Raw genomic sequence first — 72,089 nt, forward strand, 5'->3', positions numbered from 1 at the left:
CTGCTGCCACTCAGTGTCGACAATCCTGGGCTCTGTGGACCAGTGGTCTGACTCACTATAAGGCAGCTTCCTGTATTCCCGAAGGTATAACAATTGGCCTTTTAAATTAAGTCTGTACAGTTAGGTAATTTTTAGGGCTGTGAGCTGGAATGTTGTTGCCATCTTTGGGAGTTAAGAACATAAGAAGTGCCCTGATGCTGGATCAGACCAAGGGTCCATCTAGTCCAGCACTCTGTTCACACAGTGGCAAACCAGCCATCAGCCAGGGATGAACAAGCAGGACACGGTGCAACAGCACCCTCCCAACCATGTTCCCCAGCAAATGGTGCACACAGGCTTACTGCCTTGAATACTGGAGATAGCACACAACTGTCAGGGCTAGTAGCCATCGATAGCCTTCACCTCCAGGAATTTATCCAACCCCCTTTTAAAGCCATCCAAATTGTTGGCCATCACTACATCTTGTGGTAGTGAGTTCCATAATTTAACTATGTGCTGTGTGAAGTGCTACTTCCTTTTATTTGTCCTGGATCTCCCACCAATCAGCTGCATGGGATGACCCCGGGTTCTAGTATTTTGAGGGAGGGAGAGAAATGTCTCCCTAGCCACATTCTCCATACCATGCATAATTTTGTACACCTCTATCATGTCTCCCCTTAGCCTCCTTTTTTCCAAGCTAAACAATCCCAGATGTTGTAACTTTCCCTCATAGGGGAGATGCTCCATCCCCTTAATCATTTTAATTGCCCTTTTCTGCACTTTTTCCAGCTCTATAATATACTTTTTTTAGGTGTGGTGACCAGAACTGTACACAGCATTCTAAATGTGGTCGCACCATAGATTTGTATAAAGGCAGTATGATACTGGCTGCTTTATTCTCAATTCCTTTTCTTATAATGCCTAACATGGAGTTTGTCTTCTTTACAGCATCCCAGAATTTGGTGCCCAAGAAATGGCCTTGCTCCCACCTGCAGTGTAGCAGCCCTCCCTTAGGGGGATGGAGAGGACAAACGCCTCCCCTTTGGGGGCTGTAAGGATGAACCATGCCGGAGGTCATGCCTGTGGGTGACAGTGGGCATAGCTTCACTCAGATAAGACCAGGAAAATGTGTCCAGCTCAGATACTTGCATAACTTTGCTTGAAGGCTTTGCTAATCTACTCTGTGTGAAGCTGGTTCTGTACTGTGTGCAAGAAGAACAATAACCACTATTTAGAATAGATTATTTGAACCTGACATTGATAAATTGGGAAGTTATCTCTATACATTTTTCTACCTGTTTTGGTGATATACCAGAGAATTACATCATTAGTTTTGCTCCTTCAGCTGCTGTAGGACTACATTGTAATGTGACTTTGGTTCAAAACTGAATGAAATACAGGATATCTTTTTTTGGGGGGGGGGAATTTTATATATTAGCATTGATGCAACAGAAATTTTTGGTACCTTATGCTACTGCAAAGGTGAGCAGACTTGAGGCTTGTGGTATCTCCCCCCCCCCCCTCTGTTTTATTAGAATCCCTGGATCAACAAGCTAGATCCAGATGCAAAGTAGTGGCAGAGGGGCGGAAGACATTTCATATTAAGGAACAAGATGCCTCTGAGCACATACTCATCTCTGGAATTTGTTTTCGGTATCAAAACTGAGTTCACAGTCCAGTCACAGAAACATCCAGTTTTCCTAAAACTGTTAGTTTCAGCAGCCGTTGTGAGCTAGAAATCTTTGTCCTTCTGCTGCAGATTATGTTTGTCCATCTAGTGCTCCTGTCTTGCATTGTTTGTAGATTTTGGATGTCACTTTAAACCCACTTTGTTAACAACATGGCCCATTTATGTTAATTTTATGTGCCAGGGCAATTTCAGTTTGTTGTGAAGGACTCAGGATTTGAAAGGCCAGTTGACTACTCCTTTGAGACAGCTGACGACATGGATAAGTTTGCTGTATAAGCCTACATTCTGACAGATTCTGAGACAGGCATAAAGCGTGTGCATGCATGCAGGCCTTTAAAATGTACCACAGTACTCCATGCACATATGTGATGTTAGCTTTTACCTTAGCTGTCTTTAAAAAGGGATTGAACAAATTCATGGAGGTCAGGTCAACAGCCATTCACCATGATAATTAAATCAAATCTTTGTGCTGAGGCAAAATAATTCCGTATACCAGTTCCTGGAGAGCTATATTAGCTACCTGGGCCTTCAGTCTGATCCATCAAGGCCCTTCTGATAGTCTCTTATGGCAAGCAAACAGAAGAAATAAGCTTTGACTACACTTGATTGGGATATAGTTACATGCTTTAATAAAATCAATGGAAACTAGGTAATCACTTTTTGAGAGAACTGTATTTTTTACCCTAAAAAGCTCTCTTTGGGTTATCTAGTTTAGTAATGTCCTCATATCCTAGTTCTTTGCTAGTACAATAAGTATGGAATATTACGTTCCCTGGAGTGATGCTGGGAATCTGGAACAGGTTCTATCACTTTGATGTGTAATTTAAGGATTGTATTGCTTACTATACTACAAGTGGCTTGCAAGTATTCTGGGAAGTTGGAGACTATCCCAGGATCCCTTTTGTTCATTCCAGTGCATATCCCACCAAATCTGTCTCCACCACGCATAGATGAAGTACTGGAGATCCTCATCACTGTGGATTACAGCACCTTCTCAGCTGACATTTGATAGCTTGGAAGCAAAGAGAACATTTCCCTCAAAAAACTAGGTAGTGCATCTTTTCCCATACATTCTACCACTCCTTTCTATAGGCTTGTTTTTTAGCATTCCACCCCAAAGCTTCAGGACCCATCATGCATTACCCTGGAGGCACTTGGGAACAGTCACAAAGTTGTATAAGGCAGCTTCTATTTCATCTGCCTGATGTTCAGTCCCCAACGCTTTCCTTTACTTCTTTACATGACCATTGTAAAGCTACCACTATTTCTATAATAGCTGTTACGTCAGCCTTTCCCAATGCTCTCCAGATATGTTGGAGTATAGCTCCCAGAATCCCCCAGCCAGCAGAGGGAATGCTGTCTTCGTTTTAACTGTTTTGTTGCTTATGTTACAATTCTACACAGGGAATTAAGAGTCTGGGCCATCTAGCAAGGAAGTCAGCTCCACATCTCTCAGGTGTTTGTTTGTTTTTAAATAAAGTGGGCTCTCAAACAAGCATGGGTTTTCCTACAGCTAGTTTTTCAACTGGGTTCACTAGATGATCCAGATAGATTTCTCAAAAGACACCAGTGAAGAATGCAAATTGTATATGTACCATATATAGATTCCTTACAAGTGAGTTTTTTAATCCTGCTGAAAATTAAAAAATAGAAGAGTATTTTTTTAAAAAATCTGCAAGGTCTACTAGTTAGACAACAGAAATATTAACAAAAAATGCAATTAAAAGCCATACTATTACAAGTCATATACTGGTTTCATTATCTTTATACAGATACATGGTACAATCTGTTGGAGTACTCAGGGACAACCAGGGGCAAACTGTTGTAGTACTCAGGATGCCTGTGGTCTGCTACTTGTACTCATGATGGAAAGCTGGAGAAAGAGAAGCTTGAGGCTCTACACTATCAATTGCAAGGGATGCTGTAGCTGTGTAACCTGTACTCTCATGACCACCAGCCTTAGTTGAGTGGTCAAGCATAGCTAGCAGCAGGGATTGCAAATTACTTATCAGAGAAGGATGCAAAGTATCACTACCTTTTTGGTCATCAGATGTCCAACAAAAATACTGAATATTTGACAATGAGCAGGGCAGGTGTCAGCTCTAATGTCAAAATGCCCTACTGCATTCCCTATTGTGTATGAATGCCCTATTGCATTCATACACAACTGCTCAATGTGCATAGAGCAATGGTTTAGCTGCTACTATCGAAACATATTCAAGATAGCTAGTGAAAATACACTAACTTTAAAAAAATACTGATAGTCGCACTATTCAGTTATTTCAGTTATTTATGGTAGGAGGCAATATAGATATCAACCGAATCATTTGGCTCAACTGGGGCTGCTTGCCAGCATTGGTCCCAATTCTTATAAATCTAAGGATCCCAACTGTATCCACCTTTTATACTGAAATATGAAGGCCATAGCATCTTATCACTACGTATCTGTATTAAGAGCATGCCGGATTGGTATGATCCACGTGTCCCAGTATTTTTTTCTCTGGGAATGGCCCGTGTGTTTTCCATCTATTTGAAGAGAGTGTTCCTAAGGCATTGTTAACACTCAGTGAATTAAGTTGAAGAGAGTGACAATATATAAGTTGTCATTAGGAAGACCTCCATCACTTGGCTGAGGCCATCTGTCATCTGGCTCCTCCTCTCCCTGATCTGTCATCCCTTAGTAGCTATTCCACCTGGCTGCAGCTGACGGAGAGTTGGGAGAGCAGGGCCCACTCATTTAGCTTGGCTGACAGACCAGCTGTCATTTGGCTCCTTCCCTCTTTCCATTCAAGCTGGTCATTATAAGAACAAACATGTTACTTTAAGAAATAGTGCCTGAGTATGCTTGTTTACCTTCCTCATCCTTTTTCCCCTTTTGTATCATGTCTATTAGATCGTAAGTGGCATAGACTGCCCTGTTTGTTTTCCCATTTGTACATTGCCCAGGTAACGTGGGTGTTTTTAAAAGTATAAATAACATCTTAAGTAGAAATTTACTTGTATTGAGCGAGACAAATTAAGGGTTGGGATGGACTCCCTTCTTTTGCAGGAAAATGCTGCTTGTCAAAATGACCTCAGGCCTTCCCCAACCCCTAAATGGGTTCCAAGTATGGCTGTCTTATGTGCAGATATGCCTGCTGCTGGAAATTTCCATGGCAGAAGTGAGTATCACAGTTTCTAGACATAAGCAAGGATGCCAAATTAATAACATTCACTTAAGTTAAATATAAAGGAACTGCAATTCCTCCCTGCCACTGCAGCTTTTGGCGTAAGAGGAGGCTGAGTCCTTGCCTTTGTCTCCAAAGTGGTAACGGGGGGGGGGGGGAAGGATTTCCCCTTTAGTTCATCCCTCTACCAAATCTCATGGGGTTCTCACTGTCAGAAGCTTGCATTTCAAGCCTCAACCCAAATTATTTTAATAACATAACACCAATCTAGAGAGAAATAGCAGTAGATTTACCTCTAACAATCTTAAACCTTTAGCTCTTTTTCTTCTCCCTTTCATACATGGCTCTGTGACAAGTAACCTAACTAAGCAGCAAGAAGTCATAGCTTCTATAGTCACAGAATTCCTATTTACAATTTGATGCCTTCCTAAATTGTACTTGACCTTTTAAAGTTATTTCATATACAATATATGTTCCGTATGTAAATACTTATAAAGTATTCCAAGTTAACTGAAATAATTAACTTTGTACAAATTTATAATTACATTAAAGCTTCAAAATTCTGCACAACTTTTTTTCTATACAAAGGAATATTAAATTTAATTTACAAAAAATAAATATAAAGTTATAGGATAATCAAGGGTAGATGTTGTTTTACCTATATACAATACTAAGTTGTCTGTGGCTACGTTCTGTTAAAAAGGAGGTACAGACATCAGCTATTATTATTTTAAAAGACAATTTAAGCATCTTTTTTCAAATTTTAGCTTGCAATTATCTATATTAATAGAACATTACTACATAATGTTTTGAGTTATTCCTAACTGTAAGCTGAACTTGCAAATGGATCTTTTAAAATCCTTCTTGTTTTAAAATCCATAACCAGCACTAATTAAGCTGGTTATGTTTTCCAGCCATAATGCTATGTCTAAAGTTCTTAATATTGCTGACATTAAAAGAAAAATACAAACTGTTTCACAATCTGTCAATCCAAGAATGCTTCTAGGCTTTCCTATTGTATATTAAATAGAGTCCTTTTTTGGTCTTCTCACATGTAAAACAGTTTAAATAAACTTATGAGTTACTCTGAAACCATGGGAATTTTTTAAAAAATGTCACATTGGTTCAATAAACTGCAGGGTCCCTTTCTTTGAAGTCCTTCTCAGTGAAATGCAAGATTTTTTATGGCATGTGTCATTGTTCTCTTGAAATATGAGCTGTTTTGCTGAGAAGTCAGGAAGTCGCACATCACCGTTCTGCACATTGAAAGAAACGCCATTCTTCTCACTAGAGATATTGCCTGAAGCATTAAAAAATGTTTGTTAGAACTCAGCAATGGCAAGTCACTGGCCCTCAGGATCAGTTCTCCCTTGGTGAACTCAGATCCAATTCAGAAGTTATATGTTCAGTATTGTAGGTGCCAAGAAGTTGAATCATGTGGGGACCCCTCTACGTAGGGTTTGTATAGCAGCATAATAATATGGGACACTGTCACATGGAAGTCACTCTGAAGCCAATTGAGAGTAGTATATAAATTGGCCCTAAGAAATGGCTCCTCATACAGGTTTTAGCCCCAGTAGTGAAACTTCTGAAAATGAGTGTTTCACCTCTGGTGAGGAGCAGTTTCATTTAAACAACTTCCCACAACTATCTGTTCTTTAGGAGTATGTAACCTCTGAAGCAGGCCTCAGAAAATAATATTTCAAGGATTCTTAACCTATGCATTCAAATTGAGTAAATTGTATGCAAAGATTTATCATTATTCTCTTTGCTTTTATCTAGTCACCATCTAGATTCTAGCAAGTAAGAGACAAAGTGTTGGATCAAAATGTAGTCATACTTAGAATACACACATTAAAAACTGTTGGATTTAAGTTAGCCATGGCTAATTTAAGTCACATTGATCCAAGTATGAGTAAGTCCTCAATTAACCCAGTGTAATCTAAGCAGACACCCGTTTTATTAAGTCAACTTCTGTTGGTCAATTTTGATATTTGTGAACATCACATTACTATGAACGGTTCACATTAAATACTAGAACAATTTATAAGTATGCTGCTAGCAGAACGCATAAAGTGCTTGTTTGAATACAAAACAGTTTTAACACTGATTATATATTTATAGGTAATAATTGTTTCTCTTATTGTGTTCAGCCACTTTAAATTAAAAAAAATAGCTTGAAAATTGAACATTTTAGCATACGTACCATTCCCATTTGCATGCACTGAATAATCGTTATTCATTAGCATTGATGTGGAATTAGTAGAGTTACTGTTTGATTGTAAAGAATGGGAAGAACTGGATACACCTTGGTTAACATTCTGCTTCTTTAAACCATTAGTAGCAGTTCTGCTCCAATCTGCAGTAAAATAAAGATGACAGAAAATTATGTACATGAAAGCTCAATTTGAAATACAATTAATGATGTAATTTAAACACAAATCTAATTTTAAAATCCCAATTTCATGTGGATTTGTAATTCAACATTTTGTGAATTTTGTAGAATTAACATTATTCGTTATTGTTTTTCAATGTCAAACTTTATAAATAAGGTCCTTCTGACTATAGGGTACTTTAGAAAATGTAGATTATCGATTTCACATTTTGAGTGAAAACAGAGCCCCTGTTTACATCTGCATACGTGTGTATTTGTGTATATAGCAAGTTCACATCTGCTGACCCTGGCCACGACACTCAGTGGAAGGTTTGAATGGTGTCTAAATGTGTACATTTGTAATCCATAGTCCCTATCTATGTGCAGTCAGAAAACCTGATAGTACATGTTTCCGATTGTGTGGAAGAAACTATGCATGTAAAACTAGTGTGGATGTAGCACTATGTTGACACAATGAGTCAACATAGAACTGAAGGTATGTTTCTATGGATGCTTTGCTACATAGAGTGGGTACTCAAGGGCCATTGTGGTACACTGAAAATCCACACCCTCTCTAAAGACTGGGTTGAAACTATAATCCCTCCCCATCCCAATGCAATGCCAAAGTTCTCTGATTTCATTAATAATCATGTTCATAAAACTGTTGCTTAATCTACTACAATTTTTATGGAATTCCCTGTCGCTGAAGGTCAGGCAGGCGCCAAATGTGTGGCAAAACATTGTTGTTCCAGGAAGCCTTCCCTTAATGACCAGCCACGGTTTATTTTGCACTTTTTTTCTTTTAAAATGTACTTTTAATGTGTTTTTATTCTATTTTATGAGCGGTATATAAATATTGTAAATAAATAAATAAATTTCAAGGCCAACTAACATTGGCTTTGATCAAAACTGTAGAACAGTTTCTGTGTTGGAGTATCTAAATTCAGCAACTTTGTGCAATTGTAAATTTCAATAATGAGAAGTCTATATCATTGGGGAAAGCTGGCTTTCACATATATTGGCAACCATGAAAATCATAAACTGGATGGGATTGAAGAAGCATGAGCATAACTCCGCTGCTGTAGCTGCCCTTTCCCAGCTACCTGCTCCCCGTTACACCCTCTGAAAAGCCACTTGTGAGTGTCGGGGAACCCTCTGATATAGCAAGGGATGGGAAGCATAGATGTACACACTGCAAGGGAGAATCAGCAGAATTGGGGGCTGCCCTGCTTAAGAACCAAAGTACTTTTTCCATTCAAGCAAGGGCATCTTTGATTCAGTAAACTATAACGGTATACTGCGTAGTTTTAAGTATAATCTTTTTAATATTCACCAGAATTTTCAGCCAGCCTGTATTTTCCACAACACAGGTATCTTCTCCACTGCTTGCGAACATTCTCCTTTGCTACACAGTAGAAGATAAAAATGAAAAATCCTGCAAAATAAAGTTACAAGTTTAAAGATGGCACTGAATTCTCTCCTGCATTTTGAGTCTGAGATTTTCTTATATTCTTAATATCCCTGGATCTATATATTTTATAATGTTTATTAAAGAATGCCTTTGATAGAATCTGCAAATTTACATTAACATATGTAACTAGTTTATAGGTACACAGACGTACTCCCTAATTACGATATCCTAATTGCAACACTGACACCGTGAAGCAATACTTTTAATTATTTTTCCATAATGTTTGCAAAAGGATAAACTATTATGCTGTCTTAAACACTGCAATAGTGAAATTCAGAACTAGTACATGGTTTCTTTAAGTGTATGATTTTTACAATAAAAAATGCTTTCTGTGTATTTCTAGAACTATTCAGTTCATTACACATTAATAAAAGTTACTTTTTTAAAAAAGTACATACCTTGTAAGGTGTTAAAGATCGCAAAAAGATACATAAATATAAGATTTACGGGACCCCATGCAAAAAAGGCAAATCCCCAAGTAATTCCCAATAAGAATGTAAGGCCAGCAACGCTCCTGAGATCTTGAATACTGGTTTTTCGCTGGGTACCAAGTTGCTTTTTCTTTTTTATTCTGCAAAGCTGAATTAGTACTACTATAAACATGCTGATATTCAATAAGAATATTATGCAGAAGTATCCAACAACAGTGATGTAAAAGATGATGTTATTGTTAATCCAGCAGCTAAAAAATACAACAACAAAAAAGATGAAAAGGAAGTATTGGTCAGTATCCTAAATATACTGAAAATTAAAATGCATAGGCTAACTCTATACACCATTCGAAGCTGTGCCCCAGACAACATCCCTCCATGCCACACAACAAAAAGGTACTCTCTGATCATGACTAGACTACAATTCTGATGAGGGCTTTACGCATCTATACCTTTATTGAAGCTGATGTTATTAGTGAGGCAAAAATTGCATTCACTGATTTAAAATAAGATGCTTAGTCAGATTTTCACTTGGTTTACTTTAACATTGTCTATGATTATCATTGTGATTTATCCTTTTTAGATTCACACACCTGCAGTAAAAAAAAATCTTTATGATACTCATTTTAAATTTGTTTTTATTTTCACACACACACACACACACACACACACACACACAGTTTTTCTTCTATAATTTTTTTCTTTCCAAAGCTATGCTTGGCACCTAACGCAGTCATATGTCTGGCATAGTTCTTTTTTTTTAAAAAAAGAAAAGCAGCATTACCAGGAACAAAAATTAATAATACTCATTCTCGTGTGTTACTGTTTAAACAAAATAATATTCTTAATATTTGCCTGTTTTTGACTTACAATTCATCAGATGAGCCATTGGGAAACTTTCCATATGATCCAGATCCATAGTTGTGTGGTGATATTGCCAATACAATGGCTACTATTACTGCTGGTACCCCTGAAAGATAAAAAGTTATCACATAGTTTGGGGAAAACAGAGAAAATGTGTGATTAAGCTACTAATGAGCTGGCAATGAGAACTGTTGGCTTGGATCCGTAGATGTCTTCCGCCAGCAGAAAGGCACTCATGCTTGCACAAGGCAGCCCAGTCAAATTCCTCCAATTTCCCATTCTGATGCAGCGCCTTTGTGTCCTATCCCACCAACCCTCAGGAATAGCGTTTGAGGTATATGCAGGAACTTTAGTGGAGGGGAGGAGTCAGGAAAGCCCTATTGTACAAGTCAAGTTTCCACTCAGCCTTCTTTAGATCCTATTCACTATATAACAATAACTATAATAAGCATTTACACAGTACATTTTTAAAGTTCAGAGCACTTCAGACTAATTGGCTGCATTCACACAAAATCCTAAGCCAGAACTGCCGATAATTCTGGATCATCCTTAACAAGCAGCATGTAGTGCTCCTTCATGGCTCATCCAAGCAAGAATGGCTAAAATGAGGGAAAATGTACCAGAGAGTTGAAGTTAACAGGTAATAAGCATTGGCCAGAAGTGGCTATCGTCCTAATCTGATGATTCTCGACCATACAGGCACAAAAATGGGACAGCAACTCAAGATTGTTTGCTTATTAATTACAGAGTAAATGTTTCTGATTTCTGGAGCCTAATGTGTAATAAAAACAAGTATTATAAGCAGTGAACATTCATATAATGAGCCCATTATTTAAAATGTCACCAAGCATCACTAGGATATACATATAATTATCTTATATCTTCCTTGCAACAAAACAGTGCAGTGGGTTAAGTGGAGAGATAGTAACTTGCTTAAGACTAGGTTGTGTCTCATAGCTGAAAGGTCTCCATAGATCCTGATCAATTTAAACACACTATTACAGCACATTGGGTTGGATCTAGACAGAGGCCATAGCTAGACCCAGGGGTCAAACCTGTTCATCTAGGTGACACACAGGGGATCCAGTGCTCAGGCAGGGGCGAACCTCGGATGATCCCAGGATAAACCTTAGGTCTAGCTGTGGCCTTAGTTATGATCAGAGTAGACCTTCTGAAATCAATGGGACTTAAGTTAGTCATGACTAAGTTGTCCCAGAGATTTCAGTGGGTCTACTCTAACCATGAATAAGTCTGGATCCAAAGCACTAGTTCTGTATGTAGATGGCCACTAAGCTAAGCAAATTAAAGAGGCATGTAATCCCCATTTAATAAATAAATAAAAAGATATACCTACCCCAGCCAACAATGCAGAATTTTAGGATGTATTTCCTAACATAGGTATTGAACACTTTGACAAGGGCAAGATACATGTGGAAGGCTTCAAGACCCATCCAAGTGAAAGAAACCAAAAGGAAATAATGAAGAAATACAGCAACTGAAATGCACAAGCTTCCAATCTTATACAGAGCAATCCAGGAATCCAGGAGGAAAACTAGGTTCAGCAGAAGTAATGCAACACAGAGCTGAATCAGGATTTTAGAAGGATAATCTCTCCGAATTTTCCTATAAAAGTAAATAAATTAAATACTATAAGTTGTCAGTTTTGTTGAATTTTATGTTTAAAAATCATAAACATTGATGCAGGCAATATTCATCGTGTCTTTATTTTATTTATGAATGGGCCGTTTGAAACACAAATTGAAACCTTTAACAAATGCAGTTCAAAGACCATATATGCAGGTGAATTATCTCTAGCTGAAATAGCAGTTAGCAAAAGTGTTCACATTACCATCATTTCCTATTTGCTCTGCTAAGCTGCATGAATGAAGTTTTCAGTCATAAGAAAATGTTTACACATTATGAAGGCTTGCATTTTAAACAGTTATGAAAGATAATACTAGAATTACTTATTTAGCAGCAAATCTTATATTAGCCTAAAATTGCAAAAAGTGGCAATTCTCTGAGATATCTGTAAATTCTAAAACAATAAGAAAGCCAAATGTAGTAAGAGCATTTAAAATGTGTACTTATCAGTAATGTATCAAGATTTTTTAGTATCAATAACAGTGAATAAGAATAGAAAAGAAAGAGGTTATAAAATAAATAAATACACTTTTGTTATATAATTAAAATTATGACTTTTTTTTTCCTTTTTGGAAAAACAAGACATACAGAACTATTGGAGATAATTGTTACAATCTTGGGCCTCTATGGAAGTACTGTGTCATCTATCTTTAATCAGATAAGCAGGAAGGTAAAAACACAATAGAAGATAAGTGGGAAGCAGGAACTGGTTGTGGGGAGAGGGGAGTTTTGTGTGTCAACTGGACAAGGAGTCAAATTACCAGGTGACATTGGTTGCGGTTTAGGGACAATATTTTGTATTCAAAGCAGTCCAGAATCACACTTTCCCAACCAGGTGCCCTCCAGATGTGTTGGACTGCAAATCCAATCAACATTTATCATGGCTGTGCTGGCTAGAGATTATGGGTGTTGTAGTTCAACACATCTGGAGGGCACCAGGTTGAGGAAGGGTGCCTCATGCCATGAGATGTGTAGAACCATTCCTTCATATATGTCACTCTCTGTTGAGATGAACATTCTGGGATACTGCAATTTTCTATTTTAAAAAAGGTATAACATTCTATTTGATATATTGCTCTTTACTAACATTTCTATTTCTATCTTTGACTTCCAGCTAAACAAAACTGTATTATAATCTAGGTTTGTTTTACCTTTTAGCTATTCTTTATCTGAAACTCTTTGCCAAGTAAAACAAAATGTTGATGTCCTTCAATTTGAAGAACTGAAGATTTCTATGTTTGCCGTCTAGCTAAACAAAACTGTATTATCATCTTTTTAGCCATTCTTTATCTGAAATTGTCTCTCAGGTAAAACAAATATTGATGTCCTCTGATGATGTCCTTCAATTTGATTATACCTACATTTTAGCCACTTAAATAACTAACATGATATAATTTAAATTGAGCATACTTACTCAAATGCAATATATGTAACAAGGGTAACAGAAAGAAAAATGGCTGAAAGGCCACAACCTATATAAGTGATGAAAGTTAGAATTAGCACTTGGATGGGGGATATAGCGATGTTTCTTGATAAATCCTGAAAAGGAAACAGAATTTTTTTAAAAATGAGAGAAGGAAATATGTATAAGCACGCAGCCTGTTTAAGTGATAAAACCAGAACAATCAACATTTCAGTTAAGTGTATAGCATTTCTACACGAACTATTTCTAAACAATGCTATATGTGTCTGTACTTTTAAGATATTATAACATCTGCTTTTGTTTTCCTGCCTTAAACTTTCTTGCCCAATCTGCATATTCATTCATTCATTACATTTTTATACCACCCATTAGTCAAAGCTCTCTGGGAGGTTTACAAGACATTCATATATTGATTACTGAAACTTAGATACACGCAAGCCATGTACATATGTACTTTGTCCTCAAGCCACCCCTTCCTTTCTCAGCATGCTGCAATTTAAGACTTCCTGGCTTAATAAACCATAATTCCATGTCAGATCCAAACTAGGAAACTATGGGTAGTATTCAATAGCGTCCCAGTGCTAATGATGTTGTGTTAGTGTAAACCAATGCTTGCACATTGTAACTGCAATGGGAAAACGTGGTGATCTGCTGCCAAATTTCAGCAGCAAATTGCCACTTACATTGCACAAGCATTGGTTTACACAAGCGCAATGTAATTGGTACTAGGAAGGGATATTGGAGAAATGCAAGATAGATTAAAATGAGTAAGAATTTCTTTGAATTCAACCCACAGATTCACCTGCAGAGTCTGTGGACTTTCAGGCCATTTTTAGCTTACCTGAAATTTATGGAAATTTATTCGTTGGAAAACAGATACACCATGGAAACATGCACCACTGATACATTGAAGGCTCTCAATGTCTACTAGCCCTGATAGTTGTGTGCTATCTCCAGTATTCAAGGCAGTAAGCCTGTGTGCACCATTTGCTGGGGAACATGGGTGGGAGGGTGCTGTTGCACCATGTCCTGCTTGTTGGTCCCTGGCCAATGGCTGGTCGGCCACTGTGTGAACAGAGAGCTGGACTAGATGGACCCTTGGTCTGATCCAGCAGGGCGCTTATGTTCTTATACCATGGAAACATATACAGTGTTATTGTTTTTAAATATATATATATATATGCAGCATTAAAAACAACAACATTTAATACATCTCTGATCTCTCTTCAACCTCCATGTAGCATTCTTTTTGTGTGTGCTCTGCTCATGGGAACTAAATTGAATGAGTGAAATATGCTAAATGTTACATAGTAAGGAAAATTACATAAATTGCAGCAAAACCTATACTAGAATGTTTTGCATATTTCCCCCCTCTTCCTCTAACAGCGGAAAGGACAGCAGAATGAACAGCACCTAACAATCCACACACAGAGAATGGATCCCACAAAATCTGTACATCCCTAGTGCAAAAACTGGGGCACCACTGGATACTACACAATGGCTACCAGAATTGAAATCAGCCTGGATCTTTAAAATACAATTTGAAGTTGATTTAATATCCTGGTTTCTTCCTATTCTGGTAACGCTAGTTTCTCAGTGTTGATATCAAGGGAAGCAATGTTAAATCAACCCAAGAAGTTTTCAACCACAGCATGCCGAGAAAGGAGGAGAGAGAGGGCAACGCAAGGGTGGAGTGTATGGGTGTGAGGTTTATTCAGACCTTGGTTTAATAAACTAAAATATGTACATCCAAACTGGGGGCCCATCTCTTTCTCCTATGCATTATCCTAGGATCTTGAGATTTTAGCCCGAAATTATTAGTGTTTAACCACAATCCAGTACTACAAGCAGAATTCAGAGAACCCTGAAATTAACTAAATCCCCCAGGGAGGGGGGAATCTTTTGACTTCACCCCTCCCTCCATGCCACAGAGCAAGCCATTTTCAAAACCTAGGGACATAAGGAGCTGCTATTCAGCTTTTGGTCATGTAGTACAAGTATTACCAGTAAAACTGCAAAACTTGTGAGGTGATTGCAGCTACAGACTGTTTCATTTTTTCGTCTTTCTTTAACTTCACAACCTTCAAAAGACCAGCCTCCTTGGCCACCTGTGAGAAATTAAAGGCTTCCATTAACAAAATAGAACTGGGGGGGAAATTAAACTACTATAAAGTTAATACAGGTAAAAAGGCATGACTATGCAGGCATACCATTTTTACTGAAGTCCCAAAAGGCACATCTGACAGTCAAATTCTCCTGCTTCAAGAGGAAAAATAAAACAATTTACATATCTTCATGTTACTTTGAAACTAAACCATGTTCCACATTAAAACTAAAAGTAACTTCTTGGTCTGATTTTAGAAAACAAACTGAAATCTTTGTAGAACGGCATCCGTTTATTATATTTTGGAATAATTATTGTGAGTTGGGAAGGGTGGATGCATATGTATTTGGATGTTCACTGAAAATGGATTGAAATGTCAATTAATTTTGATGCTTGTTTATTTTGAATAAAATATATTAATTTAAAAAATAGTTTTGCCTATAGATAATGTTTCATATACTGTACATATACATTATAGCCTTTCTTTGTCCGCTCCTCCAACTACTGTCGAATCCTCCCTTATCTCCCTCTTCTTCCTTTATCACCTCTGCGTTTCTTTTTGTTACTTTTTTTACCTTGCATATCTCATGTAAATTATAAGGTCTTTATGAAAAGACCATGTCATTTTTGTGTTCTTTAGTGCCAAGCACCAAGTATGTATTGACAAATAATAATCACAGCCAAAACTAAGGAGAATTTCTATTCCCTTTGACCAAAATTACTGCTAGGCTGGAATACCAAGGAGGCCTTTCGATCTTTGTTTTCCTTTTTGTTACTCATTGTCTCACAATTAGAGTAAGGACTTCAGTACCACAGTCACTAAAATAGTACATTTAACCAGCAGTGTCTGCACTGTAGGTTGTTTCTGACCTGGGATATCTGTACTGAAAACGCATAGAAACATAACATCCCTTAAACATCCTCCCAATCATGTGGACAAGGCTGACTGCATGTGGGTCTTTCTAACACAGAGCATGTATCTCTCTGGCAAGGTCTTCAGCCCATGGAAAAGATCCACATGTTCAGTTCTGCCCACGTTGCTTGGGTCATTTCGGTGCAGTTTCCAATTGTATGTGGTTCCTACCTGGCTGGAAGGATACTTAAACCCAGGTGAAAAGGCGCACGTTTTTCCACTTTAGCACAATGTACCAAGCATTAAGCCCCTTTTTGCAGCAAAGGCAAAATTTCCTTCCCCTTTGCCCCTCATGTTGATAAAAACATGGAATGCAAATATGGAAAATGCAGCTTCAATAGTCCCACTCTTAAAGATTTCCTAGACAGATTTAAGACAATAGGCAATAATAGAAAATTACTTTACCCCCACAGAATTCAGAATATGTGTGAATTCCATTTGTACCTGTTTAGTCTTGACATTTTGTAGTGTGACAGTAACATTTGTCTTCAAGTTGCTAATTGTGAGGTTTGCAACACTCGATGATATAACATGGCTGATCAGAGTTGCATTAAGTGAGGGATCCTGGAAAATATATAAGCACACACTCAATTTTTTGGATCAAAATGTTGCTAGAAATAATACACTACATGTTAAATTTCATATATGTTTTGAATGCATAAAAATTACTTGGAAGAGACTTGTCTTCTCAAAAAAGTTAAATATAATTCTTGAAGCCTGACGCTTATCTTCAGATGACAAATTTGTCATTATTGATGATGGAAGTGTAATGGCTCCAACGCTATTTGTAGGAGCTTGAGTTCCAAGAAAAACCTTTAAAAAAGGAGATAAAAGAATGTTACTTACAAAATAAAGAGACAACGGGAACCTAAGCACTGTACCATGTATAGTGTAGCCAGCAGCTGCAGTTACTAAAGGGCACCACAGAGCCTGATAAAAAACCTCATTTTTCAATTTTAAAAAATAAGCTACTACTCTGGCCTTCCACATCCTTTCCCATTCTGATTCAGATGGCCCTCTAACCCTCAGAAGCAACTTTTTGAGGTATAGATGGGAAGGTAGTACTGGTGAAAATTCAGTGCTCCAACTTCTATAAGGGGAAGTGCCTTCCTGTAATGCAAAGTCATCATTGGATACAACCCAATGAATGCTGGAATCCCTGAACATTACAGTTGTTGTTGTTTAAAAAAAAATCAATTGCTTACAATTATGAATTTAAGCACAATGCTTAATTTAGCACAATCCTAAAATAAGTCCATTGTTCTCAATGGGGCTTCTCTCTGAGTAGGTATGTATAGGATTGAACTGTTAACCCCCCCCCAAATGTGCAAAGCTGAATCTAAATCAATCACAGTTTTAAATTCTCATTTTCATTTTGTGTGTATCTGAATTTCAGACTTCAAACTCAAGCCATGGGTTATATTCAATGTAAGTCCTACTTAAAGTAGACCCATTGAAATGAATGGGGCTCAAGTTAGACTAACATTGGATACAACCCCATATGTTTTGATAGGGGGTTCAAAACAAGGGGAAAATAATTATTATTATTATTATTATTATTATTATTATTATTATTTATATAGCACCATCAATGTACATGGTGCTGTACAGAGTAAAACAGTAAATAGCAAGGCCCTGCCGCATAGGCTTACAATCTAATAAAGTCATAGTAAAACAATAAGGAGGGGAAGAGAATGCCAACAGGCACAGGGTAGGGTAAGCAGGCACAGGGTAGGGTAAAACTAACAGTATAACAGTATAACAGTATAATTAATAACAAAAAATGGGCTTACCTGAAGGTCTGAGGAATCTTTAACAGCAAAAGAAACACTGCTAAAGGAACTGCTATTGACTTTCAAGGCAGCTAGAGCCAAAGCAGGGGAAGTCAGGTTAATGGATTTTGTTGAGAAGTTCAATTTTAAGCCAATTGCATCCACTATTTTAATTATTCTATTAAGATAAAAAATACAGAAGATTACATTGTGCTATTCCATCTGTTAGAAAAAAAGTATAACCATTTCATGAAAAACTAGCTTCACTTGAATTGCTTTAAAACCTAGGTAAATTCCAGTGAAGATGAACCATTAATAATGAGAATTAGGTCTTAAGCTCAATTTTGTTGAGTAAAAATGCAATATTTCTTTATCTAGGCTTTTAATCCATTTCACCTCAGAAGTCTCAGGAGAAGTCCAACATTTTGAAACCTATATCAAATTACTTTGGGGTGGACGCCAATGTTATACAAGTGGATGTCCAGTTGCACAATGGGCCTTTCTTCCTCTCTCCTTCCCCCTGTGCAGCCCTTCCCACACCTACAGATCTGTTCTAGAGGATCTTGCAACAGTCTAGAGCAGATTTTGAAGGCACACAGGGTGCTGCAGGGAGAATTGCCTTCTCCCAGTTCTGGCAATGGAAGCAGTTCCATCCGTGGTAGAAAAAATGAATTGGATTTCAACATTAGTTGGCTTCCAAAAAAGACCCTCAACTCATACGGGGCAACAAAATGTTTGTCTCAGTAAAAAGATTTTATAAAAGAAACGAAATATAAAATTATGGCTGATAGTACGGGAACCACAAACAACAAATTAAACCCTACCAGGATGAGAAGCACAAATGTTCCTTAAATTAAAAAGAGACGTACCTTTTAGAGCTTTTAGATATTTGTGAATGGGGCATGTTTAGGAGCTCACTAACGGTGTCCAGCATTGACCTGCCAAGGGCTGGGGTTATTGTTTCTGAAGTCAAGTTGCCCTCTAGCTGAGAAACTATGTTATCAACATTTTGGGCATGAGTACTGATGATAGCAGTATGACTATGGTGTGGTGGTTCTGCAAGAAATGGACGGGGAAAAGTAACATGTTACCTGAACATAAGGGTGTAAAACAAGAAAATGAAGCATTATTTTGAAAGTAGCTGATTTTGGTCTTAGTGCTTCAAGTGGTTTCAGTAAATGATTAAGCTGTCATGGAATTCATATTTCATATTTTATCAGTAAATCCCATGCCCAGTTACATGGAAGTAAACCCAATGAACTCAATGGGGCTTAGTTCTGAGTAGACATGCATAGGATTCTATGCATAGTATCTTAAACATAAGATAAATGCTCACCCAGTTCTAGTGGATTAAAAGATCTTATGACATCAATTTCAAGGTACATCTGCACAGGACTTCCTCGTCTTCCCAATTCCATGGTTTAGCACCAGGCTAAACTTTTGGGAGAAGTCATGCACTAATGGATATGATGTGACATGAGAAAAAGCCATGCCCTAATTGTACCTTGGCTAAGTGGGGTTAGTGCCCTCTGAGGTGACTGATCAGTAAGAAGACAACACAGGATGAGAATGTGACATGTATTACTTCTATGAATCAGCAGCACTGGATATGTACATGTAGTCCTTTGAAAATGACCTGTATGCTTTCCCTGTATTTATGACAGTCTTTTGAATTCCTTCCCTTGGCTCACATGAGGGCTTGATTCACACGTGCAATTTGTGGCATAGGAATTGTGGCAGCCAGTGAGAAAGTTCACCGGGTGAAACCATTGGTCGTCACAGCACAGCAACAGACAATGATGGAGATATCCCACCAGGTGGGTTACTGAAGCAAATGCCTGGTTGCTGAGTGGATAGCGTCCCCTTGCTGATGCCAGTGGCTGATGCCCACACTGGAGCACCTATCCACTTGATGATTGTGCACTTGCACAGTAGTGTCTGAACTCTGACCCTGGTGTCAAAAGGGATTCTTATCACCATGCAATGGACACCAATGGATTTACCCTAGCAAACTACACCAGCTTTCCATATGAAGCAAAGGTTGCTTTTCCAGTTCCATACCAGACCTCACACAGCATGCAGTTAGCAGGGCTGGGTGACAAGAGAAACTTCATCCATTTAAAATCCAGTTTACCTGTGCTGGTGCTACTTGGAGTTCCGGTCTCATCCGTGGTGGAATGCTTATCTGAAGAACTGTAAATGGCAGATGAGGTGGGCAATATGTCTGGGGCTGTTGTAGGATTGTCAGAAGATGTAGTGTGAAGTACTGCAGTGGCAGGTGTGGTGGAAAACATTGTCAGAGAAGAAGAAGTAGGTCTGGTAGATGGTATGGTTGTAAAGACTGGATTTGTTGTTTTGAAAGAGGTAGAAGGAAGATCTGTATGGTTAGTATTGGAAGACGATGTTGAAAAGACTGGATTTGTTGTTTCGAAAGAGGTAGAAGGAAGATCTGTATGGGTAGTATTGATAGATGGTGTTGGAAAGACTGGATTCGTTGTTTCGAAAGAGGTGGAAGGAAGATCTGTATGGGTAGTATTGATAGACGATGTTGGAAAGACTGGATTCATTGTTTCGAAAGAGGTAGAAGGAAGATCTGTATGGGTAGTATTGATAGATGGTGTTGGAAAGACTGGATTCGTTGTTTCGAAAGAGGTAGAAGGAAGATCTGTATGGGTAGTATTCATAGACGATGTTGGAAAGACTGGATTCGTTGTTTCGAAAGAGGTAGAAGGAAGATCTGTATGGGTAGTATTGATAGTTGACTTTGTTGGAAAGACTGGATTAGTTGTTTTGAAAGAAACAGAAGGAGGATTTGCAGGTGTAGGATTGGAAGGAGCAGGTGAAATAGGCCAATTATAAAATTCATTAGCCAAATCTGTTGTTGCCAGTTCAGTCAAACGAGAAGGAGAAGCAGTGGTCGTTTCAGAGAAAGGAGCATCATGCTGAGTTACAACAGGGGAAGACGTAACAGGTGAAATTGCTGGCATAGGTGTACGAGAGCCAAAGCAGGCAGTTGGTTCAGGCATACTGCTATTGGAGAAAAACAAATAAAATTACACAGGTGTTGGTATTGGCTTACCAGAAAAGGTTAAAAAAATATACAAGGCTCCTCCAAAATACTTGTAATTATATGCTTCTTTACCCTACCCTGTGCCTGTTTGCATTCTCTTCCCCTCCTTATTGTTTTATTATGATTTTATTAGAATGTAAGCCTATGCGGCAGGGTCTTGCTATTTACTGTTTTACTCTGTACAGCACCATGTACATTGATGGTGCTATATAAATAAATAAATAAATAAATAATAATAATAATAATAATAATAATAATAATAATAATGTAACATAAGATTACATTTATTTGTGTTAATAAATCACATTTATTCTTTGTCATGCCTCCAGAGATAATCTTTATTGGAGATGCTCATTAATACATTGTGAGTCAAGGGATTTGGAATTCTGCAATAAATATGAAATCACATTTATTTTAAGCATATTCAAAGGCATTTAGAAGATGCCCCTTCCGAGTGGAGGCTGGTGGCTTCTATTTCAAGTGAGGCTGTAAATCCATTAGGGGTTTCACTCAGACCTCTAAAAGACCTATCCAAAGTGCAATCCCCTAACCTCAAAATGCATTAGAGTTTTGACTGGTTCTGACTGAAAGCCAGAGCAGATTCACAGCCCCACTGAAATAGGAGCCCCCAGCCTCCACTGGTCCTTTTTCACATTGCACATGTACAGGCTGTTTCACGCCAGAGCATTATGGAGAATGGGACATCTGAGCATACCTTCCATATCCCCATCTTGCCTTCCCTCTGCACTTTGCAGGAGGAAATATGGGACACAGGCTCAGGTCTCCCACTCTCCATAATGCTCTGGAGAGATACCTTTATAGTAGCTTAGGTGTCTCAGTACTAAGGGAGGAGAGAAGCAAGGTACTGTGGTTACCAATACTAAGAAAGATTGTTCCCTTACTGGAATATCCATATTTTCTTTCTCCTGTACAATTTATTTGTGCCAAGTTTTTAGTCTTGGATGGCAGAGCACAGGAATTTGTAAAATACAGTAAAAAAATAAATCTGTCATCAAACTGACTCTCCTCCTTTGAACCTTGATGGCTACCAAAAGGTGGACAAGACATGACATCAAGTATACTACTAGTATACTTAATGTATACAACTAATATAATCTAGGGTTTATAGGATGATTGTTTAACCCTTGCATAATGCACGATGGTCGGTTGGCATCTCATGACACAGCACAACTCCTGATCGCCCCAATTGGGGGGATGGCATATTGAAAATAATGGCTGCACATGTGCACCATGACTCATTGTGGGTTACATAACCCACAATGACCCAGCTGTGTTGTGCAAACCAGATCAATATTGCAAATTATTAGGCCATTTGACAAATACCCCCCAAATATCCTGGAATAAGTACACTTACCATTGCAGAAGTCGCAGCTCATCAACAGTAGAGGGACAAGAGTAAGAATGCAAAGTTGGACAACAGCACGACTCTAATAACAAATTAAGAACACAAGTCACTTTAATTTGCCAATTAGCAGAGATTATTGTGAAAAGCACTAAACCCTTTTATAAAATTAATTGTTGTTTGTAGAGTACTCCTAATTAACAAAATGCTGCAGAATCATTATATACACCTTATATATGCCCAGGTGACATTTACAATCTTCAGAGGAAGATTGCTCATCATCCCGACACGAAGAGAATGTTGCCATGCAGAACCTCGACACTGGGCCTTCTCCGTAGCGGTACCCATCCTCTGGAAAAACCCTCCCTTGTGCCGTTGGGGAGGCGGAAAATGTAATAACTTTTTAAACGTCTCCTAAAAACATATCTTTTAAAACTAGCCTTCCCTGGACTGTAATTTATTCTAGATTTATGTGATTTTAAAATTTTAAACTGGATTTTATGGTTTTAGTTGTATACTGCCAAGAGAGCTTAGGCTGTTGGGCAGTATAAATATGTAATAAATAAATAAAATAAAATTATATCAGACATAATGACATAATTTAGCCATCCTGGGAAGTTGCTTGAAGAGTGGGGTAGAAATATCTATAATAAAATAATAAATATAATCAAATGTTAGATAACTTGTATGCTGTGGCAGTATATGCAGGGACTGGGAATGGAATACAGCTGTCAGTGGAGAACTGTTGTGACTACCAAAAGAGGGACAGAACATAAATGCATGATTTATTGATTTATTTTATTTATTTACAATATTTATATACCGCTCCCCAGGCCTAGTGCACACTGATGGTATGATTGTCTGTGCTGGGTGTCATCTGCCATTCTCTATATATCCTGTTGCAATGTCTGCACTATGCTAACTTTCCTCACTCCACTATTACTTAGAGCCAAACTATGCATTACGCTAATCACACAACTGAGGCTTGTCTTTCCCACCCCCTTCTCACGCTAGCATAAGCACGTGAAGCCCTGATTCAGATCAGTGCCGCAGAGTTCTGGCAAGAGAAGATTAAACTTCTAAAGTCACCTCCCCCTGCATACACAGGAGCTGTTTAAAAAGTCTGGAAAGTTTCCACTGGTGTCAATGGAGACTTCTTCTTTTTTTAATGTCCCTGTGGGGGAGCAGGATTTGGAGGAAAAATATTGTGTGTGGTGGTGGTGGGGAGATGAACTCTTCCCCTTTCAGAGCACGTGGATCCCAATCAGAGTTGGAGGCAGAGAAAGAAAGAAAGACAGACAGACAGACAGACAAAGACAAGCCTTTACACACTAGTAGCTAATGTAGTTTGGCGCCAATTCTGTCGTGCTTGCAGATAGGAACATGGGTTCCTCTCCCTCACCACTAGGCAGGGACAAAGCTCACTTCCACCCCCATCCCAAATGCACTACTGCTTGTGTTGAAGGCTTTTTAAATCAAAGACTATCCCTCACAAAATGTTGGCACAGAGTACATTATTTGTAAATACTGACCTACAACAGAGATGGCTTGCCCATTTTAAACCTTACTTAAAACGAAAAGATCTGAGGTGACAATCTGAGGTGGCCGATGTGTGAACCTTAAATGAAAATCCAGAATTTGGCACCAATTCCTTTTTTCTTAGAAAAAAACAATTTCTTTTTTTAATCTTTAGTCTTAAAGTCTAAGATTTAGGGACAGATGAGACAAATACCTAGTATCTCAAACAAAGAGAATATTCATGACTACTTACCAAATGGGGCAATTTCTGCTTTTTCTTTAAAATTTGACAATATGTTGCTTATATTCATTATTTTCGGCAGCTTTATTGTGAAATTGCAGTCTGATGTGCTACAATGTGAAAAACAAAAATAAATGTAAACTCTACATGATTGTATATGAATCATTTAAAAAATAGTATAAATACTCAGTCAAATCACTTTCAAACATAGAATCCTATGTGCATTATCGTTTGGTTTGACCTTTTAGGTCAATTGTACAGCAAACTTTCATTGCTACTTCTTGTACCTAACCCAATCAAATTAAAACTAGGCAAAACCCTGCTTACAGAACAACCATCGTCAATTAGACTTCATTTTCCCAATAATTTCAGCATTTGTAGGGATTTCTTTAGGTGTAGTAGCCTATTTGGAGGTGGGAGTTTTATTCAAGAATGCACAATCTTCCAGATGAGAGTGTTAGGAGATGGCTTCCCCTTCCTCACACATTTTGTCCTAAGAGGCTGCACTGTTTAGAAATATTACTTATTCCAGACAGTTCTAGACTCATTCTAGACACAGACCCTTAGGCTGCAATCCTGTAAGTCCCACTGAACTCAATATGGCTTACTTTTGAGTAGAATTGCAAAATACTGTTAAGATTTCTATAAAAAGCATTGAAGCTGCCATGCTTCTACTCAAAAGTGGCAGTACTTCTTAATACATCTGTAGCTATTTATAGAATCAGAAGGAATATAGCAGGAATTGCTGAATCTGTACTGCATTTTAATGTATTGTTTGATTATTGTTCTAATTAAGTTTTATTTATGAGTGTAAGTGGCCTTGAGTGCCATTTTTCTTGTTAGACAGGTGGCGTGCAAAACAAAACCAATCAATCATAATTATTTAAAAGAACAAACCTTTGATTTCCTGCACCGCATTGCATGAAAGAGAACTATAAGATAATAAAATTAAAATGAATTGTTTAGTCATCAAAATATGCATTCAATAATCCAAAATATGGATTATAAATAAGCTATAGGTTACGTACCTCAGTTAACCTCTGAAGGGTTTTATTGAAATCTGAAATTCTAAAACAAAAGTTTTCAACAGCTTGATCAGAAATTCCGTGTTTGATCTTTTCTAGTAAACAGTTCCTGTGCCAGTCTAGTTTCCACCCATTCTCATAACATGGTAGTTCCCCATCCCCATCCCACGCCCCCTGCTGGGCTTTTTAGGAAGTGCAAAAAGCTGTAGCAAAGAAGAAGAGGCAGGGAAGCCCCACTGTGCAAGTTCTAAGCCAATGTGAAACGTGTTTGTGTATTATGCATTTTTTTAAAAAAAATAAATTTTAAACTGTAATTTAAAAATTACGAATCACTTACTTTAGTTCTAGCTGTGGAGTTGAAGCAGCTTTTAGTTGGTAATGATCACTGTTGCTAGAAAATTTCTACAAAAATGAAGAATCCATAAATAAATTACATTCTTTTATATATTGCCTTCATCTAATTAACAGTACATAGAAGCCATTATACAAACACACACACACACACACGACCTTTCTTATTGTCACGGAATATGAATCACTGTAACAGAAATAAAGCAAATACTGTGAATGAAAGCTTGACCAAACTTTTATTGACAGGAGGAGAGGATTGAAGTGATAAGTGAACAGTGCAGGTGAAAGGACTGGGGGGGGGGAGTATCTGCAAAGGGGGAAAGAACTGGGGGGTGTCCAGCAACTAGCCAGGCATTATATCGGGCAAAACATTCTATGCCTGCTGAGTGGCGTCAGAAAGATCACACACACATACCAGGGCTATCACATATTGGGAGGCTTTCCCAAGTTACCCCCTCCCAGACTATGAGCCAAAAATTCCTACTTGGGGCCGCAAAAGGGGAACTGCTGCATAGTGAGAGGGAGCTGTGCTTCAAAGACGCCAGAGGGTGGAAGCCCGCAGGCTAATAACGCCTCGTAAGCCCCACGCCTGGCGGTGGCTCCATGCGATATCCCCCAATGGCCATCATTCATGTCTGTCTTCCACCCCTGCCCCAGTGGCCTCCCTGTCGCCAGGCAAGCCAGATGTGAGGGTAGGGCATTTTCCTCCATTAGACTGGAGCAACTAAAGCTACTTAATTTTCCCTACCATTCACATAGTAATGTCAACTTCAACCATGTAAGCTTATTCCCAGTGACTCTTTCCCAAACACCGTGGCTCTTAAAAGATTAAGAGTGCAATACTATGGGATCCGCCCATGGTACTCATCAGCCTCTGAACTCAAGTATCCAGTGCAGAGCAGGAGGTGTGGCAGAGGCATTAGTTGCCTCCGCTGGACCTCCTGTCTGCATCTAAGCTATACTGGCTTTTTTGCCAATCTAGCTAAGGCATCAGGGAGGGAGAGGGAAGGAAGCTGGAGAGGCCTCTGGATATGGCATAAGCCAGCCTCTCCAGTCCCCACCCCACCTATCAGAACATCCCTTTTACCTCCTCTCCAAAGTCATGGTTGCAACCTCTGAGAGGCAGCTCTCGGGTTTCTCTCCATGCCAGCTACAAGAGTGATGGAGAGGGAGCAGGGAGCTCAGGTTCCTGGCTCCAAGGTCAGAACGCTGTCTCCAGAAACCTGAACTATTCTTTGCTCCCCATAGGATTGCTCTCTTAGTTATAAAGTAAAGAACATGACTTAAGTGTGATCCCAGAATAACAATTTATCAAAACAAAGAGTCTTACTAATGTTAGGTTGTATGAAGTATCTGAGCTGTTTTCATCGGACTGAAATTTCACCGTGCCCATGTAGATAACTGAAAAGGAAATAAATAAGTCAAAAGTAAAAATCAGAAATAGCTTTGTTCAGAAAAATCTTGACAATAGGGAAGCATATACGTCCTTTAGCTATACTCTTTAACTTCCTTGTATAATGTTCATTTGACCTTTTTTTTTTTTTTTTGCACAGAAGCAAAGGTGGAAATTCTGTAGTTCCAAAGTATTCCATATAGCTTTTGGCCTAGTTTAGATGTATGACAAACCATGCTTTATTATAAGAATTAGTCTGCATGAACTTTGAGCTCAACATGCCCTCCTTTCCCTGCCCCCTGGTTATGAAAGGAAAAGATTAACAGTTTCCACTTCTACTTTTGAATCACAATTAAGTCTAAAATTCTGGAAATAGAATTTCAAATCAAAATATCTTCGTGTCACTAAAATGAAAATCAGTTTTAAAAAGTCACCAACCTGTGTCTTTACAGAGGACTGATAAGTTACACATGTTATTGTGTAAAACAGTTCCTACAAAAAGAAAAAGTTGAATCAAACATTGCAAAAGAAGTTTATGTTAAACTAATTTTCCTTGATTTTTTCCTACTATTTTTAACACAGCTTGTAGTGTGGAATCAAAATGTGACTGATACATTTTTGCCTTTTGACTGAGTATGGTCTACATTTAATGCATTAAGACTGATAGAATAAATATGTATATTCCAAGGAGACTTTAAAGGGATCTATACAAAGGAACCATCTATACAAAATGGAGTGATAGCAAAGTAAGCAGAATGGAGAAATTAGAATTTGTTAATGCCACTGAAGCCAGAAAAACAGAATACAAAGCCAAACTGCATGTTATGTTAAACATGCCTTTTAAAAGTGTTCATAAACTTGTCACTTTTATTTTGAAGGGAAATCAGCTGCATGAGTCGTTAATCCAAATTGCACTCTCAATCTGGATTGGGCCCCATGCTGCTTTCCCATCATCAGTATGCTGATATCACTCTCTCTATATCATCTAATCAGGTGAAGCTGTGCAAGTTCTTGACTGGTGCCTGGAGTCAGTAATAGGCTAAATGACAGCCGATACATCTAAGCTGAATCCTGACAAGATGGAGGCACAGTACTCATGTGCAGAAATTAAGTGTATATCCTATTTACTGAGTTTCACTCAGCCTATAAGAACAGTACATATTCCTGGATCCAGCACTGTCGTGTCAAGCTCGGTTATCCATTCTTAAAGAATTACATTGGCTACCTATTTGCTTATGGTCCCTAAGCAGCTTGGGACCCAAGTACCTGAAGAAGCCATTCTCACTATTCTACTCTACACATTTCTTAAGATCTTCAAAGAGGATCTTCTATGGAGACCTTTGTCATGGGGAGCTCACTGTACAGGAACTAAGCACAGGGCCTTCCCTGTGATAGTACCCCATGTAGCAGTGAGGGGGAAAACCTGTCTTCCACTCCAGATGCTGGTTAGTCTGACCCTCAATGATACAGATCTGGTGTGGGATAGGACTCAAATGTTCTGCATGGAGTTACCTACATAAATAAATCTGTGCAAGCAATTCTTACCTAAAGAATTCATTTCTTCAATGGAAGATGAATCTAAGAAACCAAAAACAAGAAGTAATACCAATAGCATTTTGAGGAAGAAAAATAATCAAAAACCTAAACCTACTCTATGTAAAAAATATTAATTAAATCTTGCCTGAGGCACTGTTAGGGTAGGTGACAAAAGTGACAATGGATGAGTCTGCTGTAAATAAATAAATAAAGTTTAATGCAAATAAATAGATAGAGAAGCATGAAGAATTTTAAGATAACATACCTTTCATTGATAAACTTAGAAATAAGTAGAACTTCAGAAAGTATTATATCATTACTGGGTTTTGGAATAAACTTGTGCATGCATGCTATAACCTGAACATTTGTTCTCTATGACAAAGATCCAAAGAAACTTGAAACTATCATGTAGAAGATGGATCAGACCTGTTCTCTACTGATCTAAAAGGTGTCTCTAGAAGCAATGGGTGGAAACCGTAGAGAAGCAGATTCTGGCTAATGTAACGAGAATCCTCTTAGCAACAACAACTACTCAACAATGGAACAAACATCCTCAGGAGGGAGTGCATTGTCCCTCAGTGGACATATATAAACAGAAGCTGGAAGTCCATCTGTCACAGATATTGCAGTTGCATCCTGTGTTGTAAATCCTGCACTGAGCAGGGGTTGTATTGGATGACCTTTGAGGTCCCTTCCAAATGTTAAATTCTATGATTCTATGATCTTTAGGAAGGAGAAGCAAATGAAAATCAAATGGAAAAGTCTCAGTAAGTCTACGACTTTTTAAATGCGCAGCTTCGGGGAAATGCCCAGTGATGGCGGCGAGTATAACTGACAGAGCACCACTGCGCAGCCACCACAGAGGAAATAGGGTGTACAGACAAGCTCCTGATCCCAGCCATACAGAGCTTTGCAGGTAGCTATACAGAATGTTTAGGACATCATAACTGAAGATGGCTTCCAGTATTATTTACAAATCTTTTCACTCAACATGAGATACATATATTCTAACCACATCTAGAATTTGTGCTTCCCTTCACAGAGTGGGGAAACGTATGGATTCATTTTAATATGTTGCATCCACAGCACACAGAGTGTATGTGTGAGTCACTCATGTGTCTGATGTCATATAACTTTCAAAGTTGCCCTCATCATCTACGCAATTCCAGTTATAACTCTGGAAAGCTGTGCCAATTCTGTGTAGCTCAAACAGCTTAGTTTTTCCAGAGTGTCTGCTAATTGTGACACGTCTGTGAATAAAACAACATTTTATATAAACAGAAGAATAACAAATAATATGTGCAGTAATTATTTATTCTGGTACTTTCCACCAGTATTCATGAAATAGGTTAGAAATGAGTTTATTTGAAGGATAAGTTTTTACTGTGTCCCCCACCCCCAAACCTTGCATCCTTGAGTAAAAAGCGCATAAATCTAACTCCTGAGTTGCACTGGCTGCCGAATTATTTCGATTTTCTAGTTATATATTCTGTTCAAGCAAGACGTGAAACATCTACTACATCCACACATAGAACCAGATTTTTAAATGGACTAATATTCAATATAGTTTACAATAATTAGTTCATCAGAGTCAAGTAAAGATTTTTAAAAATAGACATACCTGGTGTGCTTACTTGAGCTTTTCCAAATTTTGATGAGACATTTGCAGCATTGGCTGTAATGTAAACAGATTTATTCATTTATTAGACAGGAATAAAAACGTTTTTTTTTTAAAAAAAATGATCCTTCTCGTCCAACAATATTTAGCTTGCACTCTCTACCACAAGAGGGCAACACAAAACTGTTGAATTAAACTCAATGCAACATCAAAGAAAATTCTGCAAAAACTCTACTGTAAAAAGAGAAGCATTTTTACAGGGTAACCCCGTCCATCCAGAATAGTTTGGGGACATTTTGTGGAATAATATATAACTTCCTAATAAAATTGGGACTTAATAAAATTGAGACCACAATACACTTGTTCGTATGTATTATTAACATGTAAATGTCAGTTTATCTTTGATGCTAAAAAGTCATCAAAGCGGTGTGCAACAATTTAAAACAATAAAACCCTGCAACAACAAGATTAAAAACATTCCAAGTATACGGGATCAGTTTCAATTTTTGTGGCATAAGGATGTAGACAGGACACTTGTAGCTATTCAGCCTACATCCTTCTCTACTGACCTTTGTCCAGCCTGGCTTATTTGAGCTAGCTGGGAGGGTTTGGCTGAATGGATCTAGGGAGTGATGAATACATATGATGGTGCCCACCACCTTGAAAGAACTGGTGGTGCATTCACTCCTGAAAAAGCCCTCCATTAATTCAGAAGTCTATGCCAACTACCGCTCAGTTATTAACACCCCCCCCCTTTTCTGGGTAAGTGCTTGAGAGGGTGGTAGCTGGGCAATTGCAGACATTCTTGGAGTACACCGATTATCTCAACCCATTTCAGTCTGGGTTCAGGCCTGGGTTTGGGACAGAATCAGCTTTAGTCACTCCAATGAATGACTTCTAACAGGAGAGAGACGACTCTGTTGATCCTGCTTGAGCTCTCAGTAGATTTTGATACTGTTTATCATGCTATTCTTTTGGATGATCTGCATGAGTTGGGAATTGGAGGCATTGTGCTACAGTGGTTTGGCTCCTACTTGCGGGGACAGTTTCAGAAAGTAGCTTGGGGAACTATGCCTTGGCTCCCTGGAAATCATGCGGTGGTGTGTCACAGGATGCCATCTTGTTCTCCATGCTATTTAACATCTATATGAAGCCATTGGGGGTGGTCATTAGGAGAATTGGGCTATTTCTCTGTAACATCTGAATCAGGAAAGGCCATGTATGTTCTGAACTGGTGCCTGGATAAGGTGGTTGGTTGGATGAGGACCAACAAACTGAGACTGAATCCTGACACGACGGAGACTCTATGGGTGGGTGATTCCCAGGTATACGAATTGGGAAATTGCCTTTTCTAGATGGGGTTACACTCTCTCAGAAAGTACAGGTACATAGTTTGAGTGTGCTCCTGGACACATCATTATCATGAGAAGCCTGCTATTTTATTGTGTTTATGTTTTTATTACTTTTAATATTTTAATTGTTTTTCAGTATTTTATTGTTGTGAGGGCCTTGTGAGGGCTTCTGCCTTGAAAGGCAGCCAAGAAACATTTTAAATAAATAAATTTCAAAAAGTTACTTCGGTGGTAAGGAGTGCCTGTTAACAACTCTCGTTGGCGTGTCATCTACACCCTTTGCTGGACAGGAATAGCTTGGCCAGTGTAGTCTATACATTGGTGACCTCACATTTAGATTATTGCAATGTACTTTATGTTGGGCCTCCAGTAATACAGACCCATGGGATTGTTAAGATCATTGGAGGAGGGCTTCCTGGTTGTACCACAACTTCCAGATTGCCATCTTGCAGCCTTCTGAAAGTGGGTTTTCTTTGTGGTGGCAACCACCTTATGGAATAACCTCGATAAGCTGGCATTCAGAAGGCATCAACTGCAGTGTGCTTTAGGTACCAACTGAAGACCCATCTTTTCACCTAGACCTTCCCTGAGTGAGTGTGCTGCCCAGTTTGTTAATTATGGAGTTGTATTGGTTTTAATGTTTTTATCAATGTTTGCTAAAAATGTTTTAGCAATTATTACATATTTTAATGTATTTTAATGAATATCACAGTTTATTTTAATGTATTTAAATTATCTTATAAAGTGCTTAGAGATTTTTTAAAAATATGATAGGTGGAATATAAATCTATTAAATAAATAAATACATTTAAACACTATACATTTTAAAAGGCTATTTTGAAAAGATGGATCTTTAAGCGCTATCTTATGGCCCAAAGAGTAATTCTTGAGGGACGCATTCCATAGTCTTTAGGTTAGTCTTTGTTGTTTTTGCTACAACTTAATATGGTTATTTCCTACCCTTCTGAAACCCTCTGCTGTGCAATTTAATGCATTTCAACTGAATACATGGCATTTAATGGCCCTAAGCACTCACACATCTCCTGTTGTCTAAAGAAGTTTCCTACCATGAAGCCATCATAGAATCAAGATGTGCTCAAAAGGAGTAAGTGGTAAAGAACTGTATTTTAAGTCAAAAAATTATACGTCTCAAATAAGGGCACAGTGCTTACCAATGCCCCTAAGGTCTTATTGCCACTCTCTGTATTAACAAGGAATCATATGGTCAAACATATATCCTTTTATTCACCCTTTTTTAAAATCTCTGTATTGTTTGGTGGTGGTGGGGTATTTTTAAGCAGTAATCCTTTAATGCAAACAATGCTGCCAGGATCCTGCTTAGCCAGTTATTTTGAGAATAGTCTATACACTACTCTGATATATGAAGCAATCAGTATTCATTCCCTTGTGGTTTAGAAACATGCCTTCCAGCAAAAGCATTCCCATGGCAGAAAATAATAGTTCTGGAATTACTACTGACAATGAAATTTCTCTTTCAATATGCAGTACTAAATATCTTTTTATATCTCAGAATTTAAGTCATCTAGTTGCTGTTGGTTCAAAAAAATTAAATAGCATTGGAATTTCCACCTTACATATTTCTAAACATTTCTTCCCCTACCTATCAATCTCCCCCTTCCTGTCAGTCAATTATAACCTTTACAAAATATATTGATGGTACCTAATAATAAATGCCCCAAAGCCAACTATCTTATTTATACTTGACAGATGTATCTAAATTTCTATTTCTAGACTGGCTCTGACTGTAAGACAAAATGGCGCAAGTGCAAAATGTCAGGACCAAAATCTGATATCCAGCAAATAAGTACTTGGCTGTAAATTCTAGACAAAGAAATCCCCAGACACATTTTTGTTTGTTTGTTGCTTTGTCTGAAGAAGCTTAAAAACTAGTCTAGGTTTTCCCCTATTGTTAAGGCATAAAGGTTTGGATGACATCAAGTGTTTCCAGATGGATGGGTCCTAACACTACCAAGCAAAGGACATTGTGCAGCTTTTACATCTTTCCCTCCTTAACAAAGATTTTCTGTGGTGAGAAAAAAGATGAAGTGGTGGGAAAAAAACAGGATGTTTACAAATTGAAGATAATATTGTGTGAACCTTTGTGAAATTCCATGAATGAGGCAGGGTGATTGGAAATTAAAGCCTTCTCAAAGAACCCATAATCAGAGTTACTCAGTAGTCACTTACTTTAGGCTCCAGGGAATGCAATCCTATGGTTCCTGGAGAGCATTCCAAGAACCATAGGATTCTTCAGGGACCCCCCTCTGAGTGCATAGACACTGCTATGACCTTGGAAGGGGGACTCTAAAATCCATTCACAACCACCATGGAAAGAACTGCACCTGCTGCTTTACAAGGTCACAAAAGCAGCCTCAGAGAACCTTGGAGAGGTCTGAAAGGGGGCACTGCAGTGGGTGGGGAGGGAAGGAACAGCCAGATTACTAAGAATCCTATGGCCTCTCTAGCCCCCACCCCACCATTCCACTAGAGAGACTCAGACGCCCATCTAGAAGAGAACAATAACAGAAATGCATGGAGAGGCGAAAATCAGCTCCATCGCTCCTCCCATCATGCTGGCAGCAGGGATCAGAGGCTTCCATCTAATGTGGATGAAACACATACATTTGCACCTTAAAGCACTTGTGGGATACACATACCTCACATATAGCTGCATTTGTGTTCTGGGATGAATTATTCTAGAGGCAGCTTTGCATTTCTGCTCAGAGTTCTACAGAAGTAATTAAGACTTAGGGCCAAGTCAATTTTTTTCTATTTGTAATGTTCCCCAAGGATGATACTGGGTCACATGTGCAAATATGTTCCTACACTCAGAAGACAAAACTGCCCATCTGAACCAGTTCTTGAACAGCCCTAGATAATGCTGTTCAGAAGGGAGGAGGCAGTCTCCCAGATTTGTACCATGGATGTCTCAGAAATGCAGTTCACAAGTTTTCTTATTTTGCATTTAAAATAATTTGCAGTAATAAAGAACTAAGTCAGTGGCCGTAATGTCCAGTCGAATGGGTTTAAAATTTACCTGCAGTATAAAAAATGCAAAAAAAAAAATGGTTAAGGGAATCTTAACACCTGTTGCAAAATTGAATTATCTGTTCATATAATCCGGTTTATCTTGTTCCCGTCACCAAGGTATTTAAGCAGAATATCCTGTGGGATGCTGCAAATCAAGTTCTGTGTTAACTGAATTTTTTTGACATCCCACATAATATCTAACAGTTCCAGGAGGAGAGGCTGTTTTCCATGGCTACCAATGAAAGCCCAACTCCTACACGTTCCAAAAAACTTCTGTATTTCATCCAGGACAACTCCACACCTTTCAAGGTTTTGCTCTTAGGCACAGTGAATAAAGGATGAAAAATGTCTTCCTTGTTGCTCATAAGCCTCTCTATGGAAAAATGCCCAAAATAGTTCTATATCAATTCCAAATAGACATTACTACCACAAAAGGGAGATTGAAAGTAAAATCAAAGTGTAATCTAGGTTGAAATGTATGGTAAATCATAAACATAAGATTCTACACTTTAGTTAATCGTGACAAACAAAGACAAGTAATATAATCCTGTGGATAATGTACTCAAAGCACTGCAAAGCACTTTTTCATCACTGGATTATTCCTGCCACAATCTCCAGGACAGCATGGTAGTGGGGGCGGGGAAACTACCTAAATGAAAATGTAGTATTTATTGCCGGGGTGGGGGGCGGGGGAACCATGCACGGTTGGATCCAGACAAATTAGAATCACTTAAATCATGAATAATTTCTCACTTCAATTTTAATAGGGCCTAAATACAACTAACATAAGAGTGTCATCAAATAAGCGTTTTATCGCATGCTCGCTACCTCCCACTTATGGATGTTTGTGCATCATTTAGATGATGTTGTCCACCTCCCTCGCACTTCCTGCTCTTTCTTTCCTGTTTTCCATCACAAAATGGACCCCTTTTAATCTGACTTTTTTTTAAAAAAAAAAACACCACAGAATGTGCCACCATTTCCTGCTGTGTGCAGGAAAAGCGGCACAATAAAAATGGCCCCTGAATGGGCCATGTGGTCTTTGTTTACATCATTACTTCCTCTTCCCCGGGTAGAAAGAGGAAGTATTGTGGGACAAAAGCAGGGGTGGAGAAGCGACAGTAGGGAACCGCAATCCCCTCCCCCCGTCTGATGACGTTCAGTGTCTAGATCCAACTCATAGTTTTATATCATTCAGCTGGAAAGAGCCCTGCATCACCACACTTCTTATGAATAGCACTAGGGCTGTCAACGTTTTCCCAACAGAGGCTTTGTGCCTTTAACAGCTGAATGCCATGTAGAACTGTAGCAGGTGCCAGCTTCTTACTGGGAAGGGTAGATGACAAGGACCTGGTTTCAGGTACCCAAGGGAAGCTTGCTTACTGCTCCATCTAGCTTGGTATTGTCTATACTGACTGTCAGTGGAATTCCAGGATTTCAGACAGGGGTCTTCCACAGCCTTTCCTAGAGATGCCGGAGAATGAATCTGCAACCTTTGGGTCACAGTCTGCTTTTCTTGTCAGCCATTGATGACTATGTTCCAGGTGGTCCTCTGCAGCAGCGGTGGCACCAGAAAAAAATATTGCTCTTGTTACAGAAGGGCAAAGTGCATTTCTGGAGCTAGGGACAATTATGTGAAAAGCGGCTTTGCTTCAAGTAGTCACAAGGTTCTAGGGATGTGTATGTGGCAAGCTACTTGCAAGGGGGATCTTGTCCCACCCTGCCTGCCCTCTGGTATTGCCAATGCTCTTCAAAGATGTTGTACCCACAGCAGTATGTCTTGCAGAGTCAGCACCATTTCAAGTATTCCCCGTACTCTGTTTTCCTATTATGAAATGGTTGAAGTACACACACTCCACCTTAGATAACACAGATGTTGGCCCCATTCAGAAGACACCTTAAACCATGGTTTTAGCCACGGTGAGTAGGCAAAAAGCCTTAGTCACTGTGGTTAAAGCCATGGTTTAAGGTGTCTTCTGAACACCTCCTGGCTTTCTGGCTTAACCACCGTGGTTAAAGCCACAGGTTAAGGTGTCTTCTGAACAGGGCCATAGTTGTTTCATGCACTCTGGATTTGGTGGCAGGCACATTTTTATTTCTATTTTATTATCATCATCAGTATCCTGTTCTTCAATCCAAGGACTTTTAGAGTGGCTTACAATTATAAACAACAAATAACACCACGAATAATTTAAAACAACAGCATCAGTACAATCTCAATAAAACATCTAAAACTCCAACATTAAAACAGATCTAAAATGAACATTAAAAAGCCAGAAAAATAGAAAGGTCTTAACCTGGCACTAAGAAAACATCAAAGTTGATGCCAAACAGACTTCACTGGGGAGAGCATTCCACAACTGGGGAACCACAGCACAAAATGCCCTTTCTCTAGTCACCATTTGCCTCACTTCAGAAGCCAAGGGAACCTAGACTACAAGTTTGATCTTAAAACTTGTCCAAGAGAAGGCAGTTTTTCAGCTACATGGACTATTTGGGATTTTTAAAAGATAAGAACCAGCAAACCCCTTGAATTAGCAAAACTCTTAGCAGCTTGGATATCACAGTAGCCTGGTCATCAAAGCTGTCAGGGCTCTGGACTCAATTTATTGAAATGAATGAGTGCATGCCAGATTCTAAGCATGCCAACTTAAAGTAAAACTGGAAAATTCCAAAATAACAGAATACAAATGTCTAAATACAGGGGAGATTTTCATGCCTAAAACTTGGCAGGTGGAAACATATTGCTATTAGTCAACTGATCATCAGGAGCTACTATGGGACCAAAAAGCCACTCAAAACTTACTAGACCTCTTGCAAGACATATTATAGCTATTTATGTGAGCATACACATGGCTAGAAGTATCAGAAGGATTACAGATTTATCAGAGAAATAAGAGTAATAGCTTTAAAATTAGATTGGCCATCCAATCACATCACAGATGTGGAAGAAAATATTTGTACAAGGCTCGGCATGTTCCCCCACATTAATAAGGAGAATCATTACAAAACACTAAATCACATCACAGATGTGGAAGAAAATATTTTTACATGGCTCAGCATGTTACCCCATATTAATAAGAAGGAAAATAATTATAAAACACTATTTCAGTACTATCTGACACAAAGCAGGATATGAGACTTTGAAATATGTTTTGAAAACTGTATATGGAGTGTGTCCTGTACCCCAACAGTTGTCAAAACTGTTATAAACCATTTTAAAGCAGTAGTGTAGATCCTGCTGTAGTCAATTGAATCTTATTTATGGGAACTGTGTTGGCAATGCAGAAATGACAAAACTAATTATATGCATTTTAGTGAGAATGGCCTTTAATTAATTATTTTTGGGATGTGCAATATCAATAATTACACATTTTTCTATATCCTGGGACCCACTAACAGTCCTGCTCAGTTATGTAGATAAATAGATAGATCCCATACATAAAGAGATTATGGTTGCCAGAAATTGGAGCAGTAATGTCATCTCCATGTTGAAAAAAATGGTTTGGAAGGTTGCAGAGATGACCAAGCTAACAGACAATGGCCTGATTCAGACAACACGCTAAACCATGCTGCTTAACCACAAAATGGTTAAGGGAATGCATTAACCTTAACCATTTTGCAGTTAAGCAGCACGGTTTAGCGTGTTGTCTGAACCAGGCCTATGTCCATTAAAGATATGGTAGACAAAAGGCTGCTTGTTTTTCCAATGCTTGGCACCCTTTTGTCTTCATGAGGGCTAGATACAACTTGGATATTGACAGATATAAATGTTTTTCATTGTTATAATCTGATCAAGAAGTGAAGTTTACCAAGAGAACCAAGTTTTGCTTTTTTACATGTTTAATAACGTACTAGCTACCTGTTTAGAATATTTTGCAGGATTGTTAGATAATGTAGAGGCTGCTTGTTTTGTATGAATGTTATATTGTTTATAGTATTATTATAACAAAACAATAATAAAATAAAAAGAAGGATCTGGGCAAAGACTTTAACAGGGTCCACTCTCATTTGCTGTGCAGTGGTGCCCTCTCTCCCCATTTCCCCATACTTTCCACTGAAGTTTTAGTTCCTTTACATATAGAACAGAAAACTGTCATTGCTACAATAGTTCTGACTTGAGAAGTATGGGAGAGCCTTCCCTTTCAGCCCTACTTTTCAGGATAGAATTGATTAGTTCAAGAAGGCAAAATTAGAGGGCAATTTTTTTTTTACCTTAAACCTGTAATACATGGTTTAATATCATGAGAAAAAGCCAAGCCTCTTTGCCTCTCCTCCTCCAGCATGGTAACGAGGAGGAGATCATAAACTGATGCTTCTGTTTTAGATTAACAGCAGATTAGCATATCATCCAAATCTTCAACTATGGGTAATCTGAAGTATGGTTAGTGAAACCAAACCAGTTTCATAAACTGTAGTTTGAAGTTGGTTTGCTTCTGTTAACCTTAGTAAAGATGAACTAGCTTTTGTCCAGGTTCAGAAGTCATAGCAACTGCAGTTATTAAAAAACAGAAGTGACAGCTTCTGAACTCCTCCTCATGCCCCTGCCAGAGGAGGGGAGAGGGTGCAAGCCTGAGGCTTGCCCTGGGTTATCTTCATAGTGAGCCCGTGTAGGCGTTAGGTTTAGCCTTTCGTGCAAAACGTGGTTTACCGTTACATGCAAACACAGTGTGCCACATACTGTTCAGCTTCCAGGAAGAAGAGAATGTGAGCAGAATTAAAGCAGCCTCCCTCCTCTCACCTCTCACTTTTTGTGTTGCTTCGACCAGAAAATGGTCAAAACTGATCTGTTTGCAAAATGTCTGGTGAATACTCAAACAAACAAGAGCTCCATATACCTTTTCTAGCATAGCGGTCTTGAGTGTACATGGATGGACAATAACTGAAACAAGAGCCATTTGCATGTATCACAGACAAGAGGGCGAGGTGCCTCAGATTACATCATGATCTCTAGCAGAGTGGTGTTTAAACAGCAATTCCATTACCCAAAAACAAAAGAGGGAGGAAAAAAGGAAAATGGTCATATTATTTGAGCTCTTTCTTTAGTTTAACAAAGAAGTAGGTATGTGAATCAGCAAGCGTGATTTCTAGAGTTGCAACATTTTTCCCATGGTTAGTCGTCCTTTTGAAATATATAAAACTTTCTGAATTTCTAAATTCAGGGTGGTGGTGAGGGAAGGAAATAGGGCAGAGCACTTGCAGTGTTTTGTGTGCTTGTTAACCATCTAGATAAAACAAGAACAATAATTATTTACCATAAGAGCCCTGCTCGATCGGACCAGGAGTCTATTTAGTCCAAAATGTTCACACAGTGGCCAACCAGCTGTCGACAGGAGACCCACAAGCAAGACATGAGTGCAACAGAACCCTCCCTCCCATGTTCCCCAGCAACTGGTGGATACAGGCTTACTGCCTCTGATACTGGAAGTAGCACTTAGCCATAAGGACTAGTAACCATTGATAGCTTTCTTCTCCAGGAATTTATCCAAATTGGTAGCCATCACCACATCTTGTGGTAGTGAATTCCATAGTCTAACTATGTGCTGTGTGAAGAAGTACTTTCTTTTCTCTGTCCTGAATCTCCCACCAAACAGTGTCATGGAGTGACGCCAGGTTCTAGTATTGTAAGAGAGGAAGAAAATGTCTCCCTATTCACATTCTCCACACCATGCATAATTTTGCACAGCTCTATCATATCTTCCCTTACTTGTCTTTTTTCTAAGATAAAGTTTTGTACATACAGTGGTGTGAAAAAGAAAGTGAACCCTCTTGGAATTGTATGATTTTACATATCAGGACATAATAACAATCATCTGTTCCTTAGCAGGTCTAAAAATAAGGTAAATACAACCTCAGATGAACAACAACACATGACATATTACACCGTGTCATGATTTATTTAACAGAAATAAAGCCAAAATGGAGAAGCCATGTGTGAAAAAGTAAGTACACCTTTACTGCTTCCATAGGAATTAAGATGCTAAATAGCAGACAGGTGCTGCTAATCAAATGCCTGTGATTAATTGATCATCAGCAAGTATGACCACCTCTATAAAAGCCAAAGTTTTCTCAGTTTGCTGGTCTGGAGCATCCAGGTGTGTGTTAACACAATGCCAAGGAGGAAAGACATCAGCAATGATCTTAGAGAAGCAATTGCTGCTGCCCATCAATCTGGGAAGGGTTATAAGGCCATTTCCAAACAATTTAAAGTCCATCATTCTACAGTGAGAAAGATGATTCAAAAGTGGAAAACATTCAAGACTGTTGCCAATCTTTCCAGGAGAGGACGTCCCAGCAAAATCAGCCCAAGGTCAGACCGTGCAATGCTCAGAGAAATTGCAAAAAAACCAAGAGTTACATCTCAGACTCTACAGGCCTCAGTGAGCATGTTAAATGTTAAAGTTCATGACAGTACAATTAGAAAAAGACTGAACAAGTATGGTTTGTTTGGAAGGGTTGCCAGGAGAAAGCCTCTTCTCTCTAAAAAGAACGTGGCAGCGCAGCTTAGGTTTGCAAAGTTGCATCTGAACATACCACAAGACTTCTGGAACAATGTCCTTTGGACAGACGAGACCAAAATGGAGATGTTTGGCCATAATGCACAGCGCCACGTTTGGCGAAAACCAAACACAGCATATCAGCACAAACACCTCATATCAACTGTCAAGCACATGATTTGGGCTTGTTTTGCAGCCACAGGTCCTGGGAACTTTGCAGTCATTGAGTGGACCATGAACTCCTCTGTATACCAAAGTATTCTAGAGTCAAATGTGAGGCCATCTGTCCGACAGCTAAAGCTTGGCCGAAATTGGGTCATGCAACAGGACAATGATCCCAAGCACACCAGCAAATCTACAACAGAATGGCTGAAAAAGAAAGAATCAAGGTGTTGCAATGGCCCAGTCAAAGTCCAGACCTCAACCCGATTGAAATGCTGTGACGGGACCTTACGAGAGCTGTGCATAAACAAATGCCCTCAAACCTCAATGAACTGAAGCAACGTTATAAAGAAGAGTGGGCCAAAATTCCTCCGCAACGATGTGAGAGACTGATAAAGTCATACAGAAAACAATTACTTCAAGTTATTGCTGCTAAAGGTGGTTCTACAAGCTATTGAATCATAAGGTGTACTTACTTTTTCACACATGGCTTCTCCATTTTGGCTTTATTTCTGTTAAATAAATCATGACACGGTGTAATATGTCATGTGTTGTTGTTCATCTGAGGTTGTATTTACCTTATTTTTAGACCTGCTAAGGAACAGATGATTGTTATTATGTCCTGATATGTAAAAATCATACAATTCCAAGAGGGTGTACTTTCTTTTTCACACTACTGTAGATAGATGACAAAGATTCCTATTGGTGTCCCAAATCAACTCAAAATGCACACACACAAAAAACCACCTCCTAAACACCAAAACAACCAACTGTAGATCTGAATGTACCCACTAAGCAGGTTCAGAGTACTGCAGTTGCCACTTCCTGTTACCCCTGACATTTCCTACTGCCCCCATAGACAACTCACATGTAATGCTGCCTGCTGCTTCCCTACTTTCTACATTCAGAAGAGTTTCAGAAAACCAAAGATGCTGCTACCTATTTCCCAGACCTCTGTCCACTGTTCTGACCACACATGATAGTATAACCAAATGCAGTTCCTTCTAGTATTGAATAGGATATATCAATATATGCATTCATATATTCCTATATCCTCAGTATATGACACATGGTGTCAACATCATTGGCTTTTTAAAACAAACAAACAAACAAAACTGAAGACAAATATTTTCCAGTCTTAATTTGCACCTTAAAAAAACAATTCACAGCTGCTGCATGTGTAATAGCATGTTTATGTTTTGTAATATTGTAAGATGCCTTGTGAGAGCAATGCGCCCTGAAAGGCACAACAACAATAGAAGTTCAGGGACCTCGCCTATAATTTGCTTAGGACAAAAAGCTTCTAGATCCATCACTCCAGATGACAGCCCAAATATATGCGGCCCTTGCGGCAGCCAGGAGTGCCTACTATCAGCTTCGGCTGATATGCAGCTGCGCCCCTTCCTAGAGTCAGAAGTCCTAAAGATGGTAGTAAACATGCTAGTAACTTCGAGGCTCGACTTCTGCAATGTGCTCTACATAGGGTTACTTTTGTGCCTAGTCCGGAAACTTCAACTAGTTCAAAATATGGTAGTCAGGCTGGTCACTGGTACACCTAGGGGTGACCACATCACACCAGTTTTAAATCTCTTCACTGGTTGCCAATTAGTTTCTGGGCGAAGTATAAAGCGCTGGTTATCACCTTTAAAGCCCTACATGATTTGGGTCCAGGCTACCTGCAGGATCACCTTCTCCAGTACAATCCACCCCACACACTCAGGTCCTCTGGGAAGAATCTACTTCAGTCAGTCAAAGTTAGGCTGACGGGTATTACCCAGAGGACCTTCTCTTCCGCTGCTCACAGACTGTGGAATGGCCTGCAGGAGGAGACTCATCAACTTGACAATCTATTAGCATTTAAGAAAGCTATCAAGACTGATCTCTTCCGGCATGCCTATCCAGGGGGATTTTAGGATGTTTTTAGAACGTTTTAGGATGTTTTAACAATGTATATTATGTTCTTAATTCAGTTTTATGTATTTTATATTTACTGTTGTTCCCTGCCTCAATCAAAATGGAGAGGTGGGTAAGAAATAACAACAACAACAACAACAATATAATTCTATTCATTTCAGTGGCAAGTTTTTTCCTATTCACATTGAAGTCACTGACCCCCCCTCTGTGAGCAAGATTGGGACCACAGTGGGGGAGCAAAGGGTTAAAAATCCCCTTATCCCCATGCTAGAGTCCCACTTACCTTTGAATATGAAAAAAAAAGAACAGACATAACTGCATGCTATGTATTAAAGGTAACATGCAGTTTGACCTCAGCCTGAATGGACATTGTGCACTGCACAAATAGGGGTACAATTTGTTTGGGGCTTAATGATACTTTGTGTCTAGTGAAGTCATTTCCATTTGGTTGGTGAGAATCATATATGGATGTTGAACCTGTTTGCTGGATAAGTTTTATTTTTAGTTGTATTTCCAGATAGCTGCCCTAGACATAACTAAGAATACTGCAATGTATTCTTACTAATCTTACTAATCTCCTCTATCAGGTCTTCAAACAATTATAACAGTTTCCAACTTCTCTAAAGTCTGTTTCCATATATGGAGGATCTGTGGTGGTGCCACACCCATTTACACAGCTGAATGGGATAATGGAGTGAGCAGTACATTTTATACCAACTTTCCTTAATCAGTGGTACTGGTCTTTACATGCACTTCTGGTTATGCACCAGATCTGGAATGTCAGGGAGCTGATATATAGACATGCCTCTATACCATCCATTCTTAAGTTTATATTAATTTTCATGAGAACTACAAAAGAATGCTTTGAGAGTAAAATACACATAGTGACGCAGATCAACCTGCAAAGTGTTCAGATTTCCTACTTATGCAACCCAAAGCTTTCTGCAAATATAGCAAGCAAAACGGTTGCCATTCTGGTTAGGCTACAATGATATTTTCTATTATTATAAGTAAGCCTGGATTAACTCCACATGCCTGCATATGGAAGGCTGCATTGAATTTGACAGAATCTGAGAACTGACAGAGAATTCTGGTAATTTCATCATTTCTTCTTTTAAAAAATAGTTTAGCCCTCGTGGATGCGGAGTTTGAAAGAATGAAGGCTGGATCTACAAAAGTCATGTACCTGGCATGGAAATTTGTCCTTCCTTTATGACTTTCTATTACTCTCCCCTAAACATACAGCCCTATTATTGCTTATAGTTTACTTAGACTTCTCTTGGCACCAGAGTGATCTCAGCTGAATATTTATTCTTTTTTATGTTGCAAAAATGAACATAATTTTAAAATATAGCTCCCTAAGTATTCAGAAATCGGATAGCAAGACCAAGTGCATTTACTTAGAAGTAGACCCATTGGCTAGCTAGAACAGGTAAGAACAGTGAGTCTTATCTGTTCTAACTAGCAAGCTTCCAAGTATGTACAACTCGCACCTGCAATCTACAGGTTTGGGGTTTACAGCATGCATGTATAATATCATAAAGCAAATACACTAACTAGGCCACTGACATGTCATTGGTCTGGTAATAACCTCTAGGAAAATAGATTGGAAGGAGGAGTGGTCAATGCAACAATAAATACAGTTAACACCATTTTAGAGCTGTATTTTTTATCATCGTCAAGCCAAGGTATTCCCATGAGTAGAAATAAGGACACAACATTACTCACCACACGGCAAAGATTTGTTGGGTCGTGCTGTCTTATTATAGACCCAGTTATCCCTCCTCCAGCGTATAATGGTGCCATCTTGGCAATTTTGAGTCTGATTTATGTCTCCATTAGCCCACATTCTGAACATGTACAGTTCACCAACCATCCCATCTGGAGATGATGAAGACGTGCCAGGATCCTGTGAGCATCCAAGTAAAAGTTGCCCATTTGCAAGAAGTGGTCCAGTTTTAGGTATTTTTTCAGATTTTTTTTCTTCGTTATTTATATATACACTCACTTCCTGCTGTTCACTTTTCCAACTCATGCATACTTGGTGCCAGGTGTTCTCATCCAGTTTTTCTGTCCAGGTTATTTCTTTGCCAAAGATCCAAACTGTCAATGTGTCACGTCCTCCTTTAAGTCCAAGTTCATATTGGTCTGATGTCGACAGATTGGTATCAAGTTCTTTATTGTAGACAAATGCTGTCCAAGAATTTTGTGGATAGTACAGTTTAAGATAAATGCAGACTGTAAAGTTTCTAAGTGCAGGCACAGAAATTCCAGGTGACAAAGTCCAGACGTCATTACACGAAGTATTAAACACAGCTCTGTATCGTCCTAAGAAGCCATCCTGAGCTATAAAAAGAAAACAAACTTCTAAAATAATTTTAGATAAGCATGACGAGCTTGTGCAGCAATATTCTGGTTTCCTGTATCAGTCTTTATTTAACTTTGTGACCAAATAAAACTGTATTAAATCACTTAACCACTCCTTCCGAGTTTTTGTGCTACTTTGTTGGCAGGTGAAGCAAAGCAGTGTCATTCCTTTTCATGCTACAAGAGTAATGTAAGAAGCAATGTACCACATAGGGCAGAAACCTGTGCTAGACATTAACACTCACAAAATAGGTTAATGCTGGCATGGAAAGGACTTACACTCCAGGCGGTCTGGGCTTTCTCATGTTTAGTTCCACCAATGATATGGGAAGGAGCAGAGTTTCTGTAGGTTCTATACTACAAAGGTAACATGAGAACCCAATTTCAATAACTCTGAATCAATCTATCTATCTAAGAATACACTAGTGTAAGGTTTATAACTAGAGATCTACCAGAATGAATTTACTCTTTTTAAAAAACAACAACACTGAAGCTTGAGCAGTGTAGACAATGCAGAAAATTTTGAACTGTGAAAAACTTCAAGGCTCAAGCTTTAATAACCCTTCTGAGGCCCACTTAGGCTTCCCTCCTGCTGCTGAGCCCAGTCTGGGGCAACAAGAAAGGGGTGTGTCCTGCTGAGGAGCACTGTCCACATGCTGTCCTCACTCACGCAGGCTCAGCAGCAACAGTGCGTTTTCCTCAGCTCCGCTCAGGCCCATCCTGAGCCTACCCTGAAGCCCTGAGCCCAGCTTGGCTTGGAGAGGAAGGCCCACAAGAAAGCAGCTGCCATGAACAAGGTGCAGCCAGAGGAGAATCAGAAACTGAGCTACCAGCAGGCCAGGCCCAGGCGACAAGTGGCTAAGGTAAAGTTGTCTGAGTGAGTAGAAGTTGTAGTTTTTGGTGGTAGTGATGGGGGGGGGGGAGGATTATGAAAAGGAGAAAACTACCTTCAATCTCCCAAAACCAATCATATTGATGGTGGTGGCAAGTAATCCCCTGCCAAAGAACTCTAGGAATTGTGGTTCTGGAGGATTAGGCTTTCAACTTAAAGAAATGGTAAATGCTCTTTTTAAAAAGAACATCTTTTTTGTTGTTGTCCCCTTTGCTGGTTTATTTGTTTTAGATTTATTTTAAAAGTCCACAATTCTTCCAGTCAGAATGGAAATGGGCAAACATATCCAGACTACAGCCTTGTGCACTTGAATTCATACCAAACTCATGACATCCAGGGGCAAACTTAAACCCTATCCACACTCTCAATACACAGATCTTTGAAACGACTTGAAATATTCTAAATAGCAATCTACTGAAGCAAATAAAAAGATTAGGCTGATAAACTATGTTCTTCCAAGTACAATCAAGTGCATGTAAATTTCATCGAGTGCAAAACTCATAGTTAAAACAGCACTAGAACCATTTCCGGAAACCATAAGTACTTAGTTATATTCCTTATATAAGTAAACTACTATTCAAAGGTGTTTTATGTATTTTAAGAGCCTGGGCAAAAGTTATTTTGTAAATCTGGAATGAAAAGTCACTACCTGCCCTTCATCTCACTTCTGCCAGAAAGAAACACTTGGACAAATGTTGGGGTTATATGTTCTATATCTCCCTGAGGTCAAGATCTATACCACTCTTTCAATTCAGAGATGAACTGTAGTTTCAAAAAGAACCTGGATACCATGGCCATTCCTACCATTGGGCAGAGTGAGGTGACTGCCTCAAGCCACTGATTCTGAGTGTCATGAAAGGACAGCAAATTGTCATTTGATTTATCATTGTTGTACTTTTACTGTCAGAGAGAGGACTCACATGCCAAAATAACTTGGCTAGCCTTGGGTACTATGCACATTGACTTGGGTTAGGATGACCTTTGTTGCTCAGACTCAGAGAGGAAAGTATCTTGGGACAGCCCTGCTGGGTACACAAAAAGCTGGTATTCAGATGAATCGTGCATTGTATTCTGGCCAGGGAGATCAGATAGAAAAGGACAAAGGTGCTGTACCTTGCTTATCTTCATACCAGATTCATAAATCATTTGCAAACTCTAAGATTTAATCATCAGGAGAAGCAGGTACAAGTATTTAAGTTTTGTATGCAGGCATCCAATTTGGACTCATTAATAGAGTCCAAATTCTAGAACATTCTAGAACTTGTGTTGAAAACATGAACAGTTTGATTAAATTTAAAGTAAATTTTAAAATCTAAAAGTAATTTTACTATGCTTCCCTTATTATTTGAACCAGGGTTACTTGTTAAAAGAACTGCACTGGCTTGCTGTTTAGCTACTGAGCCACATACAAGGTTATGTTATCCTCCTACAAAAAGCCCTAATCAACTTGGAACCAGGATACCTAGCAGACCGCCTTCCCTTATATATACCCAGACGACAGTTACGATCTTCAGGGGAGGTCCTGCTGGCCAGTCCTAAACAAACAGAACGCCACCATGAGGAACCTCAGCAGAGCGCCTTCTCTGTAGCAACACCCAGCCTGTGGAAAACCCTCCCTCAAGTGGTTCGGGAGACAGAAAATGTAACATATCCTTCAAACACTTCCTGAAAACATACTTTTTCACACAGGCTTTCCCTGAACTGTAATTTATCTGATTTTTAATCGCATTCCTAATTTTTAAAATTTATTGTATACTTATTGTATTTTATGGTTTTAATCGCACACTGCCCAGAGAACCTCAGCTATTGGGCAGTATAAAACTATAATAAATAAATAAAAATAATTCTGAGCAAGCCATGATCCCTAATTAGCTTACTTTACAGGGTTGGAGAGCTTACTTCCAAAAGTGCTGTAGAAATTATAAATATTGCATTTATTTTTAAAATATTTGGAATGTATTATTACATATAACTGTTGCACCTGACTTCCATAAAATATAATTCATTAAGAGTGCAATCCTATTCATGTTTAGACATGAAGTCTTTCATCTCTCAGCATTCCTCAGCCAGTTGTAGGATTTTTCTCTGTCTAAATGTACATAGGATTGCACCTTAAAACTATTTTTCCTTCAATCTAACACAAAGTGACATATTTTCAGAGATAACATTTGGATTAATGTGGAAAATAAAAACTTACCTCTGCCAGAGGGAGCCAGAAACAAATGAAGCAAAAGGAGAGAGAGAGAAACCTTTCGTTTTAGTAAGATTTCCCATAATCTGTCAGCACAGCTTTGGTAAATTCCACAGGCAATCATCCTAGAACACACAAGAAAACATCTAAAAACAACTACACACCATAAATATTAATAATCCTAAATGGGAAGGATTTCTTTTTCTTCACTTATCTCACTGTTTTTCAAAGTATGTTTCCGGATTACTTGAGAGTTTATCACTAGTTTTTTAAGGAGAAGATCTGTAACAGTGATCACGCTCTGCTAAAAAACAGCTTGCACTTTATTATCATGTTCACCTGCCATATACAGTTGCAATAGTATACTGGGTGTGCCAGTTTATGTAGGGCAGCAGAGAAGGACAATAGGCCTGTCGGTCCCATCCCCAGATGAATAGCTGACTACTTATGAATTGCCCCCAAAGAGGAAATTCATCACCAAAAGCAGGACACAAGATGCCACTGATTTGCATAAAAATTGCATGTGTTCATTTAAATGTATAGATGCAAATTTAGAAATAATTATTAAAATTTAAATAGAAATACAATACATCTCACTGTGGTGTGGAGAGTGTGACCAGGTGACCTTCATGCCTGCCTGTTCAGTGTGCTGTCCAGGTGCTGACTGTCAACGGCCAACAGTTTTGATGGTTCTTTATCTTTAAATGGGAACTGGACAAGACAGCCCTTCAAATAGCGCACATCTTCAAATAGAGGACAGCCCTCTGACAGCCCTTCAAATACAGGCCTGTCCTCTGTGAAAGAGGACACATAGCCACCTTATGAGCTGAGTATGTGCCTTAGAAAATGTCTGAAAATCTTCTGCAGTGTGCTGGGTCACAATGATAGAAAACAGGGTTTTTTCATCAGATGTTGAGGTGGAAAGAAGTCCCCCAAAAGGAAAGTTTGAAGTCTGCTTATTTATCTAGTAGGTTGATCATTTTAATAGATTGCAACTGAAAATAATCGAATGTAATAACACATTTTGTATTCTCAAGCATACAGTCAGTGCAATAAAAAAACCTAAAACCCAGTATTTTTCCTATGCAACAACATCATTTAAACTATCAAGAAACTTATGCAAATTTACACTTATTGGACATTTTATGTACATAGAAGGAATGAGTAGGAAGTAGGAATTTATTTTATTCACCAAACTAGGAGATACTACTAATCTCTTTGACATTTTTGGCATCCTCCAGGTTTACTTTTTGTTCACTGTTAGTGCTGTATAAGCAAAGCTAATTTGTGTACTAGGAGCATTTCTCTGTCTCTGAGATGAGAATTGTAGCATAGACTGATCTACAGTATATTATATGTAAAAGCAGATCATATTTCCACTTAAAAACCACACAAATCTGATACAAAATCACTTAAGACCATAGAGCATTACACACAATTTTCTGGAAGTCAGAACCAGTTATATGACTCCTTTGTGTAATTTGTTAAGCCCAGAGCTCTTGATCTCTATGCTGCTCCCCAAAAACACTGGTAGCACAAAGTTTAATATTCAATTAAAATTTGTTACTCAGTATTGCAGTGGAATGTTTTCTTCTATTAAATGGTGTTATATTTATGATTCAGTTCTACCTTTTTCATACTATGCTTTTTTGGAATAGAATGTGACATTTATAGAGTTTGGTACTTGAGCTCAGCTAAATAATTTTGTTTTCTTTATGTAAAACTTGACATATTTGACACCAAATTAATTTTTCAAAGAACCCCGTATTTTTAGTTCCATGCACCCCAAAGACTTTTGATCTTCACTCCCCCAAAATAACAAGCTCTTCTCATAGCACATCACAACCTGCTTTTGAAACTGAGGGGACTTTCCAAACGAGTTTGGGATATGAATTGGTATGGCAGGGGGAGTTATTGTCAATGAAAAAAAAGTTTTATCATCCTATAGGCACATCAAATTCTTTTAAAAGTCTTCTTAAAGTAATTCATTGGATCCTGACTAGTATCTTTGGGTCCAAACAAACTCTGCTCTTGTGTGTCTCTGTATGTGTGTGAAAAGAAAAGAGAGAGAGAGAGAGAGAGAGAGAGAGAGAGAGAGAGAGAGAGAGAGAGAGAGAGACTTATTAAATTATCTGTTAACAATGCTATTTTATTTTAAACTTAAGGGAGGAGTTATTACTTATTGGTGAAACAGGTGCCTTGCATGCCGGAGCTCCCACATTCAGTCCCTAGCATTTTCAGTTTAAATCAGGGATAGGCAAAATGCATCCCCCATGGCTGTCTTTGTGGGACCCTGCCCCTACTACTTAGACCCCTACCTAATTCACTGCTGCCGCAAGGAAACAAGGCACATGCGGAGCACACCCTTGTTTGCAAGCAGAATCATACTTCCAGAAACACGATTCTGCTTGCAGAATTCTTGCCACTGCAAGAAATTCAGCAGCCATTTTGGCAGCAGTGGGTATACAGTGCAGCCCCCAGGGAAGTTCAGGGGGAACAATGCAGCCCCCAGACTCCTGGATGTTTCCCACCCCTGGTGTAAAGGATCAGATAACAGGTGCCATGAAAAACTTCTCTGTCTCAAAACCTTGAGAGGTGCTATACACTACTAGCTAGAATCTAGATGGCCAAATAGCTGAACACAGGCGTTCAGCAGGTATAGCAGAATACTCCAGGTCCTGAGTGATTCATGCTAGAAAGACAGCAAGGTTCACTACAGCAGCATAAAGGTGGGATAAATAATTGCCCTGGATGTCTTAATTTCTCAGAGCTACTTGAAGAGAAGGTACTCTGAAAGTCCACCTCCTCTTGCAAGAGCCTGCCCAAACCTTGTGAGCATCATTTGAGGCCCTGTCGCATGTCCCATCTCATAGAGAAGTGAGGTTGGTGGCCTCTTGTATCAGGGCCTGCTGTGCAGCAGCACCCTAGTTGTGGAATCCTCCTCAGGGCATTTAGGGTACCCTCCTCCTTTGTATTGTTTAGATGGTTGGTGAAGATGATCTTGTTCCACCAAGCTTTTAATAGTCAAGCTGCTCTCTGGTTTTAATCATTATTCCCCAAATTTAAAATACGTTTTAGGGTTTTGTATTTTTATGTATTTTAAGGTTTGTATTTTTATTGCATATTGAGTGGAGGGGTGAAACAAATATATTCCAAATTAATAAAATAAAGAAATAGCAACTTTACCAAGCCTGAAAGTTTGAATGTGGTTGAATGGTGTATCAGCAAAGTTTAATGTGTGTGAGGAACTCGCAATTTAATCATTCACGCAGGGTGCAATCCTATGCATTCTTAGACAGAAAAAAAAGTCCGGGGCTGGCTGTGGAATGCTGGGAGTAGTAGGACTTTTTTTCTGTCTAAATACACCTAGGATTGCATCCTTAGTCAGCTATTTTACTTTGAAATATTTCATTTATGTTTAAGAATGTAAGAATTTTCCTACTTGATTAGATCATGGTCCATCTAATCCAGCCTTCTGTTTCCATCAGTGGCTAACCAGATAGAAGCAGGGTTAAAGCCTCCCTGTGTTATATCCACCCAGCATAAGACATTCATACATAATTAGTCTCTGAATTAAGTGAGGGTGTGAGTTCTTGTAATCTGCATACCAAATGAAATAAAAAAGGTAGTATGATCAGGGTAATATGATTTTAAACATCTTTGGACAATCTTTGGATAGCACTTAATTTTAAAATATTCCAGAATAGTCTCCAGATGTTCCTTTGAGGAAGGGGTTTCTTTAAATCACTTGAGTACTTGTATTGCTGCTTTTAACATTAATTTACTTTCATGAAGAAGACAGCAATATTAAGCATGGTGTGTTTTAACAGCTGTCCCCTATTTAAATCTGAGTGAATACACGAACAAAAACCACAGGGGCTCATCCAAAAATTGGCATTGCAGTACAGGGGTCCTTGCCTGTTCTTCTCATTACTTTCTGTGGTTATTAGAGTGTGGATCTACATATGTTTCCAGAATGACATACAAAAATAGTAAAACTCCTATTATTATTTTTAAAGGTTGGCACAAGAAAGTAATGGGCAAGATACACACACTGGAAAGTGTTATGTCACTGTGAAAACTGGCACTGATCTAACAGAAAAAGAAGCAACGTCTTTATAAAATGTTGCCCTAATTTTTTTCTGTAGTTTTTTCCAGGAGGCACGAAAAGCAACCCACATCACATTGAGGTAAATTACTACCTCCCATACAGTAATGAAATGGCATTTTTGAAGTCTTTACTAGATCTCCAGCAATACATCATATAGATTTATAGCAAATATGAAGACAAATGTGCTTCTTTTGAAGCCTCAAGACATTGTACATAAACTTGAATGTCCCTGGCATACAAACATTTTTTTAAAAAAAAACCTAGCTGCACCACTGGGACTAGATGTATCCAAATGAAGCTAGATATGAGCAATTTTATCATCAAAATGTCTATCAAACATGTCCCATAGCACAATGGAGAGTTCCATTTACCACTTAGAAAAGCTTCACTGGATTGTATTCCAGGGATGCAATAGCAGCAGAGACTGTTTCCTCACTGTCATTACTGCCACAGAGAATGTTCACTAATGAATTCTTAATTGTGTTCAGTCATATTCACATTGAGTTTTTCACCACTTGAATTTTAGCCACTTTCCTGCCTATTTAGTCACCCTAAATTCTCTGATTCATTGCCATCAGCTTTCAAGAGCCAACCAGGCTTTACATAGTAGAAGAGGCCACTCACAGGGTGATCATCTCTACAGTCCAAGTCATTTCTATATTTTGTTCATACATTTTCAATATTTATAATTTACTTTTCTGAACTATGCCCACCCATGGCTCACAGAGTGACTAAAGATACAACAGCAGTGCCAGCCACACCAAGGAGAAACTCCCCAAGGGCTCCCTGGATCCATCCAATTCCATAGATCTATCATCCCTTCCAAGGGTAAGAACAGATCAGTCTAAAGCTCAGCTGGAAATTATCTGACCATGACAAAAGAGTGGCAAAATCATCTTTCACAACCATATCATCATCCTCCCACCCATCAGAGAGCACTAAACCCAGAATGTGACCAGAAGCATGCATCAGGCCAATGACATTTTGGCTGGCCATGAAGCACTCATCTGCTCTAACAAGATAGTTTGGTATGTGTGTTGAGGTCTCTGAATGTTGCAGTATTCATAATAATGTCTGAAACCACCTCCATCGTCGTAGATAGGGAGACCATTAAATAATGGAGTGGTCAGCACATTAACAGAATCCCCAATCTGTCCTCAGTGTCCATCACAAGGTACAAACATTCAAAATTAGCAACAACTCCCTGTAGGTGCTATGCCAAGAAACTGGATAAGCACAGCTGATACAGAAAAACTTTGGGTGAACATATGGAAAGGAGAAACAGGGCTCCTATATCTTTTACAGTTGTCTAGAAAAGGGAATTTCAGCAGGTGTCATTTGTATCTAGTCAAGAGGTCAGGGCTCCTGAAGCTTTAACTGTTGTGATGAATAGGGCATTTCACCAGGTGCTGCATGCATACAAATGACACCTGCTGAAATTCCCATTTCTAGACAACTGTTAAAAATACAGGAGCCCTGTCCTCCTTTCCATATGGTCACCCTAAAAAAGCTCCTTGGGTCTTAGTAATGTAAGCCAGCTCAGAACCCTCAGCCATAATAAAGTCATGGATGGTTTTGTCCCATTATTACACTGAAAGTGTTTCACAAAATCTATCTGATCTGCTCCACTGATGTATCATTTCCAAAGATACCAACTTAATTAGGCCTGAACAAACAAATCATAAAAATATAATTAAGCAAACGCCAAACATAACCCTATTGCTACATCTTGTTTCTCACATCTATATGACATCTGTTTATAGCCAAGCAAATATTTTTCTTCCAATAGTTCAAGAAATCTATGTGATCTGCTCCACTGATGTATCATTTCCAAAGATACCAACTTAATTAGGCCTGAACAAACAAATCATAAAAATATAATGAAGCAAACACTAAACATAATCCTATTGCTACATCTTGTTTCTCACATCTATATGACATCTGTTTGTAGCCGAGCAAATATTTTTCTTCCAATAGTTCAAGAATAGATAGAACCTTAAATATGATGTTCTTTGCGCCTTTGAATTAGAAGGCCTGTGACACCTTAACAAAGTCTTCAATCTTATGCACAGTTACAGTAGGACTTACATCTGAGTCAACATGCTTCAGCTGCCCATGTGTCAGCTCCTTCTGTGCTTCTGTACAAAATGCTGTGCAGAAGGGATCTCAAAGCTAACAGCCCTATTATTAGCTAGGGTGGATAGATAAGTCTATTTCCGGTCTCTGCCAATTTTGCATGTGTTCACTCATAAATTCATTCCATTGTCACATTAATCTCTGATTGATCTGTGGGATCTATTGGGGATCTGTTCTTGGTTCTCTGCTTTCTTGTCTCTACACACACTGTTTCTGGGTGACCTCATCAAATTTTAGAATTACCTATACACTGAAGATACTCACTTTCCTCTACTTTAGAACTTTCCCTGTCAATCTAATCCTACATATCCAATTGCCTGTCAGATATTTCCACTTTGTCTGAACGCTCTTCCAGAACATTTGAGAACTACAAGTTCAACCGCAGCTTTTAAAGCTCAGCTAAAAACTTTTCTTTTTCCTAAAGGTTTTAAAACTTGATTTTGTTCTGACTTTATACTGTTAGTTTTACCCTACCCAGTGCCTGTTTACCCTACCCTGTGCCTGTTTGCATTCTCTTCCCCTCCTTATTGTTTTATTATGATTTTATTAGAATGTAAGCCTATGCGGCAGGGTCTTGCTATTTACTGTTTTACTCTGTACAGCACCATGTACATTGATGGTGTTATAATAATAATAATAATAATAATAATAATAATAATAATAATTTCAAACTCAGTTTTCATATCACAACAACCAAGGATTTTTAAAAAACACACAACAACCCAAGATTTTACAACAACCCAGAGTTGTAAACAAAGCAGGAGTGAGTGAGCATGCTGGTTCTCACCACTAGAATACTCCTGATGCAACCATGTGGAGCTAAACAATCCAGGAATGCCCAATACCTGTACAAGTCAGGTATTCTGAGTTGTTGGGGGAGAGACAAGTCCAACCTGTAAGCCATTGTTAAATCATAACTTATGACAATAATCTCAAAGCACGAAGTCTACATTAAAAAATGTAGCCCTTGGCAAAAACTCTGACTCATGCTTTCACCTTAACTAGTACATCCTTTCCTCCCTTGTAGTTGGTTGTCACAGCTCAACAACACATCCAGAACTCTATCATAAAAACCATTCACCCTTCACATCACTGTATGCAACCAGACCCTCCTAAAATCCTTACATTGGCTTTCTGTCCACTTCTGGATCCAGCACAATTCTTCATTCTTTCCTTCAAAGACCCGCCCCATGGCCCTTTAGCAATGTACTCTTATATCACATGATCTTTGCTCTTCCAGCTCCATAACCCTCAGACATCCAAAGGTTTCTTGCTATTTCAAACTCCACCCTTTCTCCTTGCTTTTGAGATATCTGCATGATTCCATCTCTCATCCTTTCTTCAAGTCTCTCCCCCAAACCCACTTTTCCCCCACAAAGCCTTTGGCATAACCCTTTAGTTTCCATGCAAGGATGGGGAACTAGAAGTTGTTGGCCTATACTCCCCATTTTCCCTGACCATTTGCCACATGTAGGTCCAATATCTGGAGGGCCATAGGTTCTCCATGTTTGCTCTAATGTAACTAACCCTTAGTACAATAATAGGCTCTTCTTTGCAGAAAATTTTGCCAAAGAAAAATGCAGTTGAGAAAAACAGCTTAAGCAACACAAGTTAATCACAAAGTAGGTGCCCCTATTCCACAGACGGCATTGTAATAATAAGCCAGAGCAGTGATGAAACCTTGCCTGCTTTTATTCTCCTTTTGTGCTTCAATACTATGTAATATGTGTATACTAAAAAGAGAACATTGTCTGGAGCTGCCCCTTTCCAGCATGTAACTCCTCTGCTGAGGGAACTGCACTGGCTGTCTATTAGCTACTGGGCCCGATTTAAGGTTCTTGTACATTACAAAGTCCTAAACAACTTGGGACCAGGATACCTGAGAGAGCGCCTTCTCCCCTACCAACCTGCCCAGTCACTGAGGTCATCCGAGGGCACGCTCCTGGTGGTTCCACATAGACCCATCTTCCAAATGGAGTCCATCAGGGAAAGAGCCTTCAGCATGGTAGCCCCACCCTCCCATGGAATTCCCTGCGTCTGGAGGTCAGGCAGGCACCAACTTTGTATTCCTTTCAGCGCCTTCTGAAAACACCATAGTTCTAGCAAGCCTTTCCTTAAGGACCAACCACAGTTCACTTTTCATTTTGCTTCTTTTAAAATCTATTTTCAAGTGTTTTATTGTTTTTATTTCATTTTATCTTGTACACCGTTCTGAAATTTTGAATGGGAAGCGGTCTATAAATATTGTAAATAAATAAATAAATAAATTTTCTGTGAGCAAGAAGAAGTTTTCTTTCTGCTTGATGTATATGTTTTTCATAAATTATGTAAATTCCAAATGTGTATGGTACATTACAGCCAAAGTTAAGCATTTCTATGTTTCATTCATTTAAATGGCAGAGTTGAATGCATGCATAGTTAGGAACGCAAGCATAGTTAGCTTGGTATTGGCGACACTGATTAGCTGCGTCTCTCTGGGGCTTCAGGCAGGAATTTTTCCTAGTCATACCTGGAGATGCCAAGGATTGAATTTGGGCCCTTCTGCATGCAAAGCATGTGTTCTGCTGCTGAGCAGCGGCCCTTCCCATAATGGTTTGTTAAGTTCTCCCACACTAAAATTAATGGGGCTTTAAAATACCTAATTGTAAAGTGGTTTGTGGACAGGTTGCACCCACATTGTTTCTGCTAGTAAATAATTCTTTTTTCTTCCATATTTGATTTAAGTTGTATTACGTTTCATGGAACTAAGAAACTGTTCTACCTTATCCTTAAACATAATGAAAACTTTGTTTTTCCAACCATGCCATCTATATTATTTACTACTTATTTCCACTAATTATACTATAAACGTGCTGTCTTCTTCAGAGATTTAAAAGCCAAATATTATAGGCCCTGTTACTGCTGCACCTCAGATGTCCTGTGGAAACTACATAAAAATTGGTCTTAGCTATTTGATTTGCAAAAAAAGCAGAATATAACTAAAAATATGAAGCAAATATGAAAGTATGTTTTAATTCTTTATAGTAATTTCTCTTCCTTATTTCAATCTTTCCAATTTTTGCTCTGATTTTATAGTAGGAAAAAACAAAAGTCATGACCCACCCAAAGTTAAACATGCTTAAGATTGCAATCTAATAGGCGCACATGAAACTGCCTTAGAGAGCAATCCTATGGCCCCTAGACAGCATCTGGGCTGGGGGCATAGGATGGTTTGAATTCCTGGATCAGATGCCAAGGATTGAATGTGAGATCTTCTCCATGCAAAGGATGTGCTCTACTACTCAACTACAACCTTTCTCTAAGACTTAGGGTCCTAAGTACACATAACCTTGAAGCAAATCCATTGAACAAAGTGGAGTTAAGGGTGCTTCCAGATGGAGGATGCCAAGCACTAATAATAAAAAAGGTGTTACAAGCTATTCCACTTTTTCTTCGTGAATGGATTTTTTTCTGATAAGAAATAAGGTAGAAGAAGCAGTAGGAAACATTGAAGATGACGTTGTATGGACCGCCTATAAAAATCTGCTAATGAGGCAGTGGAATTGCACAATAAAAGCCTCATCTGGAAGCACCCCTAACCCTTGAGTAAAACATGCTATTTTTATTGAAAATGTAACGCTTGTCACAACTCTCCCATTGAAATCAATGGGAGATAGAAGTGCTTACATGTGGTTGGACTGCACTTTTTAAAGGCAGCTCAGACCTGCCATAGCTAAGCACTTACTCAATATAATCCTAACTAAGCATATTGACGCAGAAATTTTCCTGCTGACAAATTCAATGACACTCATTTCCTAGAAAGGGGAATTTAGGACTGCAACCTTAACATATTAAGCTCTGTCCCACTGTATTAATGGGACCTATTGTGTCCATACATATATTATGACAAATGGGTACAAGGTGACCTATTAGAGTCCACAATAAAAAAATACTTCCAGTCATCTCAAGTGGATTAGTTACACCATAGCACATTTTTATTTACATGACCAGGTTGATTAAACAGTAGTAAAAGACACATCTTCCCATTCTTTCAAGGCATATTGTGGGGGGGGGAGGGGAGGTTAAAATCTATGTTACTTTGTTTATTCTTTATTAATTTACCTGGAATATTCTAAAAAACCAATAACAGACATTGGATTCACCAGTCCACCCAACATTTCTAGAAGAATGGAAAGTCCATACTTTTAAAAATCTCCAACTTTCAAACACCTCTTAAGAACATGTGTGTTAAGAAATTGCTTAAATAGGCATTAGTATTAATATGCGTTCAGCTGGATATCATCCACTTCGTTTCTTTATAATTCTTGCACCTGCAAATTTCGCTGCATTTCCTTTTGGGGTGTGTGAGTGTGTGACATTATTTTAGCATTTTTCTACAGTGCTCCTTAGGTGGAGAACAATCCTTACACCTGTTGATCCTTCTGTTTCCACAGCAAAACCGCATTTCACTCCTGATCCAATACACTAAGCTTGTGAGGTTTATTTTGGTGGTGGCTGTTTTTTAAGCGTCGATCGGCGGCTTTTGATTTCCGGTCAGACTCCCGTTTCTTTTCTCTCTTTGCCAGAGTTCCATTCTCTGACTGATGGAAAAGCTGAACAAGATTTCCAGATCAGTCCCGGGAAAACTGGGTTACGGGGGACGCTACCCATGACTTGAAATCTTAGAAGCAAACCCTTCTCACTCCTAGAGAAAACTTTCCCAATCCCACTCATCTTCTGTTTGTTTATGAATCCCCAAAATAAGGGGGGGGGGGGAATAAGAAGAGACTCCACTTCCTATAGATGGAAAATTGGAACAAGCAGCTTTTCCCATCTCTCCCCCCACCCCACCCCCTTGCTCCGTGGGCATCCGGCAACACTTGAAACAGGACGAAGTAGTCGTGCCTCTCTCTCACCTCAATCAGTTCAGGAACTCCGGGCAGCTCTAGCGTCTGTCCCGCGAGCAGGCGTTTGCTGAGGCGGCAGCCTTTCGTGTCCGACTGTCTCTCCCCTCTGCCGTGGTGGCGCCCAGTGGTCCCCACCCGAGTTCCCGCTCCCGCAGACCCCTTTAAAGACGCAGCCGCGTACCTGGCCTCACTCTCTCAAGGGCCTCGAGCAGAAACGTTCCCCTCCGGCGTGCTGGAGGTAAGCGGGAGCTTTGGAGTGTAGGCAAAGGCGCAGCGGAGCTGCTCATTCGATAGTCGCAGTAGCAGCAGCGGAGGAGGAGGGAGGGAGCAGAGGGAGGGGGGAGGAGGAACTAGAGAATAGGAGATTGCGCTGGGCAGGACTAGACTATTGCTCCTTGGTAATGGGGTGGGGTGTCGTTCCTTCATTCAAACTTTTCTAATGGAAGATAGACATATATAACCTATAAACAAAATGAAGCCAGGAGTAGTGTGTAGTCCAGAGGTCACTGAAGCCAGAGAGAAAGCTACCTTTTACTAGGTCAGAAATTTATCTTGTCCATGGAGTGTTGGCTCCAAGTTTTTAAGGGGTCTTGGGCCCAAAACCCTCCATGGGGCCTCTCCTCCCTCAGTGAGTCTACTGTCTCACCACCATTGTCACCAGCTGCTGTTGCTCCTCGTCCTCTTTCTCATCATTGCTACAACTTGCTTGCTTGACAGGCAGAGGGCCAGTGAGCAAGTAACCAATAGCTGGTCCGTCTCGCTGCCAACAGAGCAAAAGGCAGGTGAACAGGCGGGTTGCAATGGTGAAGCGCAGGAGCAGACATGATAGAGGTGTACAAAATTATGTGTGGTATGGAGAATGTGGATAAGGAAACATTTTTCTCCCTCTCAAAATACTAGAACCCGGGGTCATCCCATGAAACTGATTGGTGGGAGATCCAGGACAAATAAAAGGAAGTACTTCTTCACACAGCACATAGTTAAATTATGGAACTCACTAACACAAGATGTAGTGATGGCCACCAATTTGGATGGCTTTAAAAGGGGGTTGGATACATTCCTAGAGGCGAAGGCTATCAATGGCTACTAGCCCTGATGGATGTGTGCTATCTCCAGTATTCGAGGCAGTAAGCCTGTGTGCACCGGTTGCTGGGGAACATGGGTGGGAGGGTGCTATTGCACCATGTCCTGCTTTGTTGGTCCTTAGTTGAGAGCTGGTTGGCCACTGTGTGAACAGAGTGCTGGACTAGATGGACCCTTGGTCTGATCCAGTATGGCACTTCTTATGTTCAAGTCCAGGAGGCTCTTGTCAGTGGGCCCCTGTTGAGGTGTGGGCTCTTGGCAGGTACCTGACCATGCTTACTCTTGGCACCAGCCCTATGTCCATCTACCTCAGTATTGTCTACCTGAATGTATGTATGTATGTATGTATTTAAGCATTTTTATCCCTCCATTGAGCCAAAAAAGGCTCTCACGGAAGCTTACAAAATTATTTATTGACAGTCCTTGCCCACAGGCTTACAATCTAAAAAACATGACACCAAAAGAAAGGGGATTGGGAGGGAGATAGCAGCAACTTCTGTCTTTATTTTAAGTCAGACGTGGGGGGGGGGGGTTGTGGCATGAAGAAGGTTAGAAAGGGCATGAGGCACACGGGAGGCAGACAACATCATGAGAGGGACCTGCGAAAATCCATGAGTGCCTAGTAACAAGCAAGCAATAAAACGCTTGTCTGATGGAACTCCATGGCACATTCCATATACCATTTTCAAACCACTTTCAAAGTGTTATATTCTGCTTGGTGTATATCTGGTCTAGAGGTTTGGCCTTGTCTTTAGGTAGAAGGAGACAGCAGTGGCAGCTCTTCAACTGTTGCTCCTGACTCACCGACCCACCCCGCCATTTCATTCCTTTGGATAACAAAACTGTGTGCAACAGCATTTCCTGCACCCACTGTACTAGCTTGCTGTCCTCAGGTGGTCCTTATCCTGTTGCTAGTGTTGAAGTGACACTCAGCTGCCAATCCAGGTGACTTCTATCCATAGAATGGAAGGGGACACCATCTTACTTAGAATCATAGAATCATAGAATAGCAGAGTTGGAAGGGGCCTACAAGGCCATAGAGTCCAACCCCCTGCTCAATGCAGGAATCCACCCTAAAGCATCCCTGACAGATGGTAGTCCAGCTGCCTCTTGAATGCCTCTAGTGTGGGAGAGCCCACAACCTCCCTAGGTAACTGATTCCATTGTCGTACTGCTCTAAGAGTCAGGAAGTTTTTCCTGATGTCCAGCTGGAATCTGTCTTCCTTTAACTTGAGCCCGTTATTCCGTGTCCTGCACTCTGGGAGGATCGAGAAGAGATCCTGGCCCTCCTCTGTGTGACAACCTTTTAAGTATTTGAAGAGTGCTATCATTTCTCCCCTCAATCTTCTCTTCTCCAGGCTAAACATGCCCAGTTCTTTCAGTCTCTCTTCATAGGGCTTTGTTTCCAGACCCCTAATCATCCTGGTTGCCCTCCTCTGAACATGCTCCAGCTTGTCTGCGTCCTTCTTGAATTGTGGAGCCCAGAACTGGACGCAATACTCTAGATGAGGCCTAACCAGGGCCGAATAGAGAGGAACCAGTACCTCACGTGATTTGGAAGCTATACTTCTATTAATGCAGCCCAAAATAGCATTTGCCTTTCTTGCAGCCATATCGTACTGTTGGCTCATATTCAGCTTGCAATCTACAACAATTCCAAGGTCCTTCTCGTTTGTAGTATTGCTGAGCCAAGTATCCCCCATCTTGTAACTGTGCATTTGGTTTCTATTTCCTAAATGTAGAACTTGGCATTTATCCCTATTAAATTTCATCCTGTTGTTTTCAGCCCAGCACTCCAGCCTATCAAGATCACTTTGAAGTTTGTTTCTGTCTTCCAGGGTATTAGTTATCCCACCCAATTTTGTGTCATCTGCAAATTCGATAAGCGTTCCCTGCACCTCCTCGTCCAAATCATTAATAAAAATGTTGAAGAGCACTGGGCCCAGGACTGAGCCACTCATTGCCTCTCCCCAGTTTGAGAAGGTTCCATTGATAAGTACTCTTTGAGTCCGATTCTGTAGCCAACTGTGAATCCACCTAATAGTTGTTCCATCTAGCCCACTTTTAGCTAGTTTGTTAATCAGAATGTCATGTGGTACTTTGTCAAAAGCTTTGCTGAAGTCAAGATATATGACGTCCACAGCATTCCCACAGTCCACAAGGGAGGTTACCTTATCAAAAAATGAGATCAAATTAGTCTGACAGGACTTGTTCTTGACAAATCCATGTTGGCTTCTAGTGATCACCGCATTGATTTCAAGGTGTTTTCAGATTAACTTCTTTATAATCTGCTCCAGAATTTTCCCATGGATGGATGTCAGACTGACTGGTCTGTAGTTCCCAGGTTCCTCCTTTTTGCCCTTTTTGAAGATAGGGACAACGTTAGCCCTCCTCCAGTCGTCCGGCACCTCACCCGTCTTCCATGATTTTGCAAAGATAATAGACAAAGGTTCTGAGAGTTCTTCCGCTAGCTCCTTCATTACTCTAGGATGCAGTTCAGCGGGCCCTGGAGATTTGAACTCATTCAAGGAAATTAGGTGTTCTTTGACCATTTGTTTATCAATCTCAAACTGTAATCCTGCCCCCTCAACTTCTGCTGTCCAAGCATGCATGCACACGCTTACTCATCTCTTTTATTATTTGTTCTAGGAGAGCTGGCTAAACCACATTTCAGTTATGAAGACTTTTAAATACAATACAAAAAAAGTTTTTATCTAATTTTTTGTTTCATTTTAAACAAAGTGAGGGACAAGAGTTCTACTGCAGTATTCATTGTACTTCACAAATACAGCTAGAGGGATGTGCATGATCTGTAATTCACATAATCAGAGTATTTGTATGTATGACAAATTTGTAACACAGTAGGATTATACATACAAACATAGCATCTTTATTATGTACAGATGTCAGATTAAGTGGCTTGTTAGATAAAATGACTATGCCTTGAAGACTTGGTATCAAGGCAAATTAATGTCTCCAGTTTTGCATGTTGGTCACAAGCTGGTTGGGGGTGAGTTGTTTTGTTTTGCACAATTACCAGTTTTTGGCATACTCATAAATGGTAAGAACTCTTTGTTCAATGTGCATTTCATAGGTTTTCCAAGACATAAGTCACTGGGTAGTATCCAACGTTATTAGACACTAGCCATAGGTACAGGGCCGAAAGAGGATATAGCTATTGGGTGTGTGTTTGTTTGTTTGTTTTCATTTGTATTCTAAAACAGGTCCAGGGATCCCAATCTGAACCCTGGGGTGGGGTGGGGAGCGCTTTAAACTTTCCCTCCCTATGTGCCCACTCTATCAGTCCCACTGCACCTGCAACTTATATTGCAATATCATGACCCATTTGCTACATATTTCAAGAAATTTCTGTATTGGCTCTCAGATGTAATTAGTTTAGCACCTTCATCCCTCCTCTTTCTGGTCCAGCCATAAGTATCTGCTTCTTTAATATTAACTGTGGTTTATCATAATATCAGAAAAAGACAAACTGTGTTTAGTTTAAACTATGGTTTATTTTTACAAAATGAAATCAAACTGTGGTTTTTAATCCTGGCTTGTTAAAAAACCAGAGTTTAAAGTAACCACAGATTGTTATTTTTGACATAGCAATAAATTAGTGTTGGTTAGTGTTAAAACAGGAAGCAGATGCATGGCAGGAGAAGAAGGGAGGGGCATGAGCCCAATGTTTGTTCATGTCCATTTAAGTTTGAACCAAGTTATTATCTCTACTTATTCTAGTGTATTCACAAAAAGGTGACTATGCTGTACCCCTTTTGATCAACACAGGATGGATTCAATGTGACAACATAAGCACTAATTTTTAAATCCTCAATGGCTACTTGTCATGATAGCTATATGCTATCTCCAGTACTGGAAGCAGTATGCCTCTGTATATGCATTGCTGGGAAACATGAGTGGAAGGGTGCTATTGCTCTCATGTCCTACTTGTGGATTTCCCACAGGTGGATGGTTGGGCACTGTGTGAACAGAATGCTGGACTAGATGCACCCTTGGTCTGATCCAACATAGCTGTTCTGGTGTTCTTTAAATTAGGCATCAGATGACCCAGAGTTTGTAAATTCCCATATCAGATGTGGCTAGGCATAGATGATTATTATTATTATTATTATTATTTATTTATATAGCACCATCAATGTACATGGTGCTGTACAGAGTAAAACAGTAAATAGCAAGACCCTGCCGCATAGGCTTACAATCTAATAAAATCATAGTAAAACAATAAGGAGGGGAAGAGAATGCAAACAGGTACAGGGTAGGGTAAGCAGGCACAGGGTAGGGAAAAACTAACAGTAGAAAGTAACAGTAGAAGTCTGCACAACATCAAGTTTTAAAAGCTTTAGGAAAAAGAAAAGTTTTTAGTTGAGCTTTAAAAGCTGTGGTTGAACTTGTAGTTCTCAAATGTTCTGGAAGAGCGTTCCAGGCGTAAGGGGCAGCAGACGAAAATGGACGAAGCCGAGCAAGGGAAGTAGAGGCCCTTGGGCAGGCGAGAAACATGGCATCAGAGGAGCGAAGAGCACGAGCGGGGCAATAGTGTGAGATGAGAGAGGAGAGATAGGAAGGAGCTAGACCGTGAAAAGCTTTGAAGGTTAACAGGAGAAGTTTATATTGGATTCTGAAGTGAATTGGAAGCCAATGAAGAGATTTCAGAAGCGGAGTAACATGGTCGGAGCGGCGAGCTAAGAAGATGATCTTTGCGGCAGAGTGGTGAACAGAAACCAACGGACTGATGTGAGAAGAAGGAAGGCCAGAGAGAAGAAGGTTGCAGTAGTCCAACCGTGAAATAACCAGTGCATGAACAAGCGTCTTGGCAGAAGAGACAGACAAAAATGATCGAATCCTGGCAATATTATACAGGAAAAATCGACAAGATTTAGCTACTGCCTCAATATGAGGAATAAAGGAGAGCGAGGAGTCAAAGATAAAGCCAAGGCTACGAGCTTCCTTGACCGGAGTAAGCGTAACATCATTGACAGTAAGAGAGAATGAGAGATGAGGAGAAGGTTTAGGAGGAAAAACAAGCAATTCAGTCTTTGCCATGTTAAGCTTCAAGCGACGATGAAGCAGCCAAGCTGAGATATCTGAAAGACATGCCGAGATACGATCGTGAACATCAGGAGAAAGTTCCGGAGATGACAGATATAGTTGTGTATCATCGGTGTACAGATGATATTGGAGGCCATGAGATTGAATAAGCTTGCCCAAGGGCAACATGTATAAGGAAAACAACAACGGGCCAAGCACCGAGCCTTGCGGAACCCCTACTGAAAGGGGAAAGGAGGAAGACGAGCTGCCATTAGTCAACACGCTGAAAGAGCGACCCGCTAGATAGGAGGCAAACCAGTTATAGACAGAGCCACAAAATCCAAGGTCATGAAGGGAATCTAAGAGAAGATCATGATCAACCGTGTCAAAGGCTGCAGTTAGATCAAGGAGAATAAGAACGGAATAATGGCCTTTAGACTTGGCAATAAGGAGATCATTGGTGATCTTAGTAAGGGCTGTTTCTACCTTGCCATCTATATGATCTACCTTGCCATCTATATCTTGTGGTGAAAGACACCCCTCTCCCAGCTGTTTTACAGAAGACAAAATACTCCATATTAAAAAGAAGAAGGACTGAAAGATCAAAAGATCACATCAAAAGATTTATATGAATGAGATAGCACTCCATTCATCAGCCATGGTCTACAAGCCCACCTCAGAATTCCTTGTTCCCACAAGCAAGACATGAGTGCAAGAGCACCCTCCTGCTCTACAGAAACTGGTGCACGTAGGCATACTGCCTGTGTGCACCAGTTGTTGGGGAACATGGGTGGGAGGGTGCTCTTACACCATGTCCTGCCTTGTTGGTACCTGGCCGATGGCTGGTTGGTCACTGTGAGAACAGAGATGGACCCTTGGTTTGATCCAGCATGGCATTTCTTAAGTTCTTAAGGTCTTAATTACGCCCAACATAGAATTTGCTTTTTTCGCAGCAGCCACCCACTTTCATCAAGCTATCCACACAACCCCAAGATTCCTTTCTTGATCAATTACTGCCAGCTTAGATCCAATCAACATATACATGAAGCTGGGATTTTTTGCCCCAACATGCATCACTTTAGTTTGAAATTCATTTGCCATTTTCATTCCTGTTTTTCCAATTTGGAAATATTATTTTGGAACTCTTTGCAATCTGTTTGGTTTAACCACCCTAAATAATTTGGTGCCATCAGCAAACTAGTTCACGACTTATTCCTAATTCCAGATCATTTATGAACAAGTTAAAAAGCATTGGTCCCAATGCAGACCCCTGGGGGACCTCACTGTTTACATCCCTCCATTATGAGAATTTACCATTTATTCCTACTCTCTGCTTGCTGTTCTTTAAGTAGTTAATAATCCGTAAGGGGACCTCTATTCTTACTTCATGACTGCTAAGTTTGCTCAAGATTCTTTGAGGAGGGACTTAATCAAAAAACCTTTTGGAAATTAAAATAAAGAAAGTACCAAATCATTCCAGTCCACATGTCTATTGACATTTCAAAGAACTCTAAAAAGTTAGTGAGAAAGGAAATACCTTTGTGAAATCTATGTTGATTCTTTTTCAGCAGGACTTGTATTTCTATATGTGTGATCATTTTATCTTTAATAATGCTTTCTTCCAATTGCCTTGGAACAGATGTTAAGTTAACTGGCTTGTAATTTCCTGGGCCTACTGGAGTTGCTCTTCCTCTTCACCATAGGTGAGCAGCAGCCTTCCACCTTGGCTCTCTTGTTTGTTTTAATTCTTTATTCTTCTTCACTGCAGCCTGCTTTTTCACCTGCCTTTAGCTCTGGCCCAGACAACAGTTGTGGCAAGAAAGAGGAACAGTGTGTGCCATTGCCTAATTGCTTACTCGCTCTCTGCCTATAAGAAAGCAAGTGGTAGCAATGATGAAAAAGGGAATGAGGAGCAACAGCGGCTAGTGACAATGGCGGTGAGAAGGGAGACACACTGAGGGAGGAGGGAACCCATTAGGGGTTTTGTGCTCAAGAGCCCTTAAAATTACTGTAGCTCAGTTTTATCTTCCCAGTGACTAGTAGCAGCTCTCCAGGGTTTCAGACAGAGATCTTTCTTAGATATGATATGATAAAACCGTTCAGGTTTTATAATTTGCAGGAGATCAATTCTTTCTGGAACTCTAGCCAACCATTAATTTAGTCATCACTCTAGACTACCATTACTTTATTTTTAATATAGATATTTAAAGACAATCTGTGTTTATATTCTATTGCTTAAGGCATGTTGACTATAAGAATTTTGTTCTGTTGTTGAACAGATGTTGTTTCCATTTTTTAAAAAATTATATAATTCACAGAGCAAGTGAGTTGTTCTGTTTTCTTAGGAAGCATTCTCAATAGCCTGAGGCAGTTGTAATAATACAAAAGAAAATAATCTTCACATATTGCCCTGCCTCACTCACAGAATTTTATGGAAGTCCAAATGACATCATCTTCATCTTGTATCCTTCCCATGTTTTCCCACTGGTTCTTCTAACTTTTTCTTTCCACTAAAATCGATTAAGGTTCAGAAAGACAGAATAGCTGCACAATGTCATTTGATTGGTAGCAATAGGAGCCCTCCCTCTGGAAGCACCAAAATTCTCACCAACAGATAATTCTAACCTAACCAACAAGCAGTTTTTCTTTATCTTGGCATTTATGAGCATCACAACAGAAAATGCTTTATGAAGACTACAGTTTTATACAATTTGCTCAAAAGTTATATTTAAATAAAACAATATTTTCTGAAGCTTGTAAGATAGCTACATCTGCATTTAACTTTACAACATACAACTTTATGTGTCTTCCTATTTCAGCAATTCCACCCCATCTTGAAATCATCAAAGCTATTTAATAGCTGCATTTTTTCCAAGTCTGAGAATTCGTATTCTTAACGTACTGTATTTTCATAATATAATGGTTCACTAAGATAAAAAAAAGCAGATTAGTCATCAGGAATACTTCAAAAACAGTTTGGGTAACTAAAATAAGCAACAACAAAGAGGTTAGGTGAGTCATAGAGCTATAAGTTCTCTGCCTGATTACTTGAATACTGTGCTAGAATTTGTATATTTCTTGTTACCGTTCTTCCAGAGTTGTACATCAAAAGACTGGAAGTTGGAGAGATGTTGCTGGTCAAAGGAATATGGCTAAGCACCAATTCCTATGATTGTTCTGGCATGGTGAGGTTAACCAGAAAGTGCTATTTTTCAGTCTATGATGAAGTGATGTCTAATTGCTTCACCACACATTCGGAATTCCACTTGCCAATCAATTCATTTTGAGATAATTTGTGATTTTATGGTGTTCCAGTCTTGGTACATTATGAAACAATCAGGATTTAATATCTCACTGTTCTGAAAGGGCCATGTGAGTGCCCATATAATTAGTCTTGAACTGGTTCTGATAAACACTTTAGGACAGATGATATTCTGTACAGTTTGTGTCTTGTAGGAATACTTTCCAACATTGTTCTTCTTTCCTTTACGACATCTGCTTCTAAATATTGCCCTTCTGGAAATCCATAATAAGTTGAATTTAGGCTCCTGCAAATACTAAAATATTTTCTTTCATAGCTGATAAATAAACCGATTGTGGTATGTCTTGTAATTATAGCAGTGCTATTTTATCATTCAGCTGGCAAGGCTGCGATTAACGTTTTATTAGAGTCCCCAATAGGAGGACAACACATTGAAAGTGTATTGTGGCAATTTCAAAATGGTATATACTGTGAGAATTAATAAAGTAATAAATGGTGATCATCTTTGGCCAGTGTGCCACGAATGAAGTCCAAAATATGAGAAAGACTATCAGTGCAATAACTAGTCATCTCTGTGCCCAGGATAGGGTTCAAAATCTATGCCCACACACTCTGAGAGAGTATATATTCTAGGTCAAAAGCTTAAGGACACAATGCTATGCATGTTTAGACAGAAAAAAGTCTTACAACTCCCAGCATTCCCCAGCCAGCAGAGTTGCAGACTGCTTTTTATCTAAACATGCATAGGATTCTACCTTAAAAATATATAACAAGACTGAACTTTTCAGAGAGTAACTGGGAAAAGTTTGGTCAAATTATAAATGACTATAGACATTTAAGGGTTCTGTGGTGACAACTAATTTGACCACCTCCATATGCTAAAACCTTAAACAAAAATCCTCCATCATGATGTTTTGATTTATTTGAAATCCTGTTCAGTACCCATGGGGCTATCAAGAATTAGTGGGGTAGCCTATGGTTTAGCTACTGACACTTGTGCAAGCCATGCCTGCTGCCTGCTCCAGATGGGGTCAGCATGATGTCTGTGCCTTGGGCTCCTTCTGTGGGGGACAGGATTCCTGCTGTCTCTGCCACAGTTTGGCTATCCATTTAGTACTTTCCAGAATTCTTAACACTACAATTTTTATTTTATGTATCCTGCCCTATATCATTGGGATCTCTGGGCAGCATTACTCAAAGCAATAACCTTGAATAAACATAAAAATCCACCAAGTGATAAACTGGTATGCTGTGTATGCTGAGTTGCAGAAAATCACAAGGAGAACAAACAGTAAGCAACTGTCTTAACAAAATATCCACATTAAAGGCTAGTTCTCAAAGAAAAGCTATTTCTTGCTTTCCAGGACAAAAGTTAAATACTAGTAATTTGCCTTGGCTGTAGAAGAATATATTTTTAAAAACTGAGCAATGTCCAGTGAAATTACTGAAGCTAAGCCAGCCATGGTTTGTCATCAGATTCTGGATTTTGAAATCAAGAATTTCATAACAAGATATATCTGTGCAGATGATAAATCTTCATTTAGGGTGCAATCCTATGCATGTTTAGACAGAAAAAAAGCCCACAACTCCCAGCATGCCCCAGCCAGCATGGCAGTTGTAGGCCTTTTTTTCTGTCTGGATATGCATAGGATTGCACCTTTAGTGATTCAGATCTAGAACCTCAGATAATTTATGTCAAAACCATAATCTGAGCACCATATAAACCCTTATGTAAATATATGCAGTGTCCAATGTGTCTGTATCACAGAGTGTAGAAATAATAAACAGATGGCATTTTAGTCATATTAAATTTTAAACTTTTTCCAGAAAGCATCAAAATATTCTCAGAAAATTCACGGTATTCTTTTAATGTGGAAAACATATTGGCTATGGGGAGCCTAAAGTGACTTATAATAACCAAAATGTGTCTTTCTCCTTAATCTATGCAGTAAAGCACAGTAAAATTACAACCCCATCAAACCTATTGACTGCTTGCAAAGTTTATAATAAATGACTTGCATTTTTAAAGGAATTATATGTGCATTCTAGGCTGTTGTTGTTGTTGTTGTTATTGTTATTCCTGTAACCATCACATGACCTACAGAGCCTAAAATGAATGTCTGCAGGCCTCTCCTCCCCATTTCATCTTGGGTCTTTGAACATGCAGACAATGAATTTCTCTACATTAGTGATTTATTGCATGTTTGTGATTGGCCACACAGAAGTTTGTGGGTCTTTTACATGATACGGTCAACCTTCAGGACATCTCCCATGCCTTCCCTGGTAATCTTGCTTTTTAAAAAGATCAGAGAAAATGCACTATTTAAAATTATCATGGGATACTGTTCCATTTAACTTTATGAAGCATTACCAAGAGGGGAAGTTTTCAATTATAAATCACACGGTCGTTGATTGTCGCTGTCTAAAGGAGCTGTAGTCAATGCAGAAAGACCCCAGAAGAAGAAATGGCAAGGGTGTGGATTTCCCCCCATAATGTAGAGATCCCCAATGTGACTTCATGATCGAGTCACCGTTTTCCTCTTCCCTTTTCCCCTCATCTACTTTTTATATCATCTTGCTTAATGAAGAGATCTGGAATTCCCAAAAGCTTGCACATTTATTACGATCTTTTGGTTGGCCTAATAAAGGCATTACAGTAGTATGGATTTTGGAGTTGTTGTTGTTTTTATTGTTGTTGCATACAGGCACTACATTTCAATTCTTATATTGATTAGCAAATGAATATTTAGAATAGATTGCTGCAATAACTGCTGTGAATACTTATAGCACAGATCATGTACAGTTTCTGTGCTATAAGTATTCCTATATGTGATATAGAATAATCATGCAAAGCTGCTTAAAGCATGGAATGTAAGCAGATGGGTATAAAGAGAGTCATCATAGTGTAGGGTTAGGGTAGGCAACGCGCCACCTGCAGGCTCCCGTGCTTCCTCGGACACCTTTCCTGACGCCCCTCCCACTTTTTCTTTTTTCCCCAATAACAAAGTCTATTACTACAAAAACAACAAGGAGTCTCGAAGCACTTTCAAGACATTGGCCCTGTTCAGAAGACACCTTAAACCACGGCTTTAAACATAGTCTTAAGCACTTAGACAGTTACCATGTGATGACTCATGACAAAGCGAGCAAGCTTTGTCAAATAGGATGTAACAGAGTAATGATATGTAGATT

General features: G+C 39.2%; 1 protein-coding gene across 1 annotated transcript; it reads right to left on the bottom strand.

The window, feature by feature from the left end:
• Positions 1-5,088: 5,088 nt before the first annotated feature.
• Positions 5,089-50,820, bottom strand: ADGRG2 (adhesion G protein-coupled receptor G2). Its single transcript, XM_063127685.1, has 26 exons — positions 50,762-50,820; positions 48,380-48,498; positions 44,652-45,269; positions 29,951-30,004; positions 28,339-28,371; positions 27,232-27,285; positions 26,731-26,801; positions 25,387-25,451; positions 25,053-25,092; positions 24,922-24,956; positions 24,037-24,134; positions 22,278-22,350; positions 19,967-20,862; positions 18,702-18,888; positions 17,854-18,010; positions 16,730-16,873; positions 16,505-16,624; positions 15,254-15,305; positions 15,048-15,151; positions 13,035-13,159; positions 11,331-11,599; positions 9,983-10,082; positions 9,080-9,363; positions 8,544-8,645; positions 7,043-7,195; positions 5,089-6,136 (listed from the first exon to the last, which is right to left on the bottom strand). Exons 1-26 carry the CDS (start codon positions 50,818-50,820, stop codon positions 5,952-5,954), a joined length of 4,197 nt encoding a protein of 1,398 aa, XP_062983755.1. The 3' UTR covers positions 5,089-5,951.
• Between the last annotated feature and the right edge of the window lie 21,269 nt (positions 50,821-72,089).

This window comes from Elgaria multicarinata, chromosome 5 (genome assembly GCF_023053635.1).
Source record: "Elgaria multicarinata webbii isolate HBS135686 ecotype San Diego chromosome 5, rElgMul1.1.pri, whole genome shotgun sequence".
Classification (NCBI taxonomy): domain Eukaryota; kingdom Metazoa; phylum Chordata; class Lepidosauria; order Squamata; family Anguidae; genus Elgaria; species Elgaria multicarinata.

Excerpts from the sequence above, each read along its gene's own strand:
- ADGRG2 (XM_063127685.1), bottom strand. The coding sequence starts at position 50,820 with ATGGCTGCTGAATTTCTTGCAGTGGCAAGAATTCTGCAAGCAGAATCG. Across the intron at positions 24,135-24,921 it reads TGCGGTGCAGGAAATCAAAG|CACATCAGACTGCAATTTCA; the intron begins GTTTGTTCTTTT and ends TTCACATTGTAG. Across the intron at positions 15,306-16,504 it reads AAAATGTCAAGACTAAACAG|AAGCAGGAGAATTTGACTGT; the intron begins GTACAAATGGAA and ends TTTTTCCTCTTG.